The sequence below is a fragment of the Trichomycterus rosablanca genome, chromosome 10, assembly GCF_030014385.1.
Source record: "Trichomycterus rosablanca isolate fTriRos1 chromosome 10, fTriRos1.hap1, whole genome shotgun sequence".
NCBI lineage: Eukaryota > Metazoa > Chordata > Actinopteri > Siluriformes > Trichomycteridae > Trichomycterus > Trichomycterus rosablanca.
Window position 1 is genome coordinate 13,951,201 of NC_085997.1, and position 72,089 is coordinate 14,023,289.

The window sequence follows — 72,089 nt, forward strand, 5'->3', positions numbered from 1 at the left end:
AAGACCGGAGAGGAGAAGTGGGGGGTCTCAGAAAAAAATCTAGCTGTGGGGTAAGTGTGCAGCGGAGGGTGAAATTGCAGCCCGTAGTGCTACATATTGTAGCAAAAGCGCCTCCAAAAGCGGCGAGAGCAAGAAAAATCATCCCCTAACCTAACTAGGAGGCCTGTTCCACAACCCCCTTTAGCCCTCAGAGAGCTCTCCAAAAACCCATAGTAGTGCTGTATACGCGTTTATTCTGTACAGAGCATTTGGTGATCTTTTGGGGCACCCTAAAACACTTCAAATTTCCCTAAAATAAAACAATAATAAATATAAACTCAAATAAATAAGAGCACAGACTATGTTCTATGGCGGGACAGTGACGCAGTGAGTCTCCAGTCTCCTGGGCGGCCAGGGTCAGTTCTGTGTAGAGTTTGCATGTTCTCCCTGTGTTCGGGTAGGTTTCCTCCGGCCTTTCCAGTTTCCTCCAACAACTTCAAAGACATGCAGTCAGGCCAACTGGAGCTGCTAAAATTGCTCTGTGTGTGCGCGCGGCGACCTGTCCAGGGTGTTTCCTGCATTTCGCCCAATTAATCGCACCCATCGCGACCCTGACCATGATAAAACGTTGGTAAAACAGACAACGAATGAAAGCTTTTTTCACACGGTCTCTTCTTCTTTTTTATTAGGCTATTATCAGAGTTCAAGTATGATACAAATTGTTATTTGTTTATTAAAATGTAAAATTGCTTTAAAAGCCAGCAGAAGAAAGGCTTTAAGTCGGCGTTTCAGATCAATACTAGCACAAATAAAAGCAGGTCTATAAGATCAATAACTTATCAATAATAATCAGGGGTACCCTTTAATCGTTTTACCTTCAGCATTGAAACAACAGAGCGCCACCTACAGCAACAGTCGCATCCAGAGTTGTCGTGTACATCGTCACTGCGTACAACCAGTTCACCCCAAAATGTGTTATATAAATAAATGTAAAAGATAATACTTTAATACTAATTATGATTTTAAAAAGTCAATCCCCAATACAGTATTATTAAGTAACATTTTGCTTTTTCCAATTTAATTACACAAAGTTTAGTAATTAGCCTAAGCATCTCTGTCACAATCAATTCAATACACAATCATGCGTTATGTTCAAAACACTAGACTAAATGATTTGGAAAAACAAAGAAAACAAAAAACAAACAAAAAAAACGATAATATAGAAATTATTATTATTTACTTTTTGCAATTTTGCAATTATATGACAATTTAATTCATAAAGCAACAACCAAAAACTCATATCTCCCCGACACTATCATAGTACATAAAATTTTTAAAACACGAAAAAAGCAAAAAAAATAAATAAATAAAATAAAAAAACCCCGAAAAAATAAAGAAAGAAAGAAAAAAAGAAAGAAAGAAAGAAAGTCTATAAGACTGGTTGTAGACATAATGGCAGAGGAAAGAAATTGGTTTCCTAATTCCCTAAATGCCCGCTAAACTGCTGCCGCTTTTGATGTGAGTGCACTGCGCATCCTCCCTCCCCTTTTTTTGGAGTGACAGGCGCAGGGCCCTCCTCATTTCAGCCGCTCGCTTTTTACGTTGGCGAATCACAAAGTGTCGGAATCTGCTGCCTTTGTCTGAGAAGTCATCCATATAAGCAAAGAAAAGATCTGCAGCTTTAACACACCTCCACCAGCGGCCCACACAGCCAGCATCCGCGCATCCTTTCAGCCCGTGGGGAAAAGTGACTAAAGGAAAAACCCATTCTGGCTGTCCATGCCTTCTGCTCTCCTTTACGAAACTAGCCGAGGCCACCCGGGATTTAGGACACGACCAGGCTCGATGGGAAGGACCCTTTTTTCAATGTTTTTCTTTCCTCTTCATCCATAACTGCGCACTGAAAGCGCATATCAGGAGCTCCTGCTTCTGTAAAACAAAAACGAATTGCTGGTGATACAGGTGTACATTTGCAAAAACAAGATCCGGTCATGCTTGCCATCTAATTTCTCCTCTTTCTTTTGCTGAGCAGACAGTTTTACAAGAGGGAACTTTTCCTCTCTGAACTTTCCAGGTCGGAACCGGTGGAATAGAGCTCTGGTTCTTACAGACACCTGCACTTTTCCTTTTTTTATTATTAAGTTTGATATACAGAAAAAACCGAGACGGCGACTTCAGTTGATTACCTGTCTTTTCTTTGCTATCCAATGGATATTCACTGCAAAGCAGATCCATTCTCCGCCATGCACCGTAAGTTATATCAGTTGACAATTTATTTTTGAATGTGTCAAAATAGTCTAACAGCTGATGTAGTTTAATTCTATAAAATATCCAGACACGGTTTATAACATCTAAAATAAAATAAATAAAAAAATGTTAATCAAGATTCAAGATTCAAAGTAGCTTTATTGGCATGACTAAAAAAACAATGTTGCCAAAGCATTACAACGATAATAAAATTATAAAATTACAAAGGAAGCAAAAGATGACAGTAAAACAATAAACAATAAAAGTGAATAAAAATAAAATAATAAAAAAATAAACAATAAAAATATTTTTGCAAATTTACAGACAATATATAACTGTATTCTATAAACATATGTATATGTACACATAATCTCTGAGTTCAATGTTGATTTTCTCTAAGACATCAACATCTAATTCAGTAGAATTTTAGACATCATCTTGATCAAGTTAAAATCAAGGTCGATAATGTTGGTAATAATTTAAGCCAAACTACACATGATTCATTTTTAAATTAACAGTTGTCAGTAATCTTACTGTTTTTAAATTATTATTAAACTCAATCAAGCTCGTAATCTTCCCATTGCACTGAAGTATTCTTGTAAACAAACAAACAAACAAAACTGTGATATGTTAGAAAGTTGTACAGAAGGAGCATTCCAACGTTTAGATATTATATAAATAAACGATTTAGGAACAATTTTGGAATAACAAAAATGTAAAAATGTTATAATGCACATTTTCAATACAACAAATTAGTTTCTTTTTGAATGTAATATGTTCATTAACACAACCAACATATCATTTAAAATGAAAATAATTTGCATTATTAAATCCATAAAAACAAATTACAATTAAAAAAGCAGGATGAACAAAACCAATAAAATAATTACAATTTCCATGAAAAGAAATTAATCTATTCTTACACTGTGATATTTGACAGCAGCCTTTCATTCAACATTATTAATTTAAGTAATGAGACAAATTCTTTTAGAGATGTGTAACAGGAGTATCCAAAAACTCTTAATTATTTATAATTACGTAGTGAGCAATATGAATAAGCTCGTAATATAATAGCCCACTGAAGAATAACAAGGACCACTATTATGACCAGAGAATAAACCACATTTTATCCACTCATAAAAGTGGATACAATTCTATAAAATTAAATAGAATGCGTAGCCTATAAACAAAACATTTTAAATACAGTACATGCAACACTATTCTGTTTACAAACTAACAGACCAACATTCAAACACTTCTGAATTCACTGCAAAATCCATAATCATTATAGTAAAATAATTTTGAATACAACAAATTCGGCTGTTTCTATTTCTGAGAGTGTAAATGATCCATGCTATTGTATGCGTACATTGCTGTTATGCCAAATTCCTGATACAAACACATACTGCTTAAATTATACATGTCATTATTTTCATGATCTCTATTTGTTACTTGTTATTGCATCACTTTAATGCCTAAATACCTAGTTTGAACTATAACTTATATAACATTATATAATTCACCCTATAATAAAACAGTAGCAAATAGTAATCCTTGTTTACTGATGATTTGTTATCCTGACATATGCATTATTCATGCTTTGTGTATGTAGTCTAAAATTAATCTAAAAACTTAGTTTTACTCTAAGTTACATTGTTGGTAATTAAAAGGGAGACCTGAGTGTATTGAGGCAATATTTAATGGAAATGAATAAAAGTGGTTTAGTTTATCTGAATATGTTAAGCATGGTGCGCTGAGATGTATTGTCATATATATCACCTCAAACAGTCTACAGTTTACAATTAAAGCAGATTATAGAAAGAGGTAATCATAATGGTTTTTGCTGGAATATTAGAGTCAGTGTGTAATGTTAACCCGTGTGTGTGTATGTGTTCAGGGCATGGTGGGGTAAATCAGCTGGGTGGGGTGTTTGTAAACGGCAGGCCGTTACCGGACGTAGTGCGTCAGAGAATCGTGGAACTCGCGCACCAAGGTGTGAGACCCTGTGATATATCCCGCCAACTGAGAGTCAGCCATGGCTGCGTCAGCAAGATCCTGGGCAGGTGAGTGAGTGAGTGAATGAGGGAGTGAATGAGTGAGAGAGTAGGTATCTCAGTACTGCCACCTTATTTCATATTAGCTGCTATAGAAACTTTATTCCTAATATATTTTATCTATCTATCTATCTATCTATCTATCTATCTATCTATCTATCTATCTATCTATCTATCTATCTATCTATCTATCTAATTCTAAAATGTAATAAATAACTCATATAGTTTTAGCTAATATAATTTTCTTTAACAGTTAATTTCAAATTTATTCACTTCAACATTTATTTTATTTTAATCCCTAAAAAGTAACTTTTTTTAAACTGATGGCATCAGAGGAAATCATCTGCGTGTGAGCATCATACCCAGGGTTCAAAACTAATTAGAATTGGTTAAATTAGGCATTGAGTTTAATTATTAGAATGTCATTTGAAAGTGATTTAACAAAATGTTAAGTTTAAGCTAATATGATGATCAAAGATCTTTAACATCTGGGATATAACAAAAAAAAGAAAGAAAATGTATAATGCTCCCCACTCTAGTCATTTTAGTTAAATATGATTCTTTATTTGAATAATAAAATTACAAATTATTGTTATTATTATTATTATTATTATTATTATTATTATTATTATTATTATTGTGAGTAATTAAATAAAACAAACGTAATTATTTTAACGTGTTATTTTAACAGTGCGTTTTAGAATATATTGATCCCAACGTTAACTTTTCTCCATCGAATACATCACTTACAACAGTGATTTGATATCAGTGTCTTTTTTACCTGACTGGCGCCCTATCTAAAGATAATTTAATAAATAAATTAAATTACACAGACATAAATTCTAATGTCTAGATCTAATGTAATGTAGTTGCTTGTGTTTTAGACGCTATATTGACTTGTATTTTGATTTATGTCTGAGATGAGATTGTAATGTAGGTTGATAAATGTTACTGTTTTTTCCTGTTTGTTATTGTATTAAAGCTGCTGTTGTGTACTGAATATTTGATGGTGCAGGTACTATGAAACAGGCAGCATTAAGCCAGGGGTGATCGGGGGCTCCAAACCGAAGGTGGCCACTCCGAAGGTGGTGGATAAAATAGCGGACTATAAGAGACACAACCCCACCATGTTCGCGTGGGAGATCCGGGACCGGCTGCTGGCAGAGGGCGTCTGCGATAACGACACCGTGCCCAGCGTTTCCTCCATTAACAGGTAAATCCTGGCCATCCATTAGTACAACTCTGATCAATTCTGTAGATATAAATTATACATTTTATATAGATATAATCTTTATTGTTGTTTGTCTTTGTATGATTGATTAAAATAGTTGTATAATCTATCATCAGTGTTATAGTTATTATATATATATATATATATATATATATATATATATATATATATATATATATATATATATATATTGAAGAAGTAAATTGTCAATATATAATGACAAAGGAAAGACAAATAATTAAAACAATAAATTAAGTAACGAAAGAATTGCACGGTAACATCTTTTTTTAAGGGGGGGGGGTCAAAATTAAGTCTAAATATTTAATATTTAGAGGTTTTCTATCATGACTCTTTTGCAAAAGTCAGTTCGTAAAGAAAATTTAGGAATGAAAAAAATTATCTGGTTTATAAAATCTGGAATAAACACATAAATGTTCTTTGATCTTTGATTTGATTTACTTACCACTTTATTGGCCTACAATTCAGCAAAATAAAATCAGTAGCAAAGGAAGTGTAAAACAAAATTGTTAGGAATAATAACCAGTTAAGCACAGGAGTAGGGTCTGAGGACAATGTTTTTATTATATTATTAAGTTTACGTGCATAAAACCTAAAGAGATAAATAATTGTATGAGGATTGTCTTGAATTTTACAATGTTTCTATTTTGTACTATTAATTCAATTTGATTAACTGAACTAATTAATTAAATCAATAAATAAAAAATACAAATCAACCAACAAATTAGTCAAACCAAATATTTAATTCCATTATTTAATCAGACTATTGATCTTATTTTAAATATGACTATTGATTTAAAATACTACTTAATGCTTGGTATTTTTTAGTAATTGCAAAAAGGAGAATAGTATTAAAATATGCATTTTTTTCTTTTCTTATTTCTAATGCAATGGGCAATTTTATGGGCAAATGTACTTATTTTGCATGGTGAAGAATGTGAACATATAAATAGTCTGTAAAACAAGTAAATATATAAGTAGAAAGTTCATCAATTAAAACATTTGTACCAATTTGAGAGATAGTTGGACTCCTTACGGCCTTTAGTCCAAACAACCAATAAATAACACATACTTTTAGAATAAGGCTGTATGGGAAAAGTCTGAGGTGCAAACGAGACAGAGGTTATTGATAACAAGTGAAAGCTCTAGAAGAGAAAGAGAAAGGCTGTGAGCTTTGGTTAAGACGCACTCTTCCATAAAACCAACCTCGGCATTATATTTTAATGAGCCTGATTGGCAAAGAATAGGCACGCCTCAGACAAGAAAAGGGGAAAAAAATCATTTCATGCCTCATGGTTGCCCAAAATGACCCATTCAAGCAGCTTTTGATACAAACAGATGAGACATTTCAAATGTTGACTGGTTAAATACAATTAAAAGCAGATCTTTAAGCTTTTATAAATTAAATCCCACTCAGGATGGTCATTTAGAAGTCTTTCATAAAACCTTAAATTAAAATGAGTTTGAGTAAATATAAATATGCACTCAAAATATATATATATATTTTTTTTCATAAGCTCCATTAGTGCTGAATTGGTTAATTGTACCATATAGGGGTTGCTTAATAATATAGATTCATTATATACATTCACAGCATAAAATACCTCTCTGAATTGGATTAAATATGTCTCATGCAATACCAATCTAGCTTGTCAATTCATTAGGTGTCTGGATTCTTATGTTTACCAAACTCAGGGCAGGGCTTGACTTATGAAGTCATTATAAAAGCCTGATAAAGTGTTTCCTAGATTTTATTTTTTCCCTGAGTATGCTTAGTGGTGCAGCATACCGCAGAATGCATGTTGCTTTGGTTTCTTTGCTTAAAATACCAGTTGGCTGATGGCACTAGTAAAATAAATACTATAATAAAGCAAAAAAAAGAGACTAAAATGCCACTTAAAACGTGCTGTATTGTCAGAAAACATTGCACATTTAAAATTGATGTCTATTTTCTCTAGGTCTAGCTGGCCACTGGTGGCTAGGCAAACCCTCCTCTGACTTGAACTGGTTGGGTGTAAGCAGCCAGCCATCAAAATACAGTAACCAGAAACATCTCTATTATTTATTGTGATAATCAAAGTTTCCCATAGACCTACAAAATAAGTAAATATATAATTGTTTATTAATAATTGTAATATTATTTTGTAATCGGTTCTGGCACATAAAACAGGTGTCAACGGCAGTTATCATTTCTGACATGGTCAGTCTCATGACATCTGTGGTTAATGTACTAGTGAGCAAACCCCACTGAAATAAGCACACTTTCCACGTTCTGCAATACCATATACTACAATGAATCAAACAGTTAGTGAACTAATATAACTTAACACAATGCATCCATATTATTAAAATCTACTTGTAGTTGCTTTTGGTTTGAGGTCATTGACCAGGAGAGGATGCTTTAGCTTTAAATACCTTTCTTTAGCATGCATTATTAACTCTTATAGGTTCCAATTGCTTTGACGTTTCTGTTTTTCTAGTCACTTAGATACTGACCACAAATATCAAAACAGCCCTCAATGCAAGGTAATACTATTGATTCGCTTGTAGAGCCATTTTAATATTCCTTCAGGGGGGTTTCACTTACTGACATGCCATTAATTCATTCTCTCAAATTACTTGTTCAATAAGATCACAGATAAAGCTCCTGAATTTATAAAGCCAGGAGGTCAAATTACTAAGAGAAAAGAACAAGAAACAATAAATATATATTGATATGTGTCCACTGGCGATGTTAAAACAGTCTTTTGCATTTTAGTGTGTGTGTGTGTGTGTGTGTGGGGGGGGGGGGGGGGGTATGGAAACTGCTTGTATGGAGTTTTTTATGGCATGTTTTACCAATGACTTTTTGGGTTTCCTTTGGGTATTCCAATTTTCTGAATATGTCTCACAAAATGCCAGCGGTTTGATTAGTTTCTCTTGTAAGAATAAATCAGTGTGTCTGTGATGCCCTTTATTAGAAATGCATCCTGTGCTTACTCTTTTTTGAGTTATGCTAGCAGTTTAAATTTAATTTCTCTTTGGTGTAAGTTAGTTATCAAGTAAGAATATATGTAATGTCCTGTTATGCGTTGATCCAGTCGTAGGTGTGTCTTTGCCATGTGCTCAGTGTAGAGTTAAACCCAGCACGACTTTTACTAAAAAAAGGGATATGTAAATGAATGGGTGATTTTTTACTTGATTTGTCAAACACTTAATATGTATGTGGTATTTTAACATAGTGGAACTTTATTTCTTCATGTTTTTTATGTAAATAATGAAATAACCCATGTTCTAACCCAAGTTTTGCATATTTGATCTAAACCATACACTGTCACCGATGACAAATACAGCTTAAGTTTACAAATGAGCTAGCAGTCTGGTCTTTTGCTAAAGTGCCTCTCAGATTAAAGGAATCAGATGCTGGTATAAGCCAAAGCAATTGCGCTGAGCAACTATCGCTTTCCTGTCACATGTAATTTATAGCTTTCTATTTGCATCCGTTTGCCCAAGTGGCTAATCCCGAACTTTTATTCCTGTGTTTGGATCAATAAACTCTCATCCACACCAGCCCTGGGGTTTTTCTTAGGAAGAGAAAGAGAGGGAAAGAAAATAAGGCTGTGGGGGGCATTTGTGGGGAAGAGAAATGATTAGTGCAGGGCAGGTAAGGATGGTGAAGTCGATCATTGAGGTGAATTGATGTGATTTCATGCTTTGTTTGCAAGATCACTCACTCAGAGCAAAAGTGCACCTATACATTTTCTTTTATGTTATAGGTAGACTGCTTTGTCAAAAAGTGTGCACAGACGTTTGGGGACTACACATCTTTGGCTTTTTAATCGATCTACTATCTGTTTTATGATTTTAATGCAGAATATTAAACTACTTGAAGACATTTACGTAATATGCAATACACATCATGATTGGTTATAGTTCCAAGATTTTAAAATGCACTACCACATTTTACCATTATTCCCTTATTTAATTTAATACAATTTTTATATTTGAATGTCTTGTGGCTTTCTAAATGTTTCCATTACTTTGAACAGTTATAAATATGCAGCTCACTGACAGTGTTGTTTCATACTATCAGTTATTCATTCATTTATTCATTGTCTGTTTAACCGTGGCTTTATCCTGGTCTGGGTTGCAGTGGGTCCAATTAATTTGGCGAAAGACAGGAAACACTCCATCACAGGTCACCAGTCTATCGCAGGGCAGACATAGACACACTTGCACGTTCAAACATTTTTAGTAGCTCCAATTGGACTGCATGTCTTTGGACTTGTGGGCACCTGGAGGAAACCAACAAGGACACAGCAAGAAAATACAAACCTGGCCACTCAAACCCTTTACTCTGCGAGACGTCAGCGCCACCCACTGTGCACTGCACCGTGCTGCCTATTAGCAATTATCTCCATTAATTTATGTAATTGTTCCTCAGTTCAGTACAAATAAATTACATTCAGATTAGCAGATATTTGTTGTTACACATCCTGACATGAGTCTATATGTAGAGCGTATTTATTCAAGATTAAATAGGATCTGCATTTTCGCATATCTAACCCATGACATTTTCATCCTACAGGATTATTCGGACAAAAGTTCAACAACAGTACCACCCGTCTCCTGATGGTACATCTCTATCAACACCAGGACACACTATAGGTGAGATCATGACTACTGCACCAGCTCATTATTTAAACGAGTGACTACAATGTGCATTTAAGGTTATGGGTGAGTTAACCACATATACCTTTCCTATTTGTTTTATGCATGGGAAATTAAGCACAGTCCAACCAAATTACCCACACTCCCTTAAATGTATTACATTTTTATGTTTCACCACTGCTTTATCATGGTAATGGGCAGCAAAGCAGTAACACACCCTGGACAGGACGGCAAGCCATCACGGGGCTCAGTCACCCCCCACCCTCACCACCAGACATAGCCAATCATTTCTGTATGTAGCAACAGTGGGGATTCAAACTCTGGATTCCAGAGTGACTGCGCCACGTCAGCACCCCCTTTATATTTGTATTTTGAATTAGATATGATTTTTATAAGCTAGTGAAGCTAGGCTGGCTGACACTAGCATTAGGAATGAATCTAATAAATATTACATTCTTTAACAGGGATCTAAAAAGTCTTCTTTCTTTACCTCTATAGTAACTAGCACAGCATCTCCCCCAGTATCAAGTGTATCCAGTGATCCTGTGGGCTCTTATTCAATCAACGGCATACTGGGCATCCCTCGCTCCAATGCAGAGAAGAGGAAAAGAGATGACGGTAAACATGCTGTTTTTATTTGTATTATCATTCACTGCTGTTTGATAAACTGATAATGCTTCAGCTGATAAAGTTTTTATCCTTGGGTGTGGGGTTGCAAAAAGCTTATTTATTATGTATCCCTTTTTCATAGTGACCCAAATAGCAGTATTATGGCTTTACTACTAATGCAGCATAAAATACACCTGCTTACATGAAAGGGGGCAACACGGTGGCTAAGTGGGTAGCACTGTCGCCTCACAGCAAGAAGGTCCTGGGTTCGATCCCCAGGTGGGGCGCTCCGAGTCCTTTCTGTGTTGAGTTTGCATGTTCTCCCCGTGTCTGCGTGGGTTTACTCCGGGTGCTCCGGTTTCCTCCCACAGTCCAAAGACGTGCAAGTGAGGTGAATTGGAGATACAAAATTGTCCATGACTGTGTTCGATATAACCTTGTGAATTGATGAATCTTGTGTAATGAGTAACTACCGTTTCTGTCATGAATGTAACCATTGTGTAAAACATGACGTTAGAATCCTAATAAACAAACAAACAAAAAGCTTACATGAAAACCAGGTGATCAGCCGAAACATCCAACATCAAACATATTGGTCAATTATTGACTTAAAATATGACCTTATCCATTCATTCCTAAATAGTGTCCCAGCAGTGTAGGTTGGGCTATAAATGTGTTACTGGTCCACTTCCATCCATCTATTAACTACTGTGTTTCTGTGGTCCTGGTCTGTGGCCCTCATGGTCAAAATTCTATCTGGCAAATGTAATATTCTGTTGCATTTCTTTTACTTATGATAAGGAGCTATGTTATCAACATGGATCTATGATTTTAGTAGGCATAGCTCTGATTGGTTTCAAATCTATGGGAATGACATTGTTGCTGATTCATTTTAAATAAAACATTTTCCATCTAAATATAACTAATTTTTGATACATATTATTTTTGTTGCTTCTATGTCAGTGAGACAATGAGCACATGCCTTTACATGCCTTCTGATCACAAACATTATATTAATTGTCTTTATTTTTAATTGGAAAGTTTTATAGTTTCTCTCTGCAAGCCGTCCACATTTCAGTTTCTGTAGAAGCATAAGGAAGAGATGGCTGTAGTTGCAGAGCTGTGACCTACAGTAGGTTGGCATTGTGAATAAGAGCGCTTCAGTAATTACCTGTCAGGTCGATGCAGCCAACTATTAAGCTAAATGAAAAAGAGACATGCTCAGAAAAACATTTAAAACAAGGATTTTATTTCTGTATCTTTTCATGGCTGTGTTTATTGGCACATATACAGAATTTATCTGTCTTGTAGGACAGTCTTTAAGGCCATGGCAATGTACACTGATCAGCCATAACATTAAAACCACCTTTTTTTTTTTTATCAGCTTCACTTACCATTTAGAAGCACTTTGTAGTTCTACAATTACCGACTGTAGTCCATCTGTTTCTCTACATACTTTTTTAGCCTGCTTTCACCCTGTTCTTTAATGGTCAGGACCCCCACACGACCACCACAGAGCAGGTATTATTTAGGTGGTGGATCATTCTCAGCACTGCAGTGACACATTGTGTGTTGTGCTGGTATAAGTGGATCAGACACAGCAGCGCTGCTGGAGTTCTTAAATACCGTGTCCACTCACTGTCCACTCTATTAGACACTCCTACCTAGTTGGTCCACCTTGTAGATGTAAAGTCAGAGACGATCGCTCATCTACTGCTGCTGTTTGAGTTGATCACAGGACGCTGCCCATGGGGCGCTGTTGGCTGGATATTTTTGGTTGGTGGACTATTCTCAATCAAGCAGTGTCAGTGAGGTTTTTAAAAACTCCATCAGCACTGCCGTCTTATCCACTCTTACCAGCACAACACACACTAACACACCACCACCAAGACCCACCGCCCAAATAATACCTGCTCTGTGGTGGTCCTGTGGGGGTCCTGACCATTGAAGAACAGCATGAAAGGGGGCTAACAAAGCATGCAGAGAAACAAATGGACTACAGTCAGTAATTGTAAAACTACAAAGTGCTTCTATATGGTAAGTGGAGCTGATAAAATGGACAATGTGTGTAGAAACAATGTTTAATGTTATGGCTGATCGGTGTATATGTTGCTCGACTATGGAGAGTGTCCCCATGTTTCAGCAGCTAATTCATGGCAGACGTGTTTTGTTGGTGACATTTAGCATAAATTAACTTTTCTCTTGTCAAGCAGAACATGAGACCACTATAACATGTATTATAGCTTCAGTCAAACTAGCCCTATTTATATAAGCACATGAAGTCACACATTTTAAGCTTCTAAGATCAATCATAATCAATAATAAGTTATGGGGAAGTACACAAATGAGTAGTAGATGTACCACAAGCTCCTGCAGCACATTAAATTGCCCAATTTAGTTATCAAAGTCCACAAACTTAACAGTACTAGAATATATGGTTTCTCTAATATGCCAGAAAAATTTAATTCTTATAGCCTGACCACCCTGTTTTCATAATATTTTACACGCACCACCTCAAATCAGCATGAGTGGACCAATTTCATTATTAAAAACACACAATGCACTTTACCAGCTGTAGTCATTTCTCCCTACTATTGCATCTTAAGGTTTTGCCTGAATGTATTTAATGTAAAAACTGATTCATTTATTTAAATTATATTATTTAAGTACAGCAAAACCTTCAAAATGAAAGCCAGTTGTTAGTCTGTGTTCTGTAGGCTGCCCATAACTTTCACTGCAGATATGTCAAGCTGTGCAATAATCTAAACCTTGTTTAGAGACCCTACATAAAGCATATCCGGTCTAGAATATGAGATCGTACCAACATGATTAATAATTTAATCTTTGTATGCATAAAACAATCGAAGCCTTGCTTGAACCTTGGTATTTTTCTTTAGAGGGCACCATTTTTACCAGTCTAAATGATGCAGTGTAGATAGATCTTGATGATTCTATATACAGGGAGTAAATGGCTTACTTTATGTAGCCTGTAGCTGTTAAATCACCTCTATGAGGATGGTGCTCAGTGTGAAGCCGAAACATACAGAAGATGCATTTAGCAGGCGTATGGGTACAGAGATCTGGAAAAGAGGTCATTTGGCCGCTTAGAGTATCACTCACTATTGGATACTTCCATTTGCTCTGTCTCAGTTGGGTACAGCAAGGGCACAGCACCACATTATAGCTGAATGACGGAAATTATGGGAGCTAAGAGACTAGAGATCTATGTGCAAGTGTGTGTGTGTGGGTGGGTGTGAGTGTCTACAAGATGACTGACTGTTTCAGGGGTTTTCCTCCTTCTGAAATGACCCTCCTGATGGGAGGCTATTTTCTTGATTTAAGTATCGGCAGTGAGGAGATGGAGAGGAGGAGCAATGGGAGGATAGAGAAAAAGAGGAAGGAGGTTAGGGTGTGTGATGTAGAATAGAAATCGTACAAACACATACACATCTATAGGTGTAAAAAATATACTGATGGTTGACAAATAAAATAAAAAACCTTGAATAATTGAGTCAATAAATGAGCTTGAAGTCCATAAATGACCTGGCATGGCTTGAAGTCCATTTGATTCCTTAGTGTCAAGGGTCATTGCAAAGCAATATAAAGCTATTTTATATGATAGAACATTTTTGATTATCATCAAAAATGCAAATGGAGGCACAAACTGGTTTGATTAGGATGAAATTAATGAACGTCATATCATTGCTGTCCAATGAAAAACATGTATCTCCACTTTTAGCGGTTTTCACTTTTTTGCATGTGTTGATTGTGGGTATAAATCCCTGTCTGTCCATAGCAGCGAATATCACAATGACCAATGAAAAGATGAAAAATCACGCAATCTCTTTAACGAGTATCTCCATTGGCTGCTAGACCTGTCCATCAAAACCACGTATCTCCTCTTCCTTCCCCTCCGGTACTGTTTGAGAAATGCGTAATGTTTGATCTATACAGTTTATTCAGGTTATTTAATTGCATGGTTGTAAACATGATTTATATTTGTACACGTAAGTCCATTTTACATATGAAACTGACGGACTGACGACCTGATAAAGATATACTTTTATTTCTGTGCTGAATTGTATCTGAATGTCGCCATCTGTGGTTTGTCTGTGGTTTAAAAAAGTTTTTGCTTTTTCCTGAAAAGTTGAGTTTCCGGAGATAGGTGTTTTTCATCTGACAGCGACGATATGCTATTGTTCAGTCACCAAACACTAGGTAAATATTTTTGACATTCTGAGATTTGAGACCTTATCGTTCTCTACAAAATGTAACACCAACATTGCATTGCAAAAATATTTATTAAGAACCATTTATTTAGAACAATCCATGCTGTTTGCGTAGCCAACTCCACTCAGATTCATTTATTTTTTCTCCTTGATTTTACGCTGCATATTACCGCACAAACTTTGATCGCTCGCTACTTGTTGACGTGCATTTTTGGACGTGGAATCATTAAACTCCTCTTCACTTCTCACATTTTCATGACATAACATACTTTGAAAGCCAGAGAAGCTTGCCTGCGATTCCAATTGGTGATAGATTGTGTAGTGTGAAACCCCCCCATCACCGATCAGTCGTGTAGTGTGAACTTGGCATTACATGTAGAAAAGAAGAATTGAGAATTTTAAAATATTACTAATATGACTTAGGGTTTATGTAGTCATTATTTTTGTTTCCATTTTTAAATTAAAGATATAATGTATAAATTAAATAGTTTAAAATAAATTAATCAGATATTATCATATAATCACATGATAAAATGAGTTTAACACTGTTTACCTGAACCTTTTGGTCAATGTACTTGATTTAAAAAAATAGTTACACTACCACCATAAGCATTCTGATCTGGACTTTTCTTTTATTGTGTAGACTATTTACTTTAATGAGTTTTAGTAAGGAAAGTCCTAAAACCAACTCTTGGATCAGCATTCTCAAACTAAAACATTTGATTTTCAACCCACTAAGTCAGTGCCGAGTCAGAGTTTTCTCTGCCTGTTTCACAACAACGGCAAAACGGTCAGCAATACGGAGATAACCTTTCCAAATGCAGTAAGAGAGAGAAAGAAATAACACCAGAGAAACCCCTGGTGAGGGTTAAGTCGCCGTGTCAGCTACAACATAATAAATGGTGTTAGCATTGGCGGTGGTTTGTTTTTAGCCAGCGCTGTGGCATGACGCCAGGCCAAGCAATCAGCTTACAATAAGGCTGCATTCAGCAGCAGACTCTAGCTCCAGCTCCTCTTACACACAGGGCAATGAGATAACGCGGCGTGACACACGTTTATGTACACCGCAGCCCTGCCAGGGACGGCCACAGGGACACAGGTGTCAGCCCGGCTATTAATCTGCCACTGCCACTGGATTACTGCAAATTAAAAGTGCTGAGATGGAGTCGGAGGAAGAGAGAGAGGAAGAGATGGGCGCCGTCTCATGCACCCCTGGCTGTCCAAGCAGTGAGATGGAAGTGACATTTAAGGGAATTTGCAAATCCGCTGAGAAAAGTAATTACCTCACAAATTAACATCTACCATCCATAGTGCTCCCCCCCAACCCCTCCACTAGTACCTCATATCACAGCCATTACTGTACCACTGCCTCGTACACTCAGGCTATTAAGGAGATGAAAGATCACACCGGTCACCCTCTCATACAGAACGGGTTCACAGAGTGTGCTGAGCTACTTTACAGCTCTGCTCCTGACTTGGTGTGTGTTAGCTCTATCTTTAACAAGTGAAGACGTGATGTTGTCTTTCACACATTTGTGAGCTTACATACATTTTTGTGGTGGTTAGGTCTACACTATATTACTTAATCACTTGCACAGCTCCTTCTAAAGATCATCCTGAGTTTCACCAAAATCCAAGCATTTCTCAAAGAAAATATGTAAAGGAATGTACAGTGTATCACAAAAGTGAGTACACCCCTCACATTTCTGCAAATATTTCATTATATCTTTTCATGGGACAACACTATGGACATGAAACTTGGATATAACTTAGAGTAGTCAGTGTACAGCTTGTATAGCAGTGTAGATTTACTGTCTTCTGAAAATAACTCAACACACAGCCATTCATGTCTAAATAGCTGGCAACATAAGTGAGTACACCCCACAGTGAACATGTCCAAATTGTGCCCAAATGTGTCGTTGTCCCTCCCTGGTGTCATGTGTCAAGGTCCCAGATGTAAATGGGGAGCAGGGCTGTTAAATTTGGTGTTTTGGGTACAATTCTCTCATACTGGCCACTGGATATTCAACATGGCACCTCATGGCAAAGAACTCTCTGAGAATGTGAGAAATAGAATTGTTGCTCTCCACAAAGATGGCCTGGGCTATAAGAAGATTGCTAACACCCTGAAACTGAGCTACAGCATGGTGGCCAAGGTCATACAGCGGTTTTCCAGGACAGGTTCCACTCGGAACAGGCTTCGCCAGGGTCGACCAAAGAAGTTGAGTCCACGTGTTCGGCGTCATATCCAGAGGTTGGCTTTAAAAAATAGACACATGAGTGCTGCCAGCATAGCTGCAGAGGTTGAAGACGTGGGAGGTCAGCCTGTCAGTGCTCAGACCATACGCCGCACACTGCATCAACTCAGTCTGCATGGTCGTCATCCCAGAAGGAAGCTGACGCACAAGAAAGCCCGCAAACAGTTTGCTGAAAACAAGCAGTCCAAGAACATGGATTACTGGAATGCCCTGTGGTCTGACGAGACCAAGATAAACTTGTTTGGCTCAGATGGTGTCCAGCATGTGTGGCGGCGCCCTGGTGAGAAGTACCAAGACAACTGTATCTTGCCTACAGTCAAGCATGGTGGTGGTAGCATCATGGTCTTGGGCTGCATGAGTGTTGCTGGCATTGGGAAGCTGCAGTTCATTGAGGGAAACATGAATTCCAACATGTACTGTGACATTCTGAAACAGAGCATGATCCCCTCCCTTCGAAAACTGGGCCTCATGGCAGTTTTCCAACAGGATAGCGACCCCAAACACAACCTCCAAGATGACAACTGCCTTGCTGAGGAAGCTGAAGGTAAAGGTGATGGACTAAACCCAATTGAGCACCTGTGGCGCATCCTCAAGTGGAAGGTGGAGGAGTTCAAGGTGTCTAACATCCACCAGCTCCGTGATGTCATCATGGAGGAGTGGAAAAGGATTCCAGTAGCAACCTGTGCAGCTCTGGTGAATTCCATGCCCAGGAGGGTTAAGGCAGTGCTGGATAATAATGGTGGTCACACAAAATATTGACACTTTGGGCACAATTTGGACATGTTCACTGTGGGGTGTACTCACTTATGTTGCCAGCTATTTAGACATTAATGGCTGTGTGTTGAGTTATTTTCAGAAGACAGTAAATCTACACTGCTATACAAGTTGTACACTGACTACTCTAAGTTATATCCAAGTTTCATGTCTATAGTGTTGTCCCATGAAAAGATATAATGAAATATTTGCAGAAATGTGAGGGGTGTACTCACTTTTGTGATACACTGTATGTAAGAAATGCTAACAATACTGCCAATATTGTACTAAAGAAGGTAAGGTACTGCTCATACACTGATCAGCCATAACATTAAAACCACCTCCTGGTTTCTACACTTACTGTCCATTTGATCAGCTCCACTTACCATATAGAAGATTGTAGTCCATCTATTTCTCTACATATCTTTTAGCCTGCTTTCACCCTGTTCTTTAATGGTCAGGACACCACAGGACCACCACAGAGCAGGTATTATTTAGGTGATGGATCATTTTTAGCACTGCAGTGACACTGACATGGTGGTGGTGTGTTAGTGTGTGTTGTTCTGGTATGAGTGGATCAGACACAGCAGCGCTGCTGGAGTTCTTAAATACCGTGTCCACTCACTGTCCACTCTATGAGACACTCCTACCTAGTTGGTCCACCTTGTAGATGTAAAGTCAGAGACGATCGCTCATCTATTGCTGCTGTTTGAGTTGGTCATCTTCTAGACCTTCATCAGTGGTCACAGGACACTGCCCACGGGGCGCTGTTGGCTGGATATACTATTGGTTGGTGGACTATTCTAGTCCAGCAGTGAAAGTGAGGTGTTTACAAACTCTATCAGCACTGCTGTGTCTGATCCACTCATACCAGCACAACACACACTAACACATCACCACAATGTCAGCGTCACTGCAGTGCTGAGAATGATCCACCACCCAAATAATACCTACTCTGTAGTGGTCCTGTGGGGGTCTTGACCATTGAAAAACAGCATGAAAGCGGGATAATAAAGCATACAGAGAAACAGATGGACTGCAGTCAACTGTAGAACTACAAAGTGCTTCTATATGGTAAGTGGAGCTGGTTAAAATGGACAGTAAGCGTAGAAACAAGGAGGTGGTTTTAATGTTATGCCTGATCAGTGTACACACTTCTATACATTAACCACTGAAACTCAATCATACTAAAAGCATAAAACCATTCCTGCTGACTTTCCATCCATTTCTGCCATATTTTTGCTATCACAAGCATTCACCCCCTCCATGATCATTTCTTTTCCTCTTTTACCTCGTTTCTCTCTCACTCTGAGGTCATGCCCTGTGGGTGTGAGCATCCCGCAGTGTTTCAGATCTACTCCTGCTCTGATAGAGTGGCCTCTCCCTCGTTACCTCGATCTAATACCTCCTCACGTCAAAACAAATCCAGTGCTCACAGTCGCAGATCAATAATCCAGCAGCAGGCCAGGAGAAAGTGCCACTCAGAGCCGGTGGCTCAAACCACCCAGCCAATCTGGCTCCAGGTGAAGACTATTACATAAGCACTGATGGGGAAAATGCCATCTCCATCTCTGACATGAGGTGTGCTGGTGTCTTGATCATATCTTGAGCATAATGTTTACATTTATGATTATCGTCATAATACAGTATTAAGCTGTTTCTATAATGTTCTATACATTTATTTAATGTTCTATATTTTTACATTATTTATATAATCTGTATAATGTTGCAATTTACAACTAAAAATCAGACTAAGTTGAGACAGTACAGAAATTGCAAATTAAAAACAACAGTTTCTTACATTTACTTTGACTTTAGTTTTATTGCAGACAGAATAAACCCAAGATATTTTATGTTTTGTCTGGTCAACTTCATTTAATTTGTTAATATACCACCATACATGCATTTCATACCTGCAACATTCCAAAAAAAGTTGGGACAGGAACAATTCAGGGCTAGTAAAAAATAATAAATAAAATAATTATGTCATTTTAAGCAGGTGATGTGTAATCATGATTTGGGACAAAAGCAGCATCCATGAAAAGAGTCACTGAAGAGCAAAGATAGGCAGAGGATCTCCAGTTTAAATGGTTAAATGTTTAATAACAATGTTCCGGAAATACAGATTTGAATAGGGATTTGAATATTTCTCCCTCTACAGTGCATAATATCATTAAACAATGTAAGGAATTTGGAGGAATTTCAGTGCATAAAAAGCAAAAGCGCAAACCTAAGCTGAACACAAGTGATCTCTGATTTCTCAGATGGCACTGCATCAAGAACGTCATTCATCAATAGCGGATATAACCACATGGGTGAGGGATTACTTTGGCAAACCTTTGTCAAGCACTACAATACAGAGTCACATGCACAAAACTTTACTGTGCAAAAAAGAAACCTTATGTTAACCATGTCCAGAAGCGGCGTCGACTTCTCTGGGTTCGGAGGCATCTAGGATGGAATTTACACTTCTGTGATGGCAGCATTAATGCAGAAAAGTAAATTGAGATCTTTGAGCAACATGTGCTGCCTTTTAGACGACATATTTTTTAGAGACGTCCATGCATTTTTCAACAAGACAAAGCAAAACCACATGCTGCACACATTACAAAGGCATGGCTGTGGAGGACAAGGGTATGTGCTAGACTGGCTTGCCTGCAGTCCTGACCTGTCCCCAATAGAGAATCTGTGGAGGATTTTGAACCGAAAAAGCAACAATAACAATTCCGTACTGTTGGACACCTTAAGATGTGTTTACAGGACCAATGTGACAAAATAACACCTGAAACACTTCATCGCTTGTTGTCCTAGGTGCCAAAATGTCTTTTAAGTGTGGTGAGAAGGAATAGCAACATTATCTCAACTTTTTTGGAATATGCAGGCCTGAAATGCAGGAATGGATGTATATTAACAAATTAAATAAAGCTGACCAGACAAGACATGAAATATCTTGGGTTCGTACTGTCTGCAGTCAAATAAGTCAATGTAAATGGAAACATACTGGACTCTCCAGCTTAATATTTAGCATTTAATGATACAATGGTTGTGGAGGATTTAAGTTAAATTTAAAATTTTATGCCAAAAGCCAATAGAAAGTCATTTGAAGAAAATGCACCAACCTTATGTTCATTGATTATTTTATTTAAAAATATAAAAGCAACATTAATAAACTGTTATTCAGGCTCGTTTGCCCTTCTTGTTGGTTTTTTACAGATGTACGGTAGACCCTTGACTTACAAATTTAATTGGTTCCGAGGGGCTGTTCTTAAGTCAAAATGTCCGTTAGTTAAACCTGTTTTCCCCATAAGAAATAATGTAAATAGAATGAATCCAAGCCAGACCTCCCAAACCACCCCCTTACCTAACCTCTCTAATGTTGTAAATTGTCTTTTTTTGTTATAAATACAAGTATATTTTCCCTTAATCTTAAATTATAGAGTAGATAATACTGTAATAAATAATAATTAACAACAATACACAGTAGTACTGTACTGTACATAAAAACACACATCACATTTCAGTACAGTACGTGTGCTGTACCATACACCATAATAAATTTCCTTCTTTTTTTATAAAATGTATCTACCAGAAACAACAATAACTCTCATATTTCTCTATTATTTCCTTCTTTATTCTCACCACTAAGCTTTCTCTGCACCTTATTTGGGGCCATTTTAATATTGAATTTTACAAAATATAAAGACAACACCGAAAAAACACCGTCCGCTGTCCGAATGTTTGCTCACAGTATGTATATACAGTGTATCACAAAAGTGAGTACACCCCTCACATTTCTGCAGATATTTAAGTATATCTTTTCATGGGACAACACTGACAAAATGACACTTTGACACAATGAAAAGTAGTCTGTGTGCAGCTTATATAACAGTGTAAATTTATTCTTCCCTCAAAATAACTCAATATACAGCCATTAATGTCTAAACCACCGGCAACAAAAGTGAGTACACCCCTTAGTGAAAGTTCCTGAAGTGTCAATATTTTGTGTGGCCATCATTATTTCCCAGAACTGCCTTAACTCTCCTGGGCATGGAGTTTACCAGAGCTTCACAGGTTGCCACTGGAATGCTTTTCCACTCCTCCATGACGACATCACGGAGCTGGCGGATATTCGAGACTTTGCGCTCCTCCACCTTCCGCTTGAGGATGCCCCAAAGATGTTCTATTGGGTTTAGGTTTGGAGACATGCTTGGCCAGTCCATCACCTTTACCCTCAGCCTCTTCAATAAAGCAGTGGTCGTCTTAGAGGTGTGTTTGGGGTCATTATCATGCTGGAACACTGCCCTGCGACCCAGTTTCCGGAGGGAGGGGATCATGCTCTGCTTCAGTATTTCACAGTACATATTGGAGTTCATGTGTCCCTCAATGAAATGTAACTCCCCAACACCTGCTGCACTCATGCAGCCCCAGACCATGGCATTCCCACCACCATGCTTGACTGTAGGCATGACACACTTATCTTTGTACTCCTCACCTGATTGCCGCCACACATGCTTGAGACCATCTGAACCAAACAAATTCATCTTGGTCTCATCAGACCATAGGACATGGTTCCAGTAATCCATGTCCTTTGTTGACATGTCTTCAGCAAACTGTTTGCGGGCTTTCTTGTGTAGAGACTTCAGAAGAGGCTTCCTTCTGGGGTGACAGCCATGCAGACCAATTTGATGTAGTGTGCGGCGTATGGTCTGAGCACTGACAGGCTGACCCCCCACCTCTTCAATCTCTGCAGCAATGCTGACAGCACTCCTGCGCCTATCTTTCAAAGACAGCAGTTGGATGTGACGCTGAGCACGTGCACTCAGCTTCTTTGGACGACCAACTCAAGGTCTGTTCTGAGTGGACCCTGCTCTTTTAAAACGCTGGATGATCTTGGCCACTGTGCTGCAGCCCAGTTTCAGGGTGTTGGCAAACTTCTTGTAGCCTTGGCCATCTTCATGTAGCGCAACAATTCGTCTTTTAGGATCCTCAGAGAGTTCTTTGCCATGAGGTGCCATGTTGGAACTTTCAGTGACCAGTATGAGAGAGTGTGAGAGCTGTACTACTAAATTGAACACACCTGCTCCCTATGCACACCTGAGACCTAGTAACACTAACAAATCACATGACATTTTGGAGGGAAAATGACAAGCAGTGCTCAATTTGGACATTTAGGGGTGTAGTCTCTTAGGGGTGTACTCACTTTTGTTGCCGGTGGTTTAGACATTAATGGCTGTATATTGAGTTATTTTGAGGGAAGAATAAATTTACACTGTTATATAAGCTGCACACAGACTACTTTTCATTGTGTCAAAGTGTCATTTTGTCAGTGTTGTCCCATGAAAAGATATACTTAAATATCTGCAGAAATGTGAGGGGTGTACTCACTTTTGTGATACACTGTATATAGAGAGAGACGCTCTGAGTCAACTTGTTCGTGACATCACGTGTTTCGCGAATTTTGGTTCGTAATCCAAAATTTGTCCGTACGTTAAGTTGAAACAGATTGTTCGTAACCCAAAATGTTCGTATGGTAAACCGTTCGTAACTCAAGGGTCCACTTTATATTTAATAGGTGTTTTTAATGTACTGTTTGCAGGAGAGTAAAGCGACCACAGGCTTTAAGCCACTAAGATTCTTAGCAGAGATTTAAAACGAGCTTAAAAATGCACTTTTCAGCCAGCAGCAGGTATTAACAGCTTCCCTCTTTGATTTGGAGGGCTGCCCTGCTGACAATGACATTTGATAGCTGCAGTCAAAATGCCAAAGCCACATTAGGCCAAGCAGTAATTGGCTTGTGTGTGTTTGTGTCAGTGTGTATGGTTTGTGTGTGGGAAGTTTGTGTCACTGTAGTGCATGACAAATGCACTTGTATTGATCAGGTTGGCAGCCCTGGCCCTGTAATGGAGGGTAATTAATGACTCCATTTGCCCTGGTGCACACTGAGGAAAACACTCCCCTCTGCCATTAGGACCCAATGGAGCTGTCTGCACAAAATGCCGGCACAGAATTTGGTGCTTTGAACAAGAAGAGAAAAAGAAACTCTGGCTTCAAGAACATTTGCAAGTCAGAAACTATAGGCTTTACAGAGTGGTCTACATGTTAGTTGTGTGTGTTATATACATTCAGAATTGTTTAAACAATTGGTTAAAGATTGTTAAAATAAAAGTACATGTATGTGTGAGGAGGATGATTAGAGAGGCAAAAATGTAGCAAGGACCATGTGGGGAAATTGCTAGAGCAGAGTGGCACTTTGGGTTAACCCAAAATGTATTTTATTTTTATTATTTTTTGGAAAATATACATTTCTGTTATAAATAGATAAATATTGTGTTGGAAATATATTCATCAAACGTCTTCTGTATGTTTTTTGATTAGTGTATGTCATCAGTTCATAGATGACGATCATAATTTGATGATCACACCCCAGGTGAGTGATGTGTGAGGTGCTTATGCCCAGGGTTATATGGTGGGACGAAGGTCACGGAGAGGAGCAGGGAGGCAATAACCGGCTGAAATGGAACCAGCGACAGACATGATTGATCAATTGAATTTAACGGCAGAGAAAAGCAGTGGATTAAGCTCAGCATTATATGGATCATGATGTTCATCTCAGCTTCATTTCAAACTCCATCCCCTTCCCCCACTAACCTTCTCAGCCTCTACACTCTCATGGCATTTTACTTTTACCCTTTATTTCACTCTCATACACTATTTTTCTCTTTTTCTTTTTTACTATCTATTTCACTCACCCTTGAGCACTCTCGCTCTCTTTTTCTCCCCACTCTCTGTCTCTCTCTCTTTCTGCTAGGAGATCGATAGTGGCCGTGCATATCATACATTATCAGGCTCATGAGCCAAGGAGAAAACATAATCTGTGGCAAATTTAGAGTGGCAGCTCAGTGTGTTTATGTGAGGGGGAAATCTAAACAGCTTCAAACCACAATTTCAATGAGGAAAGCAACAAAAGCAAAGACATCCATCTCCTCTAAGAGAGAGGCTAATCAGGTCAGAGGGTTATGCAGAGGAATTGCTGCACTTGCAAATTGTGTGGTGGCTGAATAATGATTTTATACCTGAACAATAGTTCAATTTGACCTATGTCACCTCCACCCCTACCCTGAATGAATAGACCTTGAAAGATTTGTACCTCCTGACTGACAAAAATGAGATAGAGACATGATTTCAATTTGTGCTAATTTCCTTTTCTTAATTCTGTTAACACAGAAGTAGTTTCAGTCGGGTCAAGGCAAGGCAAGGCAAGGCCTTTAAGGAATTTTAATTCCATTTATCCTTCTTTGTAAGTAACCAATTTTATCCTAATCAGGATTATGGTGAGTTTAGAGCAGAAAAAAACTTTTGGCAAGTCCATGGACAGATGACCAGTCCAACAAGAGCATCACATACTCAATCATTCACTTGCTTACTCACTTACTTACACCTAGGGGGAAACCATTGCAAAATAAAATTATTTAACATTTGTTAATTAATTAATTAATTCATTCATTCATTTCTCTTTATTTATCCATTTTTTTGGATCAGGTGCTAAAAGTTTTTGCGGCAAAAGGCAGGAATACATTCCATACAGGGTGCCGATTATTTTCCCAGAAAAGACTGTTGGACTATTTATGAAATGTGGAATAGATTAGATATAGAAGGCCTTTATTTGACATTTAAACATATACAGATGTACAGTACAAAAAAATTACTTCTTTGCACATCCCAGCTCGTTTGGAAGCTTGGGTCAGAGCGCAGGGTCAGCCATTGGACGGCGCCTCTGGAGCAGAGAGGGTTAAGGGCCGTGCTCAAGAGCCCAACAGTGGCAACGTGGTAGAGCTAAGATTCGAACTCTCAACCTTTCGATTGATATCCCAAAGCTCTACCCACTAGGCTACCACTGTCCCAAAAAAATGATATCATCACATCATATGAGTTTACTTGTTTTTGTGAATTTTGGCTTGACCAACCACATATCTGTATCCACAAACTTGTTGAATACTGTCCACCATTTTTTTATTATAACTGAAAAAGAATACTTGTTCACACTTTTGAATTGAGACTATCATTTTATGGAAATTACTCCCCAAATTTTTAAGATGTTCAAAGCTTGGTTAAATATATTGTCGCTGTCCAATCTGTCCACGTATCTCCAAAAACCCAACATTTTGCAAACAAACCACAGACAGCACAATTTAGATACAATTCAGCACAGAAATAAAAATATATCTTTATCAGGTCATCAGTCCATCGGTTTCATATGTGAAATGGACTTACGTACATTGTGGACAGCAAACAGGTACGTACGTGGATTTCTTTTGGTGAATTCCAAAGAGAACATCCAACTTCCTGCACAGCCTGTTGTGTGTTCTTTTAAATACTGCCGGTATGAATGCATGTTTTACCATGAGCAGAGTCTAATATTACTATAATAGACTATACCTGGTCAAAATCAGCACATTTAATCTAGCAGCCAATGGAGATACTCGTTAAACAGATTGCGTGATTTTTCCATCTTTTCATTGGTCATTTTGATATTAGCTGCTATGGACAGACAGAGATTTATACCCACAATCAACACCTGTAAAAACGTGAAAACCGCTAAAAGTGGAGATATGCTTGTTTTTGCCTGATTTTTTTTCTTGATTTTATCACGACTTTCCACTGTTTTTACTTTATTTTAAATTATTTTTATTTGTATTTGTTATTTTATAAAAAAAAAAGACTTTTAATTCTGAAATGCTTGGCTAAATTCCCTCTGTACTTTTATGTTTATTTTTGTAGATGGATCAGAGGGTTCAGGGCAAAACAGTGACTCGCAGGGCAGTGTGGAGACCTTGAGGAAACACCTACGCGCTGATGCCTTTACCCAACAACAGCTAGAGGCCTTGGACCGAGTGTTCGAGCGGCCAGCCTACCCTGACGTCTTCACCAGCACAGAACACATTAAACCAGAACAGGTAAGTGTTCTCATCCCTCTTGTTTTGTTTGTCAAGACATGAACCAAAAGTGTAAAAATGGTACAACAAAACATGTACAGATTGTTAGAATTTTAGCATCTTTCTTTATTTCAGACATGCTTTTGTATTTTTTTCCCCACCATGACAATAATTATATCTTAGTGTAAGTCTCTGGTCTGATAAAGACTTTAATTTCTTCATTATACTAATAAATCAGAACTGACATGGGAAAAAAAGTTTCATAAGGACAAAATAAGATTAAGGGTAGAAATAAAAGCTATAATATGCTTTCTTAGAAGTGTGCCTGAGAGCAGCCAAAAATTATTTTCTGTATTAATTTTATGGTTCATTGGAACAGTACAAGGTTTTTAGCTGTCCAACTAAAAGTGGGATGAATAGTAGACATGCATTAATTGAGGAAACACTTTTCTGAGACATTCTAAACTTTCTTTTGGTGTGGTTGGTGGATAAAATTCTCTGGGTGTAATGGATAGGTCGCCAGTTCATCACAGGGCAACACACACACAAATGCACACCTAGGGCAATTTTAGTACAGTGGTACCTTGAAACTCAACGTCAGTTGGTTCTGGGACTGGCGTTGAGTTCAAAAGGCATTGAGTCTCAAGTTATTTTTTTCATAAAAATGTATGGGAAACCTGTTAATGCGTTCCATGGTCCCATGGCATATATTTTAGGCTTATGTAAAATAATTGGGTTGTTTTTGACACTTATACACTGAAAATAACACAAATATAATAAAAACACTAATATAAAAAGCTGATTCTTATAATTTCTCAGCACCCCGAGCTGTAACACAAGATTAAAAGTGAAACAGTGAGGAAAATCCAGCTAAACACAGATACATGGAGCTTTCAGAGTGAATCTGACGGTTATTCCACACAAATGCAGATTCGTCTCATATTTGCACTGATGACATATTACCACATCACTCAAGCCGAGCGCTGAACAAAGTGAAATTAAGTAAATACATTTAAAAAAAACAAACAAAAGTTACAAGGTACCACTGTATATCCAATTTTGCCTGGATCCATGTCTTTGGATTGTAGGAGACAATCCATGCAGTCACTGGATTTTCTTCACACAGAAAAGACTCGTACCGCTCCACCTGGGATTCGAACTCAGGACCTACTTGCTGTGATTGGACAGTGCTACCCACTCAAATCAGAGGCTTTGTCCCAAACCGGCTTTGTCTGTACTACTGTACAGAGTAGTATTCTAATATAGAAACAAAGTGATAACATGGCATAGTGATAGTACAGTAGTATGCAGTATGGTATGGCTGTATCTGCCGCCCATGACCCTGTTGCCGGTTTACCACTGTTCCTTCTTTGGACCACTTTTGATAGATACTGACCACTGCAGACCACCCACAAGAGCTGCAGTTTTGGAGATGCTCTGACCCAGTCGTCTAGCCATCACAATTTGGCCCTTGTCAAACTCGCTCAAATCCTTACGCTTGCCCATTTTTCCTGCTTCTAACACATCAACTTTGAGGATAAAATGTTCACTTGCTACCTAATATATCCCACCCACTAACAGGTGCCGTGATAAAGAGATAATCAGTGTTATTTACTTCACCTTGTCATAATGTTATGCCTAGTCGGTGTAAAATGCAATTTTATATACCTTTCTATCCAAATGCAGTGTGCCTCTTTAGGAAATATTAATGCTCTCAAATTTGAATTTAACCTGAACTGAAAAACAACCATCTAACAAAGTTGATTTGATCTAATTAATTAATATATAATTAATATATTCCAAAATATTCTCAAATGTATCTGCATCTTTTTGTTGGTGTAAGAAGATGTTGGTGTAATTTAAACCTTTGGACTGTAAGAGAACTGATAGGACTGGTGGTGGTATTATACAAAACTCATTTATTCATTTATTTCCTACTTCCATACTGTATAGTATACAGTGTCAGGTTTATTGAAATTGATAACCGTTATTTACTTTTGGTACACTATTAAAAATAAGTGACTATTAATTTTCCCTTGAAAGTAGAGAAATCTTCACCATAAAGGGGACTACCTAATTGAGTTCATTTTAATTTGGGGGTGATCGCGTGGCATTACTTCAGCGATTAATCAGGCCGACAGCGCTCACCTCTAGAAGTAGACCTAATTTGCAGCTAATTACAAAACTGATTTTCACTGCAAGATCAATACCAAAACGAATTGGAAATGACTTGCTATCACACAGACAGTCAAACAGGGTGTTAAATGTGTGGGGGGAGGTAAATCAGGAAACCACAGAGGGAATTGGAAAAGGAAAATAATAGCCACAAAAGCTGCATAATGTTTTAGAAAAATCAACTTTAATTTGTAGAGGTATTAATCTTATTTGAAAATTTCTTATTTGTAGCCCATTCTTCATTTCTCTCCCCTATTTCTTTCCCCATCATGTATGTAAATGTAGAGTTATTAGTTAGGTGTCTGGGTACTGCTGAGGGCATTAAAAAGCCATTTTAGAGTTGCCATCCCAATGGCCTCTTCCCTCCCACACTTCTGCTAGCCATGTGCTCATCCTTTTCATATCTTTCTCTTGCCACAACTGTGGCATCTGCATGAGAATACGGCTGCTCCGCACCGGGGCCTCTCAGGGAAAGAGAGGAACATCGGCTGGGGCCACGCTGAACAGTTGTAGCAGACAATTAGAGTTTATCTGTGATAGAGACAGACATGGCTGGGGTCAGGGGGCCTCCCCTGTGACACGCACACACACACACACACACCAAAAAAAGCTGTTGGCAAACATTATCAGTGTGCAGATGCCGGAAGTCTCATTTTATTAAATAACAATAGGGGAAGAATCTCACATCTGTTGATACGGTCTAAAGGGTTTGTTTGGCAAAAAGGAGGCCACTTTTAATCTGAGAGCACCCGTGAAATGATAAGCAAATGGAAGCACATATATGAACCAATGATTAAGGATGGATTTATCATGGGTACTTGAAAATGAATCACTGGTGCAGATTATTCCATCTGCAAATATTAGCTTAATCAGTATACTTTAACACTAGCAAAGGAATAGACGTTAGTCCTAGCTTAATTCCTTTAAGCCACAATCTCTCTTGTTTAAATAGTCACCAACACACACACACACACACACACACACACACACAAACACAATATTTCTTTCTTTCTAAGGCTAAAGTATAAAAATATATGTTTTTAAATGTATTTGTAATGTATTTAATGTATTTTTTTAAATAAGTGTGTGATTTGTTGAGCTCTTATCTAATAAAGAAAAGTACAGGGTACACCAATTAGCCATAACATTAAAACCACCTCCTTGTTTCTACACTGACTGTCCATTTTATCAGCCCCACTTACCATATGTAGTCCATCTGTTTCTCTACATACCTTTTTAGCCTGCTTTCACCCTGTTCTTCAATGGTCAGGACCCCCACAGGACCACCACAAAGTAGGTATTATTTAGATGGTGGATCATTCTCAGCACTGCAGTGACACTGACATGGTGGTGGTGTGTTAGTGTGTGTTGTGCTGGTATGAGTGGATCAGACACAGCAGCGCTGCTGGAGTTTTTAAATACCATGTCCATTTACTGTCCACTCTATTAGACACTCCTACCTAGTTGGTCCACCCTGTAGATGTAAAGTCAGAGACGATCGCTCATCTATTGCTGCTGTTTGAGTTGGTCATCTTCTAGACCTTCATCAGTGGTCACAGGACGCTGCCTACATGCGCTGTTGGCTGGATATATTTTTGGTTGGTGGACTATTCTCAGTCCAGCAGTGACAGTGAGGTGTTTAAAAACTCCATCAGCATTGCTGTGTCTTATTCACTCATACCAGCACAACACACCACCTCCATGTCAGTGTCACTGAAGTGCTGAGAATCATTCACCACCCAAATAATACCTGCTCTGTGGTGGTCCTGTGGGGGCCCTGACCATTGAAGAATAGCATGAAAGGGGGCTAACAAAGCATGCAGAGAAACAGATGCACTACAGTCAGTAATTGTAGGACTACAAAGTGCTTCTATATGGTAAATGGAACTGATAAAATGGACAATGTGTGTAGAAACAAGGAGGTGGTTTTAAAGTCATGGCTGATCGGTGTATGTTCTAATAGTTTAATGTACTACAAAATATTACAAGTCTTGCCACTGTTTATGATTTAGGAGATTATTTTTATTATAAAAATTTTTTTCTTGCAGGCTAGCGAGTATGCTCTTCCTGCATTGAATTCGGGACATGATGAGGTGAAACGCAGCCTGTCCACCAGTAGCTCCTCAGATCTGGGTGCCAGCGTGTCTCAAGGCTACCCTGTAGGTAAGATCACTTGTATTTTCATCAACCTCAAAAACAATCTCTCATGCAGTCTATGTATTAAAATACTCCAGCATTTTTTTTCATCAAACAAACCTTTAAACTTTTAAGAATAATAATATGGATGTTTTACTGTTTTAGATAAGATCAGTTCGATCTGACTAACCTTCCTGCAAAAAATAATGGCAGTCTTAAATTAAGATCAACATAAGAAAGAAATAGCATGGGAGGCGCCCAGGTGGCTTAGCGGGATATTCCGCTAGCACACCAGCGCCGAGATTCTGAACTCCTCAGTTCAAAACTCGGTGTTGCCACCGGTCGGCTGGGCGCCATCTAGCAGTGCCTGCAGCAGATACGTTTCTGCTAGGGCGGGATGACTGGACTATGTGGGTGGGGTCTTCAAATGCTGTGTTCTGCTAAGGACAATATACCCAACTGGACTGCAATCAGGGATCCCCCAGCAGCGGAAGACAAATTGACTATGCTAACTTGGGAGAAAATGCATAAATAAAATAGAAAAAAAAGAAATAGCATGGGAAACCCATAATGGGGATAAAGTTAGATGGATCCAACAGTCCTGAACATACAGTGGGACTAGGTATGAACATTGTCCAGAAAATTCAGAATTTGTTCACACTGATTAGGCCCAGTGCACCAAACTTTTAAAAATAACCTTGATATTCCTGCCAAGAGTTACCTAACTGTGAGACACTGATGGTCAGTAACGCGTTACTTAGTAACGCGTTACTCTAATCTGACCACATTTTTCAGTAACGAGTAATCTAACGCGTTACTATTTCCAATCCAGTAATCAGATTAAAGTTACTTATCCAAGTTACTGTGCGTTACTATTTTTGTAATTTTCCTTAGTGAAAAGATATTTTTGCTTTCTTCTTGGCAGGGGCGGAGCCAGGGGGTGGCCAGTGGTTGCCATGGCCACCATAAAGTAATCTTCGGCCACCCCCCTGGCCCCCCCACCACCGCTTTGCCAGCAATTTTTTTTGCGGAAGCATTTCTGCACGCAGGAGCAGCGCACCTCAGATAAGTAGTTCTTCACCAAAACAGTGCAGTAATACACTCAACATAAATGTCAACCACCAACACAATTACAGAAGTAGTACTATTTAGTAGTATTCGTGGCGCGCTACGAGTAAAAGCGCCAGCTGGCTCTGCGCATTCCAGTGTTGCCAGATTGGGCGATTATCCGCCAAATTGGGCGGATTTTGTTGGAAAACAATTTAATAGCAGGTAAATAACACTTCTATTTAAAAGAAAATCTTCCGTTTTAAGAAGCTCCAGCATTGTAGAAGGCTATTAAAAGTAAAGTCAATTTTCAATGCTGATTTAGCGTAATAGTGTTGGTCAGTCTGTATCATATTCTTGAAAGAAAATTAAAATTTGTTTTCCATGCATTCACACTAGCATGTTCTGGGATTCAATTGAGTCTCATCAGTACACACAAGTTGGCAGCCAAATGATAAAGTATTGCAAAGGAATATCTTTGAAATATTCTGCATTATATAACTAATAAAGTAACTTGTAATCTAACTTAGTTACTTTTAAAATCAAGTAATCCATAAAGTAACTAAGTTACTTTTTAAAGGAGTAATCAGTAATCAGATTACTTTTTCAAGGTAACTAAGCCATCACTGCTGTGAGAGCATCCATATAGCAAAAATCAGAAAAAAAAAACAATGTCAAGTTGTATATTAAGTTGCATAAATGAAACTTTGTTGTTGTCTTTGTTGTGCAGAAAGTCAACATAATGGTGTAATACCAATTAATTAATAGTAATAGTCAAATCAAGCTTAAAACAATACAATACATACAGTTTAAAAGTTTTTACCTATTATCAGAGCTATTCAAACAACTATCAGTGTTAAACTGGAGAAAATGTGAGTGCCTTTCTAAGTAAATGTGGGTGTTTATGTGCCTCTGTAATGGAATGTGGGTGTTTATTAAACTCAGTATGGAAATGAAGGTGTGTATTTTTAGTAAACAGTGTGTGTTTTTATTTTCCCCGCTGTGACTCTTAATGCTAATAAGGTGTGTGTAGGATATAATGATCAGGTGTACAGTTTGTGCCTGAGTTAATGGCAGCACTACAGTTTACACTTCAGTGATAAACAGCAGAGGAAAACTTAAGCCTCAATTTAGAGGCGGCTGAATGATCTTTGGTGTTTAGGCCCAAATCCAATTTCCAAATGAATAGTTCCTGTACAAAAAAACCCAGCACAGATTATGCTCCTTCTCAAAATGCTTTCCAGCACCAATTAAAACGGCCACAGCTATTGATCATGTTGATATTAGGTGCAGGGAAGTTTGCATAATCTATTAAAAATGAATGATTCATGAGGTGCCAGATGCCAGAAAAGATGGGGATTGTTGGTGGAGTGTGAATAGTTTCCAGATATGAATCATTTGTGATTCTGTGCTCGTCGTATTAAGGTTTAGCAGTACCTGCTTCACAAAATAAGAGGAAGATTTACACATATTTTTTATTCCATCAATATTCATAGCTTAAAAGGCTATTTGCATTAGCACAGTCACAAGCCTGTTTACTGGATAGAAAAGTCTACACACCCCTGTTAAAACTGAATTTGACCTATCTGTTCAATTTAAAACTTGTTTATGAAGAAAAAATAATTAAAACTAAAATAATGTGGTTACATGGTTGCAAGTGTGCACATGCCATCAAGTAATGTAACTATGATTAACCTTAAGGCAGCATGGTGGCTAAGTGGGTAGCACTGTCGCCTTACAGCAAGAAGGTCCCGGGTTCGATCCCCAGGTTGGGCGGTCTGGGTCCTTTCTGTGCGAAGTTTGCATGTTCTCCCCGTGTCTGCGTGGGTTACCTCCGGAAGCTTCGGTTTCCTCCCACGGTACAAAAAACATGCAGTTAGGTTAACTGGAGATACTGAATTTCCCTATAGGTGAATAATGTGTGTATATGAGTGTGTATGTGTGTCTGCCCTGTGATGGACTGGCACCCTGTCCAGGGTGTTACTGTGTGCCTTGCGCCCATTGAAAAGCTGATGTGTGACTGATAATAACACTACTACTAATGTGAATAAACCTATACAGTGAGCAACTGCGGAAATGAGTAAGTGGTTACAAGACAGGTCTGTGAGTGTTAGTTCCTCTAAGAACAGATAGTCTATGATCCACTCGTAATAAAGCACCTGTCTTTGTCCTCACCACGGGCACGCACGCTCTTAGGCGCAAAAATTAATGCTTAGTTCCTCTCCACAAAAGCAAACTAACCTTTGAGCACACATTTGATAATGAATGACTTTCAGGTTGCAGCCAGGGAATTACGGCAATTTGACTTTCCAAACATCCTTTGCTTAGTCGTAATTAATTAGGGTGCAGGGGCTTTTGCTTGGTGATAAATTGCTTTATCCTGTATATAGAAAATAGAGGTTAGAAGATCTCTGTGCCTTGTTGTTGCCAACATAGAACGGAAGGTGTCCTTTTCAAAAAAATTTATGCAGTAGAGTAGCAATAAAAGTGCTCCAGAATACCTAATTAGCTAAAATAATAATAATAACAATTATTATTATTATTATTATTACTACTACTATTATTATTATTACTGTTATTATTATTATTATTATTATTATTACTGTTATTATTATCACTATTGTTATTACTGTTATTATTATTATTATTATTACTATTAGTATTATTATTATTATTATTATTACTGTTATTAGTATTATTACTATTAGTATTATTATTACTACTACTATTATTATTATTACTTTTATTATTATTATTATTATTACTGTTATTATTATTACTATTATTATTGTTGTTATTACTGTTATTATTATTATTATTATTATTATTATTACTAATACTATTACTATTATTATTACTATTATTAGTATTATTACTATTATTATTATTATTATTACTATTATTAGTATTATTAATATTATTATTATTACTACTATTATTACTATTATTATTATTATTAGTAGTAGTAGTAGTAGTAGTATTACTATTATTATTATTATTATTATTAATAATTGATCTTCAGTATGCTGGTGAGGGTTAAAGGGGTCCAAAGCACTGCCAGTCTATTTCCTCCCTATCCTTCTCCTGCTAATCTTTAAAATAGGCGTCACAGTAGGTGGGTGTAACAGGGCAACACGAGTTGGTTTTGATTCTGGGCTTTGGTCATTGTTCTTGCAAAGTTTTGCATGTTCTTCTTGTATTTCATTTTATTTTTATCAACCTTGTCCTGGTCAAGGCCACACCGAATCTGGTTGGCATAAATATCTGCAAGGCATAAATATCTAGTGCAGGGCTTTGGCCATACCCCCTTCCTGTCGACATATACTGTATGTCAATCATGCCTGTGCAGACAGCTAGCCAGCCAGCTGCACCACAGAGATTCAAACCTGAATATCAGTCAGTGGTGGTGGGCTAGCATAACTGGCATAACTTCTCTGGGTATTACGGTTTTCTCCTATCTATCAAAGGCAGTTAGTGTTCATACACTCACTGAGGACTATTATATCCCCCTTATCTGGTATGCATGTTCATTTATTATTTTCATTGCTTTCCATTATTATTCTTGTTCATTCTATGCCTAAATGGGTTTTATATAAACATGCTGGTGGCTAGACTACTACTCTAAATTGGCCCTAGAAGCGAGTGTAAGTGAATCAGTGAAGAACTGGCACACTTAAATCTTAGTCTTGCACCCACCGTTCATAAGACGGGCACAAATCCATATTCCGCTTAAGTACAAATTAACAATAACACAAATGCATGAACCAATTATTTATATAAAAAAATAATGATAATATTTAATAAAGACCTTTTTGTTGCATGATTGTATGATTCAGTGACTGTGTGTGTAAGGAATTTGTCCCTTCTTGGTGTTGAAAAAAAAGTTTTACAATAGAAAAACTACACTACAGACAAAAATTAGTGGACTAAGCTGCTTCCTGCTGATAGTCTCAGTGGAACAGACTGAATGGTCTGTGATTGCCGTAATGGTTGCTGGCCTGCTCATTAAAGTTGCACTGGTGACCGACTTTCCCCTCGTCCCCTGCCACCTCTCTCTGTTCCTCACTCTCCCTATTTTTCACTCTCTCCAACAATGTCATTAAGGGGCCACTGCCTCGCTGTCTGCACTGGCTCAAGGCTACATGTGGCTGCCTAGGACAGCTAAGCATCAGCCCCAATTATCACACTGAATGCAGAGGGTTTCTACTTGCACTTTAAATGGAATACCTGCCCTATCAGTGTCGATCATGCTGACTTAGGCCTGCACCTTATATATATGTTTCTAGAACATATTTATAAAATATATATTTAATTCACACACATTGGATCTTGATAAATGAAAGATTTTAATTGAAAATCTTTAGTGATATAAATTGTGTAATTAGTTTAGAACAAAATGACAGATTAAATCATCAATCCATTGAGCTCTGGATTAAACATTGAAATCACTGGCTCATCCAATTTGCGTGAATTGAGTAGTATGTATGGCCCCCACACTTCTGTACTCCCAACAACATCTGGGCATGCTCCTGATGAAAGGTCTGTGGTGCTACTACATAACGCCCCAGAGATTCTCAATTGGATTCAGGTTTGGGAAATGTGATGGCCAGTTAACAGCATCAATGCCTTCATCAACTAAGAACTGCCAACATACCCTGACCACATGAGTCCGGCCGTTGTCCTGCACCAGGGTAACATTGACTATCATGTGGAGTTTTGTGCGACCCTTAAAAAATATGCCTCCTCAGACCATTACTGACACACTGCCCAACTGGTCATGCTGGATTATGTTAGAAAGGTTTATTTCTGACAGTTTGGTCAGAAACATGCATACCAGTAGCCCACTGGAGGTCATTTTGTAGGGCTTTGGCAGTGCTCCTCCAGTTCCTCCTTGAACAAAGAAGAAGATACCTGACCTGCTGCTGGGTGACTGTCCTTTTACTGCCCTGTTCAGCCTGTGTCTGGATATCTCAGTTATGCTTTTGAGACCTGAATTGGCTGCAGGTATCACCTCTTGCTACCAGTAGTGACAAGGACACTAGCAAAATCTAAAACTAGAGAAGAATCAGTCAAGAAGAAAAGGTGAGAGTTTTTGTCTGTGGCCACCATGTGGAAAACCATTTCCTTTTTGGGGGTTGTCTTGGTGTTGCCTCTCCAGTGCACCTGTTGTCACTTACATTTGTACCAAAGCAGGTGATTAATTCACAATCACTTATGCTTTCCAACAAGACAGATTGATATCCATTAACTTTAATTGAATTGGTGTTGATGAAGTGTTCCCTTAATTTTTTGAGCAGGTATAGGATTCAGAAAGTGTTCAGACCAGGTTTTGCCACACTGTAACTGCTATTGTTTCAGTTATTAATAAGCAATAAGTTTCAGTTATTAATTAGTGTACATGCCTTTAAACAGGCTTAATACAAGTGGCAATGCTATTGCTATGATATTTTCTAAATAAATACTTTTAACAAGTCAACTCTGCTGTTATTTTCAAGAATTTTTAAGAAAAGTATATGATTTGCAACGTATGTATTTTAAGAATGTATATTGTGCACTTGTGCAATTAAACATCTTTTAATGTTTAATTACTTGAAGATCTGTCATTTATTTGACTCACATGAATTCTATTTTATTATTTAAATGTAGGCAGAAATATGGCAAACACAACCCTACCTGGGTATCCACCTCACGTCCCCCCTACAGGACAGGGCAGCTACCCAACATCCACATTGGCTGGAATGGTTCCTGGTAAGTATTTTCTTTTAAGATTTTCAGTGTGCTTTTTGGTCTCTAGTAAGAACTGCAGAATAGGTGAAATTTGTATGTAAATGTGTATCTATGTATTTTCTAATACTATGTGCCCCTTAGAAATATGTACTGCATTCTTTTCTTTATTTATTTTCTTTAAAGATCAATAAAGTATCTATCTATCTATCTATCTATCTATCTATCTATCTATCTATCTATCTATCTATCTATCTATCTATCTATCTATCTATCTATCATCAGTGGCGATTTCTCTAAGACTGCAAGGGAAGCTCAGCTTCCCCTAAAATGTCAAAAATTAAATGGTCAAATATGTACAGTACAGTTGTGTTAACACCTCGAAGACGAGTTCGTTCAGAATCAATTTTGTTAACTCCCGTAGCATCAATGCATTTGCCTGTAGAAGCTGAGCATCTATTCACTTCAATGGGACTGCATGGAAAAGTTTTTTTCATTGCTTCGAAACTCGGATAAATGCCACGATTTTGTCCCGCCCCCGGACGCTGAGCGTCTCTGGGGGTGAATGGAGCTGTGGGCGGGTCTGGACGCGGAGCTTCTGCAAGATGATTGGAGGATCAGTCGAAAGGCTGAATCCCGTTTTGATTAACAGCTATTTTGAGATCTACACCGTCACTTAATCACTGGGAGCTTCGGTCCCATCACAGATTTTGCGAGTGAAGTCGAAAGACAAACTGCAACACATTTCTTGGTATTTGCTTGGTGAAATTACTTGACCATTTCCATTGTTCATTGTGTAAATAAAACACACTCATAGTATTTGTTTCAGGACACCGGTCAAGTCCGATAGGATCACAGGCCATTTTCTTGAAAAGGAACGGAGGGCAGAATTTATGTATAAATAAATTGACAAATTTATGATGTAAGCTGACAATGAGCTTCCCCTCTTTGAAAGACCAGCAGCCGCCACTGCTATCTATCTACTGTATCTGTCTGTCTGTCTGTCCGTCCGTCCGTCCGTCCGTCCGTCCGTCCATCCATCCATCCATCCATCCATCCATCTATCTATCTATCTATCTATCTATCTATCTATCTATCTATCTATCTATCTATCTATCCATCCATCCATCCATCCATCCATCCATCCATCCATCCATCCATCCATCCATCTATCATCTAAGGGTGAAAGTGGAAAAAGGGGTTGGTGGGCTGTGTAAAACACAGAATGCAAACTGTTGCAGAACAGAATTTTGCCAAGTACATATCATATAAAGCTATAACAAAAAGATACAAGTGATTTTGGGGAAATAATGTGTTAAATTATGAGCTAAATTAGATCACTTTCATTTTTAATTATTTTTTTCATGTTTTCATGTCACAAAGCAATAAAAATGATTATGTTTTAAAGACAAGCTATCCCGTGTTTTGTCTTTTGGCTCAGACTTTTCTCCTTGTCCACCAGAAAGAGATTAAGTGGCTCCCAAAACACTGTTAAACCCAAAAAAGCCATTCTTCAAACATTCTTCATATAAAGCCTGTTCTTTATAGTCTCATAAAAATAAGAGGGTGTTATTCCAACACAACAGTTCACTGCCAGCATATTACCTACACAGTGACATTTTACTACATCAAAAGAAAGTAAAGAAACTAAGTTGTTACAAATTTAATAATACAGATTTAAACAGAACAAAAGGCAGAGTGAAATTTCCATAGAGGAGCAGAAGATTGATTTTAAAGTGACATTACTGTTCACAAGAGAGCAGCAAAACAAGGGCAGATTTCAAGGCAGCAAAATAAAGAGGATTTGGTTCTTCGTATGACTCCCTTGCTAATTCTGGATGTACTGCATTTGTCTATGATAAAATACAAGCACTTTTTAATGGCTTTGTATGTCCTGCTGCAGGGAACGAATTTTCAGGGAATCCCTACAGCCACCCGCAGTACACAGCATACAACGAGGCATGGCGCTTCAGCAACCCAGCACTACTGAGTAAGTAATGCTGCACATGACAAAAACAGTATATTGGAAAGCAGATTCATTTCAAGCAATGTCTAGTATAAGTGACATGTAAAAACAATTAGATATTGTATGTACGGTGGTAATTGCTGATACAGTTCTTAAATTAATCAGACCTTAATGGGTTGGGAATTGCAATATAGTGAAACCTGTTGCATATTTTGCAAGATTGTTTAGTAACATGAAAACCTTTGTCTTTTTGAAAATATTTAAACATATGAACATTTGAGCTTCGTTTGAACGGTACTGAGAGCTTATATAACTAAACAAATAAAAATGTTAAAAATTACTTTTAAACACAAGTTTAAGTAAAATGTAATGAACAAAAATGGAAATTTATTGTGAGGAAAAAGTTAGGACACCCCCACATTTATTACTACTTAAAATTAGAATCAGGTGCACCACATCAGCTGCAATAATTAGACCATCGTTAGAGGACGTTGGAGTTTTATTTAAACCTCAGACATTAGTTTGGTTTGCTCTTGATTGTTGAAGTGAGTGTTATCATCATGGTGAGATCTATAGAGCTCTCTGAGGCCTTCAGAAAGAAGGTTGTAAATGCATATGAGTCTGGGAAGGGATTTAAAAAGATTTCAAAACAATTATAAATCAGCCATTCCACTGTCCGGAAAATCATTTACATGTGGTGAACATTTAAAACAACTGCCAACATGGCCAGGTCAGGCCGTCCTAGCAAGTTCACCCCAAGAGCAGATTGCAAGATGCGTAAAAGAAGTCTTCAGTGATCCTACAATGTCATCACAGGACCTACAGGTAGCTCTTGCCACAGTTGATGTCAAGGTACATGCATCTACCATCAGAAAGAGACTGCACAAATTTTCATGGGAGGTGTGCAAGGAGGAAACCCTTGCTGTAAAAAGAAATCAGGGCCAGACTAAAGTTTACCAGAGACCTAGACAAAGACCAGGACTTCTGGATCAATGTGCTTTGGACAGATAAATCCAAAGTTGAAGTATTTGGGCACAGTAACAAAAGACATGTTTGGTGCAAACCAAACACAGCATTTGAGCACAAGAGCCTCATACCAACTGTGAAGAATGGCGGTGGAAATGTCATGGTTTGGGGCTGCTTTGCAGCAGCAGGGCCTGGCAAGCTCTCCATTATAGAATCCACGATGAATTCTTCACTCTATCAGAGTGCAGCATGACATTCCAAACCCAAAACATTCCAGTAAATTCACCAAGAAATGGCTCAAAAGAAATAAATGCAGAGTTCTGGAATGGCCAAGTCAACGCCTGAATCTTAATCCTTTTACTGCTGTGGGGTGATTTGAAATGGGCTGTGCATGCAAGAAACCCCTCAAACCTCACACAGCTGAAGAAATTCTGCATGGAAAAACTATCTCCCAGTCGATGTCAGAGAAAGGTCTAATTGAGGTTATTTCAGCCAAAGGGGGAAATACCAGCTATTAGGGCATAGGGTGTCCTAACTTTTTCCTCACAATCAGTTTCCATTTTTGTTCATTACATTTTACAACTTTAACTTTAACTTTTTTTTTTTCAGTTTTATTTGTTTAGTTATATAATCTTCATCTCTCAATACTGTTTAAATGAAGCTCAAATGTTCATATGTTTAAATATGTTCAAAAAGACAAAGGTTCTCATGGGGTGTCCTAACTTTTTCATATTTATATATAACATTTTTCTGTATATATAAATTACTTGTTTTAAAATAACATTTCTTGACATCAATTTATTTTTACTAATTCACTATTTAGAATAGTGAGCTATAGTTTAGCTAAATCTTTTAATTATGAAGTATTTTGTATTTTCATAGCATCAAGAATAATAATGATAGCCTCTTGTTTTGTTAACGTTTAGCTTTGAAGAGTGTATGCTTTATTGAAATGCTACATTCCTCTTTTGTTAACTTTCAGGTTCCCCTTATTATTATAGTGCATCCCGAGCCTCTGCCACCCCATCTGCTGCCGCTGCTTACGACCGCCACTAGATACCACACAAATGAAACTCATCTTGGACTTCATGCTGTGCCAGTGTGAATGGCACAGTACAGCTAAATGGACAGAGACCATCTTAAACATGAACGTCACATGATTATGACAAGACCAGTTGGGACAAATGGCTCATGCACATTCAGAATCAAGCAGGCCAACTGGGACAATGTTTGTACACACCCAAAAGACTTGAATAATTAACTTAATAAAAATTAATATAAAAGTGGTAATTGAGAAGGAGAACTGTTGAACTTTCATTTTCATATTGTGAATGAAACATTTATTTTCTGTTACTGTCACATGGTGGTACCTCTTTTTTCCTGCACACAACACTCTGTCTTCTAATCGCAATGTAGATTTATTCATCTGCATTTACAGCTTGGCGTTTTTTTACATATACACAAACACAGAGTGTACATACATACATACATACATACATACAGTGTATCACAAAAGTGAGTACACCCCTCACATTTCTGCAGATATTTAAGTATATCTTTTCATGGGACAACACTGACAAAATGACACTTTGACACAATGAAAAGTAGTCTGTGTGCAGCTTATATAACAGTGTAAATGTATTCTTCCCTCAAAATAACTCAATATACAGCCATTAATGTCTAAACCACCAGCAACAAAAGTGAGTACACCCCTTAGTGAAAGTTCCTGAAGTGTCAATATTTTGTGTGGCCACCATTATTTCCCAGAACTGCCTTAACTCTCCTGGGCATGGAGTTTACCAGAGCTTCACAGGTTGCCACTGGAATGCTTTTCCACTCCTCCATGACGACATCACGGAGCTGGCGGATATTCGAGACTTTGCGCTCCTCCACCTTCCGCTTGAGGATGCCCCAAAGATGTTCTATTGGGTTTAGGTCTGGAGACATGCTTGGCCAGTCCATCACCTTTACCCTCAGCCTCTTCAATAAAGCAGTGGTCGTCTTAGAGGTGTGTTTGGGGTCATTATCATGCTGGAACACTGCCCTGCGACCCAGTTTCTGGAGGGAGGGGATCATGCTCTGCTTCAGTATTTCACAGTACATATTGGAGTTCATGTGTCCCTCAATGAAATGTAACTCCCCAACACCTGCTGCACTCATGCAGCCCCAGACCATGGCATTCCCACCACCATGCTTGACTGTAGGCATGACACACTTATCTTTGTACTCCTCACCTGATTGCCGCCACACATGCTTGAGACCATCTGAACCAAACAAATTAATCTTGGTCTCATCAGACCATAGGACATGGTTCCAGTAATCCATGTCCTTTGTTGACATGTCTTCAGCAAACTGTTTGCGGGCTTTCTTGTGTAGAGACTTCAGAAGAGGCTTCCTTCTGGGGTGACAGCCATGCAGACCAATTTGATGTAGTGTGCGGCGTATGGTCTGAGCACTGACAGGCTGACCCCCCACCTTTTCAATCTCTGCAGCAATGCTGACAGCACTCCTGCGCCTATCTTTCAAAGACAGCAGTTGGATGTGACGCTGAGCATGTGCACTCAGCTTCTTTGGACGACCAACGCGAGGTCTGTTCTGAGTGGACCCTGCTCTTTTAAAACGCTGGATGATCTTGGCCACTGTGCTGCAGCTCAGTTTCAGGGTGTTGGCAATCTTCTTGTAGCCTTGGCCATCTTCATGTAGCGCAACAATTCATCTTTTAAGATCCTCAGAGAGTTCTTTGCCATGAGGTGCCATGTTGGTACTTTCAGTGACCAGTATGAGAGAGTGTGAGAGCTGTACTACTAAATTGAACACACCTGCTCCCGATGCACACCTGAGACCTAGTAACACTAACAAATCACATTACATTTTGGAGGGAAAATGACAAGCAGTGCTCAATTTGGACATTTAGGGGTGTAGTCTCTTAGGGGTGTACTCACTTTTGTTGCCGGTGGTTTAGACATTAATGGCTGTATATTGAGTTATTTTGAGGGAAGAATAAATTTACACTGTTATATAAGCTGCACACAGACTACTTTTCATTGTGTCAAAGTGTCATTTTGTCAGTGTTGTCCCATGAAAAGATATACTTAAATATCTGCAGAAATGTGAGGGGTGTACTCACTTTTGTGATACACTGTACATACAAAACTTAACATGCCTGTAACTCAGCATGTCAACTTCTTTTTATTTGAAGCTTTTTAGTTAACAAATGCAATGTCTCTGGTTAAAACACTGATAGGTACTGTATAATGGATCACACACACACATGCACACACAGGCATACAAAAACAAGCCAACAGTGTAGTCTGGTTGTCAGACTGAGAAATAAAAAAATATATATTCCTAAATCTAAAATTAGCAATTCATTTTTATAGTGTTGAATTGATTAACCTTAAATGACAATTCAGTGTGCATGATCTCCTTTTTTAATAATTGTATTTTTGTTATCTGGATACGACAATTCCATATACTGTATAGTCCAAGTGTAGTTTTTATTCATTACACCACAGATTCCCTATATATAACATTAAAACCACCTCCACAGTTTTTACACTTACTCTCTAATTTATCAGCTCCACTTACCATATAGAAACACTTTGTAGTTTGACAATTACTGACTGTAGTCCATCATTTCATCAGCGCTGCTGTGTCTTATCCACTCACACCAGCACAATCACTGCAGTGCTGAGAATGATCCACCACCCAAATAATACTTACTCTGTAGTGGTCCTGTGGGGGTCCTGACCATTGAAGAACAACATGAAAGGGGGCTAACAAAGCATGCAGAGAAACATATGGACTGCAGTCAGTAATTGTAGAGCTACAAAGTGCTTCTATATGGTAAGTGGAGCTGATAAAATGGACAGTGAGTGAGAAACAAGGAGGGGGTTTTAATGTTATGGCTGATCAGTATATATATATATGTATATATATATATATATATATATATATATAAACTATTTTAGAGGCATCTAATCTACATCATAAAATAATACAATACAGTTTGAGGTTAATTACATAAAGACCTGGCTGACCAAGTGAATTTTACACTGAGTACAGATTGTTTTACATTAAGAATTGTCTAATCAATTAATATAGAATGGCGTATCTTTGCTGTACCTCCTTAACGACTGTGAGATTTCGATTTCATACAGTCACAGGAACATTATTGAGGTCAATATTGAAAAATATTGAATGATAATCATTTAAATGCATTTTTTATTTAGCCCAGTTTTACCCCAGTTCACGAATTGGAAAAATATTCACATATTTGTCATTCAAAGCCCATTTTACCTTATCTGCAAATAACCACAGAGAACCTATTACACATCCTCTTACACTTGCCAAAGACTTTTGTTTGATGTTTTATTTACAGTGTAATGTATAGCGATAACAGTATTATGGTAAAACCATTTAAAATATGTTCCTATGCAGAGGCTTTCATGTGCATATAAAACTACTGTTTTTTTTTCATTATTTATGTTATATTTGTTATTTTATTAGAGGTTATTGCTTTATTATATGGTTGTGTTAAACACTACTACTCTTTTGTAAATAGGCTTTTTTAATGTTCTTGTTTTGTAACAGTATCATGCATATTGGTCTTATCTATCAATTTCACTTATATCATATAAACTACAAAAGAGATCAACCCATATCTAACGTTTGTTATCTAGGACCTGGAAACAGAACAGTGGTGCATATATAATGAAGTATTTCTAAAACATTCTGAAAACACATGCTTAATCATTAGCCATTATGGACTAGAAGGTCAGAAGCATGCCACCCTTTTAAAATGGCTCTGCTTTCTTAAACACTATGTTTATAAAGTTCCCCAAGTATGGATTTGGGTACAATGAAAAAAAGAAAAAGCAATCAAATGAAATATTTAGCCATATCTGATTTTATCATCACAGTGATACATTTGGGGAACGTTTAAACAAATGAGCAACAGTTAAATTACCAATTAATTAAGAACATTATTGCTTTGTTCTGATAAAATTATACCATATTTGAATTTCATTTAAAATTCTCTGATTTCACTTTCTCTACAAGTGATAAATGATCATGGATCCACGGCACATTTAATATTTTGTAACTTATTAAATGCATAACTGACAACTAAGACTGTAAAAAGAACTGAGAGTTTAAGCTGTGAAGCGATGTTGTCAGTTAATGGCTAAGCCGTTTTACTTCAATCATTGTTTAAATATAAGTCTGAATTTTTGTGCATATGAAAAATAAATTTTATATGTCAAACCTGAAATCTTAGTATGTCAGCCATGTTTCTAAAGCTATGTTTTTTGTGCTGCATTTCATACCATATTATTTTGTAAACAGACTTTTACTCTGAAAAGATTAGAAGTGTTAAAATGCACACACAGCGACTTCAGACTCGACTCGTATTCATTCTGATGGTGTCATTTTCTGCTCTCTAATAACGCTCCAGCCGTTTTAACCCGCAACGCACGCAATGGGTAAATGTTCCAGCCAGCTTCCGGCATAGTGATGAAGCGTCGCTCCTTACTCCTTCCTTTGGATTGAAATCTCACTTAAAATGGTGGAATACCCTACTTAGTGCACTTCACTGGAACAGCTGGTGTAAATGAAACGCTTCACAGAATTGGTGCTAATGGTTAGAAGAACCGCTTTCTGAACCAATCAGACCTTCTGATTTTAATTTTAGTAAGAAATGCTGTTATTTGCATGTATTTAGTTTGTAGCATCACACAGATTGTCAATGAAACACTCGATTGCCTTTCTAACGAGTTCGTGTTTTACTTCACAACCGGGAAAAGTTTGGAAGTTTTTAATTATAAGCACATTTACAAAATAACGAATTATATTCCTAATGGGACACACGGTTATAATTTTAATAGCATCTGGAAGAACATAAGCTAAGGTAAGCAGTGGTTATGATTTTTGTGCTGTGTTTTGGATGTTGGCCGCTGTGAATGATTTATCACGCGTTTTTGTTTTGCAATGAAAACAAAACGTATCAGTTTAAGCTTTTAACTGGTACCTAGGAAAGTAAAACGGCAAAATACAGTTGCTAATTTTTTGTTGTTTTTTATATGAACTTTATTTGTTTATTTCTACGCTACATTTCCAATATATGTTTTGTGTAGATTATATTGACTCGTGACTTGACTCGGACTCTAGCCTAAAGACTCGTGACTTGACTCGGACTTGTATTTTGTGACTTGTGAACATCTCTGTTAAAATCTTAAGTGCACAAACATTTATCAATACCTGCAAGTACAATTTCAGAATATTATAACCATATACCATATTTATAGTACATAAACCCAGATTTGAACTGCTTGTGAAATTATCTGATGACTTTGGGCTATATAAACATGCTTTTCTAAGGAAATTCTACCCATTTAATGTAAAGTTATGTAAATTAATTTCTTTAAGGAAGCGACAATATGAAATGCATTAAGGTAAGATGAAAAATATTTTCTTCATGATGTGGATCACTGGGCACATGCACTGTGTAAACTCACCATGGATTAGAAAGCAAAAATGTTATATTCATAGGATGCTATATGTGGACCTACAGTCAATTAGCCTTTGGAAACAAAAAGGGAGATAAAATTTGTATAAAACACATTTTAATCTGTCTAGCTTCCAGACATGAAAGAAGAAATATGCAAACAGCTAATTTTATCTATAAGACTGATTCAACATGTCACCATGCTTTTGTCAATTCAATAAATAACTTAACATACAATTTTAAAGAATATTATGTCTTATACACCAATCAGGCATAACATAACAAAACCACCTCCTTGTTTTTACACTCACTGTCCATTTTATCAGCTCCACTTACCATATAGAAGCACTTTGTAGTTCTACAATTACTGACTGTAGTCCATATGTTTCTCTACATACTTTTTTAGCCTGCTTTCGCCCTGTTCTTCAATGGTCAGGACCCCCACAAGACCACCACATTGTGGGTATTATTTGGGTGTTGGATCATTCTCAGCACTGCAGTGACACTGACATGGTGGTGGTGTGTTAGCGTGTGTTGTGCTGGTATGAGTGGATCAGACACAGAAGCACTGGAGGACACATCACTGTCACTGCTGGACTGAGAATAGTCCACCAACCAAAAACATCCAGCCAACAGTGCCCCGTGGGTAGCGTCCTGTGACCACTGATGAAGGGCTAGGAGATGACCAACTCAAACAGCAGCAATAGATGAGCGATCGTCTCTGACTTTACATCTACAAGGTGGACCAACTAGGTAGAAGTGTCTAATAGAGTGGACAGTGAGTGGACACGGTATTTAAAAACTCCTGCAATGCTGCTGTGTCTGATCCACTTATACAAGCATAACACAAACTAACTCACCACCACCATGTCATTGTCACTGCAGTGCTGAGAGTCATCCACCACCTAAATAATACCTACTCTGTGGTGGTCCTGTGGCGTCCTGACCCTTGAAGAACTGTGTGAAAGCAGGCTAAAAGGTATGTAGAAAAGTAGATGGACTACAGTCAGTAATTGTAGAACTATAAAGTGCTTCTATATGGTAAGTGAAGCTGATAAAATGAACAGTGTGTGTAGAAACAAGAAGGTGGTTTTAATGGTATTGCTGATCAGTGTGTACAGTGGGGCCAAAAAGTATTTAGTCAGCCACTGATTGTGCAGGTTCTCCTACTTAGAAAGATGAGAGAGGTCTGTAATTTTCATCATAGGTACACTTCAACTATGAGAGACAAAATGAGAAAAAAAAATCCAGGAAATCACATTGTAGGATTTTTAAAGAATTTATTTGTAAATTATGGTGGAAAATAAGTATTTGGTCAATAACAAAAGTTCAACTCAATACTTTGTAACATAACCTTTGTTGGCAATGACAGAGGTCAAACGTTTCCTGTAAGTCTTCACCAGGTTTGCACACACTGTAGCTGGTATTTTGGCCCATTCCTCCATGCAGATCTCCTCTAGAGCAGTGATGTTTTGGGGCTGTCTCTGGGCAACACGGACTTTCAACTCCCTCCACAAATTTTCTATGGGGTTGAGGTCTAGAGACTGGCTAGGCCACTCCAGGACCTTGAAATGCTTTTTACGGAGCCACTTCTTCGTTGCCCGAGCGGTGTGTTTGGGATCATTGTCATGCTGGAAGACCCAGCCACGTTCCATCTTCAATGCTCTCACTGATGGAAGGAGGTTTTGGCTTAAAATCTCACGATACATGGCCCCGTTCATTCTTCCCTTAACATGGATCAGTCGTCCTGTCCCCTTTGCAGAAAAACAGCCCCAAAGCATGTTTCCACCCCCATGCTTCACAGTAGGTATGGTGTTCTTGGGATGCAACTCAGCATTCTTCTTCCTCCAAACACGACGAGTTAAGTTTTTACCAAAAAGTTCCATTTTGGTTTCATCTGACCACATGATATTCTCCCAATCCTCTTCTGGATCATCCATATGCTCTCTGGCAAACTTCAGACGGGCCTGGACATGTACTGGTTTAAGCAGGGGGACACGCCTGGCACTGCAGGATTTGAGTCCTTCTCGGCGTAGTGTGTTACTGATGATAGCCTTTGTTACTTTGGTCCCAGCTCTCTGCAGGTCATTCATCAGGTCCCTCCGTGTAGTTCTGGGATTTTGCTCACCGTTCTCATGATCATTTTGACCTCACGGGATGAGATCTGGCATGGGGCCCCAGATCGAGGGAGATTATCAATGGTCTTGTATGTCTTCCATTTTCTTACAATTGCTCCCACAGTTGATTTATTCACACCAACCTGCTTGCCTATTGTAGATTCACTCTTCCCAGCCTGGTGCAGGTCTACAATTTTCTTCCTGGTGTCCTTCGACAGCTCTTTGGTCTTGGCCATGGTTGAGTTTGGAGTCTGACTGTTTGAGGCTGTGGACAGGTGTCTTTTATACAGATAACGAGGTCAAACAGGTGCCATTAATACAGGTAACGAGTGGAGGACAGAAGAGCTTCTTAAAGAAGAAGTTACAGGTCTGTGAGAGCCAGAAATCTTGCTTGTTTGTGGGTGACCAAATACTTATTTTCCACCATAATTTACAAATATATTCTTTAAAAATCCTACAATGTGATTTCCTGGATTTTTTTTTCTCATTTTGTCTCTCATAGTTGAAGTGTACCTATGATGAACATTACAGACCTCTCTCATCTTTCTAAGTAGGAGAACTTGCACAATCAGTGGCTGACTAAATACTTTTTGGCCCCACTGTACATTCAATGCTTAGTATTGTTATTAAAGCACAACAAAACCACCTAACAATGAAAGAAATGCTTGTGGGGACCAGTTACTTTGACCACATTTACATAACACTAAATGGGTTGTAACTGTGGGGACCAGTTACTTTGACCACATTTACATAACACTAACCTAAGACAGTGATAAGTCTTTTTTATGAGCCAGGTCAAACATACCCTGTGTTCTTGACTATGTTTCCATTTAAAAAGCCTCTCATAATGTTAGTTACAATGTTTCCTATTGATCAACCTTAAGACAACCAAGACATAATTAATCCCAGTGCACAAACATGAAACAGTTTGCACTAAAGGAATAAATATATTATATTACATAATTAAATGTGAAGATTGATCAACCAACACAATTGCATAAAGCATATAATAGTTTATTTCTAAATGTTCAGTTCTTGCTGGCCTGGCAATAAAAAAAAAAATGCAGGTTATGTAAAAAACATTTAAAATATGAAACAATTTACTTTATTAGAGACTATCAACAACTGCTCATCTGCCAGTATTGCATGTAGTTAAAATAAAATAAAATAAAAAAATCTATTAAATAATCAGTTGAATAGTTTGTCTAAAACGTCTCCCTTATCATATCAAATACGGTACTAAAAAATCCAATTCATTTTAAAGAAGTAGTAAATCCTATGTTGTTCTTTAGCATTTTTTGGACATGTTCCTTGATAATGTCCTGCTTTTAGATGGAAGTCCGATAAGCTCTTCTCCTTATAGGGACTTCATCTGCGGTGATGATGCGATGTTTTACCACATTGGTGGATCCCAACCTCTCTGTCCAGACAGTAAACCACTTCTGCAGCAGTGATCGTACTAACTCTGGTTGACAGTTAAACATGTTGTCCACTTGTGGCACATTCTTCACCATGGCCATGTAGAAATTAACTCCACCTGCTATGTTGGTCCAGCTAAGTGTGGTTCCTGGTTTAACCAGAAACTTATGGGACTTCCCGTTCGGTAAGGTGTATTCCCCCAGGTGCGGTTTAAGAGACATTTTGCTGGCGATTAAAAAGTCTAAGCCAAGCAGGACTGGCATGTATAGACTATCCTCTCTCAGGACATACATATCGGTTTTATATGAAATATCGTGGAGTTTTAACACTAGAGGAGTTTTGCCAACAGCTTTGCTCTCCTGGCCATCTGCCATAATGAAGGCTTGGTTTTCACAGCATTGCAATTCTTCATTCTCCCAGGCTAACTGCTTCCACAAACGTTCTTGAATAAGTGTGTATGTACTACCAGTGTCCAACATAGCATCAGTGTTAGCTCCACGGATCTGTATGGGGATAATGAGAAGGGAGGGCGCTCCGTGTACCGAGAGAGTACAGTAGGATATACTGAAGGAAAGGTTCAATAAATAAACAGACAAAATAATAGATCAATAACACTTATCAGATGATGACCTGTGTTCAATCTTCACTTTAATTATTTTTTTTTTATGTTAATTTGGGTTTTCCCTTGCTAAACATGTTACAGTTACATGCTGGAGCAGTAGTGTATTCTGTCAGCCACCACTACTAAGATCTGGGTTTGCGCTACTGGCCAACTGGCCAACCGGGTGTCTACACAAACATGAGTGCCTATAAGATGATATGGGATCAAATAATTTTGTGTGTGTGTATGTGTGTTTCATAGGGAATCACTAATCACTAAATCGCTCTTTTTGGCATTTCTTTTACCAACAGGTCAACAAACAGGGTTGCCAAGTGTATTGTCTTTCCACAAAGTTAGGTGACTTTGACCTAAGCTTTGATCAATACATAAAACATGTACATGCTCCATAAACTTATTATTATTGGTAAAATAATATAATTATTCTAGTGCATATATCTGAAGCAATATCTATCCAGTCGGTCCATTCTTATAATTTTATTAGCTCTACTAATTAGAGGATTACCTGTGTTCAATCCTCACCTTATTTTTTTTATGTTCATTTGGGTTTTCCTTGCTAAACATGTTACAGTTATATCTTGGTGTATGTAAATGCTGGAGCAGTGTATTATGCTAGCCACCACTACTGAGATCTGGGTTTGCGCTACTGGCCGACTGAGTGCCGACAGACTTGATTGCCTATTTGATATATGGAGTCAAATAATTTGGGTTATTTTTAGTCAAATCTTTATTTTGTGTGAAGAATATTTATTATGTGTGTGTGTGTGTGTGTGTGTTATAGGTAATCACTAATCACTAAATTGCTTTTTTTGGCATTTCTTTTACCAACAGATCTACAAACAGGGTTGCCAGGTGCATTGTTTCCCCACAGAGTTAGGTGGCTTTGACTTAAGCTTTGATCAACACATTACACATGTACATGCTTCATAAACTTGTTCTAGTGCATATATCTGTAGCAATACAAGACCAGTCTATCTGTTCTTATGATACATTTTTCTCGGTACTCCAGTAACATTTTACACAGTTTTACTAACATTTGTCACTATTAATACATAGTTTAACTAATATAGCTTTGTATGTAGGGTAACACAGGGACACTGCCTCCTGACCAGTAATATTCAGTAATGTATTACATTTCACATGACTTTTAAATAAACACTGATGGTTTGGGGTAAACAGGCATTGATTGCTGCTGCTGCTGATGATGTGCAGGTCTCAGTAATCAGAGACAGTAGATTATTGGGTAACCAGATTAGAATCAGAATTAGTATACACTACCAAGTAGTCTTCGATTATTAAAGATTTGGTTAAAAAGAAAGTTAAGAAAATTAAAAAAAATATTTTAAAAATAATTTAATGACTTGTACTTATTCTCTCCAGATAGCATTAGCAACAGTTTTATCCCCTCTTTTTTCCCAGCCTGTTGTTTGTTTTGTCACTCTTCTGTGAAGCTTCACGGACGGATGTTCACTCAGCTCCGAACTGTCGTCTGTTTGTCATTCAGGGCTTGTTAGCAAGAAAAAGACAAACCCACCTGATTTCTTCAATCCCGCTGCTGAGAATTCCCTGTAGTGAAATTACTGCATTTAGAAGCAAAGTTTTTTTTTTTGTCACTCCACTGTCTAAATTGGCATATCTGGCTCTTTCACTGAAACCAACAAACTGTGAACCTGGATGCAGCTGCCAATCTAGCAAAGAGTTTCTTCAGCATGCCAGATGACATCCGGAGCAGGATAAAGAAAAAAGAGACAGACCCAGATTGAAACAGGATAAAGCTGATTGGCTTTCATTAGAGTTGTTCTGCAAAAAAAAAAAGCACCTGCCACTGTCAAGCTCTTCAATATGCCAAATACGCATATACATCATAGAATACAAAATACACATAAGTGCACATTTAATGCTAATGCAAGTAAAATAATAGTTTTAATTCCAGGAAATCATAGATGCAACAAAAGAGAGCTATAGTACCATGGTGAAACATGATTTGGCAGCAAAATTATGTAAGTGTTAGAGACTACTAATCTTTAGACTACTAAAGAGGTAATCACCCTTTTTTTAAATTGTCATTGTGTTCACAAGTTTTATTAAGTTTTATTTATGTATGTTTTTTGATTAAATTGCTAAATTGCAAAATGCACCACAAAATTGCATTTTGCATTGCATTGCATTAAAATTTTGCATTGCATTGAAAATCTATTGTTACATCTATGATTTCCTGGAATTTAAACGTATTATATCAGTTGCATTAGCATTAAATGTTCACTTGTGTTTATTTTGTGTTCTATGATGTCTGTGTGTATTTGGAATATTGAAGAGCTTGACAGTGGCAGGTGCTTTTTATTGCAGAGCAACTCTGATGAAAGCCAATCAGCTTTGTCTGCATTTCATTCTTCACACATATGTATATATTTACATATAGAATATACAGTGTTTTATTATATGGTTGTAATTGTCATACTGCTGTATAATAGTAATTGCATTTCATTGTTAATATTTTTTATTTTATTTTATTTCTATTTCATTTACTCTATTCACTGTACTAGAGCTGCTGTAACACTCAAATTTCCCCCGTGGGGATCAATAAAGGAATCGTAGCTTATCATTATCATTATCATCAGCTTATCATTATTATTCATACACAACGAAATCTCTAATTTTTCATTTAAAGCCTCGCCATGAATTTTGGCAAACCAATGCAAATAAAAACTTTATCAAACTTGCTTTTAATATACTACAAAGAGACATCTTACAGAACGAAGAACAAAACCTTTATATTAGAAACAATGGTGGCCTTTCGGTGCATTTTTTTTTACCAAATTTCAATAAATGAGTGAAATAATATGAAACAAACATGAAACAAATTTAAAACTCTTGTCCTTCCATTTCTGACCACAAAAAAAGCTTTGCTCGAGATCATCTACACTTCTTAATTCAGAACTACACACCTGCATGCCAGCATCCTGCCATGCCAGCTACACAAGATTTTGCTGTTCCAGTTTCCTGGCTTCTTAATGGTTGAATGAGCTTTTGCCAGAAATGAGAACAGCCCAGTGTCTCCTTTCCTTCTGAATGAGTCTGAAGGCTAACACTTTTAAACAATGCATATGACAATGTCTTTTCCATTTATTTGTATACTAAGCATGTCTCAATGCAGCAACTAAGCATGTCTCAATGCAGCATGGTTAAACTAGCTATCTAAATAACAATGTTCAGACTGTGAAACAAATATTCTAAAGGAATAAATACAGAACCTACAACATCACACTCACTCATCAAAATGCACCTTGTTACAGCAGTTGCTGAGTGAGTGGCAATAAACTGCACTCTGTTGGAACGTATTTTCGTTTGTTATTTGCTTTACACACAAACAATGGCCTTATTTACATTAAGTATTATTTACATTAAGCAACAGTATCAGATCGGATTAGATGTTTTTTTCCTTCTGAAATCTGATCCAGTGATTTAGGCCAATATTGGTTCAATACTGATACAGAGTATTGGATCGGTGCCAGCCCTAATTTGTATGTTTGTCAGTTGATTATGTTAAATGATTATGTGATTTGTTAATTCATATTGTTATTGTTGTTATTTTGTACTTCCTGCTCAGGCACTTAATTATTAGTTTAGAATGTTTTAGTCACAGATTAGACCACATTAAGAATAATTTGTCGCTAGTCTACAAGGTAATAAAACCTGACAGATTATTTAACTACTTTGCAGTGTTCTACGTTCAGCTGGTTTGCATGTTTTGTGAGTACTTCTGAATAAGTGTATGTCAAACGACTAAACATTAATGTAAATGAAACTGATGGAGCAGCAAAGCAACAGGCTTGGCACAACACGACTATCTCTCTTTCAATACTAAAAACTCCATCATACTATAAACCCATCTGATTTTCACAGCCCAGTGCACAAATGAATAGGCTTTTAACAGCCTCCTATCTGCGACTTGTTCTAAACAAGGCGACGTTGTGCCACATCTTCAGTTTGTCTTATCAGTTTATCTTCAGCACTAATCCCTGAGACGATCTCATTTGCCACAGTATCATGCTGGAAATAGAGAAATCAGATGCACATTTTATATCTTCATAGCTCTGTTGCAATTCATAACGGCAAATCTATCAGCAGCTTTATTTTCTGAATTTAATTGAGTTTGGCAATAAATTATGGCTGTACTGGGAAAACATCAGACTGGTGGCTCAATTCTTAAGCAGCAATTATTGCAGCTGATGATTTTTATCCTGTCACAAAGGTGGCTATTACAACATGAGCATCAAGGTTCACTTTACAATTTACATGTTAAGCAAAACATGCAAAAATACCTTGCATGCTCTCCTTATTCTAAACTGTTAATGAGAAAAAAAATTTTGTTGTACAAGCCCAAATCAGAAAAAGTTGGGACAGCATGGAAATTGCAAATAATAAAAAAACACAGAGTTTCTTACATTTACTTTGACTTTTATTTCATTGCATTTAATTAATTATGTTTTGTCTGGTCAACTTGTCTGGTGTTTCAGCTTTTATTTTGTCCCATTCTTCCTGCAAACACGCCTAAAATGTGCAACAGTACAGGGTCATCTGACCACAATAATAGTTCCACTGTGTGATCCTAGATACCTCTGAGCCCAGAGAAGTCGATGCCGCTTCTGGACATGGTTAACGTAAGGCTTCTTTTTTGCACAGTAAAGATTTAAGTGGCATTTGTGCATGTAACTCTGTATTGTAGTGCTTGACAAAGGTTTGCCAAAGTAATCCCTCACCCATGTGGTTATATCAGCTATTGTTGAGTGGTGGTTCTTGATGCAGTGCCGTCTGAGGGATTGAAGATCACGGGTGTTCAGCTTAAGCTTGCGCCCTTGGCCTTTACGCACTGAAATTTCTCCTGATTCCTTGAATGGTTTAATGATATTATGCACTGTAGAGGGAAAATATGCAAATCCCTTCCAATCTTTTTTTGAAGTACATTGTTTTTAAATGTTTCAATCATTTTCTCAGGCATTTGTTGACAAACTGGAGATCCTCTGATCATCTTTGCACATCAAAGCCTTTCATGGATGCTTTGCACCAAAGCATGATTATAATCACCTGTTGACATCACCTGTTTAAAATAGCATCATTATTTAGTTTTTTCACCTCGTTACTAGCCCTAAATTGCCCTGGTCCCAACTTTTTAAAAAATGTGTTGCAGACATGAAATGCAGAAATGAAGGTTTATTAACAAATGAAATGAAGTTGAGCAGATAAAACATGAAATATATTGGGTTCAAAGTGTCTGCAATAAAATAAAAGTCAAAGTAAATGTAAGGAACACTGCATTTTTTTTTTATTAGCATTTTCCATACTGTCCCAACTTTTTCTGATTTGGGGTTGTAGATCAATTCTTTATGCATGGCTGCAATAGATGAAACAAATAGCCTATTAAAATAAAAATAATCTGTAGGGAAAAAATCATATCCTATTTGTTCCCAAAAATGTCATTTTCAATTTCCTCCCATTTGAATCATGCCACTGTCCCCCTTGCTGGACAAGAAGGCTGAGACTATCATTTACCATTTGACATGCACATAGCTGCGGGCCGCATCTTTTCACTTGCCCACTATGGAGTCTTTAGATCAACCATTGCTAGTGCAGGAGCCTTGACCAGGTAGCAGAGAAATCAGTGAGCAATGAATTTGAGACCTTTTCCTTTACTTAAAGGCTTAACCAATGTGAGAGTCTGGTATATATACTGGTGCTGGTCATAAAATTAGAATATCATGAAAAAGTTGATTTATTTTAGTAATTTCATTTAAAAAGTGAAACTTGTATAATATATTCATTCATTACACACAGACTGATATATTTCAAATGTTTATTTCTTTTAATGTTGATGATTATAACTGACAACTAATGAAAACCCCAAAATCAGTATCTCAGAAAATTAGAATATTGTGACAAGGTACAATATTGAAGACACCTGGTGCCACACTCTAATCAGCTAATTAACTCAAAACACCTGCAAAGGCCTTTAAATGGTCTCTCAGTCTAGTTCTGTAGGCTACACAATCATGGGGAAGGCTGCTGACTTGACAGTTGTCCAAAAGACGACCATTGACACCTTGCACAAGGAGGGCAAGACACAAAAGGTCATTGCTAAAGAGGCTGGCTGTTCACAGAGCTCTGTGTCCAAGCACATTAATAGAGAGGCGAAGGGAAAAGATGTGGTAGAAAAAAGTGTACAAGCAATAGGGATAACCACACCCTGGAGAGGATTGTGAAACAAAACCCATTCAAAAATGTGGGGGAGATTCACAAAGAGTGGACTGCAGCTGGAGTCAGTGCTTCAAGAACCACCACGCACAGACGTATGCAAGACATGGGTTTCAGCTGTCGCATTCCTTGTGTCAAGCCACTCTTGAACAAGAGACAGCGTCAGAAGCGTCTCGCCTGGGCTAAAGACAAAAAGGACTGCTGAGTGGTCCAAAGTTATGTTCTCTGATGAAAGTAAATTTTGCATTACCTTTGGAAATCAAAGTCCCAGAGTCTGGAGGAAGAGAGGAGAGGCACAGAATCCACGTTGCTTGAGGTCCAGTGTAAAGTTTCCACAGTCAGTGATGGTTTGGAGTGCCATGTCATCTGCTGGTGTCGGTCCACTGTGTTTTCTGAGGTCCAAGGTCAACGCAGCCGTCTACCAGGAGGTTTTAGAGCACTTCATGCTTCCTGCTGCTGACCAACTTTATGGAGATGCAGATTTCATTTTCCAACAGGACTTGGCACCTGCACACAGTGCCAAAGCTACCAGTACCTGGTTTAAGGACCATGGTATCCCTGTTCTTAATTGGCCAGCAAACTCGCCTGACCTTAACCCCATAAAAAATCTATGAGGTATTGTGAAGAGGAAGATGCGATACGCCAGACCCAACAATTCAGAAGAGCTGAAGGCCACTATCAGAGCAACCTGGGCTCTCATAACACCTGAGCAGTGCCACAGACTGATGGACTCCATGCCACGCCGCATTGCTGCAGTAATCCAGGCAAAAGGAGCCCCAACTAAGTATTGAGTGCTGTACATGCTCATACTTTTCATGTTCATATTTTTCAGTTGACCAACATTTCTAAAAATCCTTTTTTTGTATTGGTCTTAAGTAATATTCTAATTTTCTGAGATACTAAATTTGGGGTTTTCATTAGTTGTCAGTTATAATCATCAACATTAAAATAAATAAACATTTGAAATATATCAGTCTGTGTGTAATGAATGAATATAATACATACAGTGTATCACAAAAGTGAGTACACCCCTCACATTTCTGCAGATATTTAAGTATATCTTTTCATGGGACAACACTGACAGAATGACACTTTGACACAATGAAAAGTAGTCTGTGTGCAGCTTATATAAAAGTGTAAATTTATTCTTCCCTCAAAATAACTCAATATACAGCCATTAATGTCTAAACCACCGGCAACAAAAGTGAGTACACCCCTAAGAGACTACATCCCTAAATGTCCAAATTGAGCACTGCTTGTCATTTTCCCTCCAAAATGTCATGTGATTTGTTAGTGTTACTAGGTCTCAGGTGTGCATAGGGAGCAGGTGTGTTCAATTTAGTAGTACAGCTCTCACACTCTCTCATACTGGTCACTGAAAGTTCCAACATGGCACCTCATGGCAAAGAACTCTCTGAGGATCTTAAAAGACGAATTGTTGCGCTACATGAAGATGGCCAAGGCTACAAGAAGATTGCCAACACCCTGAAACTGAGCTGCAGCACAGTGGCCAAGATCATCCAGCGTTTTAAAAGAGCAGGGTCCACTCAGAACAGACCTCGCGTTGGTCGTCCAAAGAAGCTGAGTGCACGTGCTCAGCGTCACATCCAACTGCTGTCTTTGAAAGATAGGCGCAGGAGTGCTGTCAGCATTGCTGCAGAGATTGAAAAGGTGGGGGGTCAGCCTGTCAGTGCTCAGACCATACGCCGCACACTACATCAAATTGGTCTGCATGGCTGTCACCCCAGAAGGAAGCCTCTTCTGAAGTCTCTACACAAGAAAGCCCGCAAACAGTTTGCTGAAGACATGTCAACAAAGGACATGGATTACTGGAACCATGTCCTATGGTCTGATGAGACCAAGATTAATTTGTTTGGTTCAGATGGTCTCAAGCATGTGTGGCAGCAATCAGGTGAGGAGTACAAAGATAAGTGTGTCATGCCTACAGTCAAGCATGGTGGTGGGAATGCCATGGTCTGGGGCTGCATGAGTGCAGCAGGTGTTGGGGAGTTACATTTCATTGAGGGACACATGAACTCCAATATGTACTGTGAAATACTGAAGCAGAGCATGATCCCCTCCCTCCGGAAACTGGGTCGCAGGGCAGTGTTCCAGCATGATAATGACCCCAAACACACCTCTAAGACGACCACTGCTTTATTGAAGAGGCTGAGGGTAAAGGTGATGGACTGGCCAAGCATGTCTCCAGACCTAAACCCAATAGAACATCTTTGGGGCATCCTCAAGCGGAAGGTGGAGGAGCGCAAAGTCTCGAAAATCCGCCAGCTCCGTGATGTCGTCATGGAGGAGTGGAAAAGCATTCCATTGGCAACCTGTGAAGCTCTGGTAAACTCCATGCCCAGGAGAGTTAAGGCAGTTCTGGGAAATAATGGTGGCCACACAAAATATTGACACTTCAGGAACTTTCACTAAGGGGTGTACTCACTTTTGTTGCTGGTGGTTTAGACATTAATGGCTGTATATTGAGTTATTTTGAGGGAAGAATACATTTACACTGTTATATAAGCTGCACACAGACTACTTTTCATTGTGTCAAAGTGTCATTTTGTCAGTGTTGTCCCATGAAAAGATATACTTAAATATCTGCAGAAATGTGAGGGGTGTACTCACTTTTGTGATACACTGTATATATATTAACTAAATTTATACACAGTTACATCACGAGCGGCTTAAAAAATGAAAGTGCAGCGCAAACGTGGTTTAGCAGCTTCTTATGTAAAAGCACCGAAACCTCTACACTGTGACATGCCCACAGATGATGTCACGGTTTGCGCTGTGGTGCCAGATTAGAACGTTAGTTTGCTGTCTGGAACCTTTTTTTTTTCTGTGGAAACACGCAGGACCGGTTCAAAAGCAAGTTCGCGAACCGGAACGGAGCTGGATCCGCGTCGGTGGAAAAAGGGTACCAGTGACCTGTATGGAGCCCTGACTTCTACTGAATCTGCCAAACACCTTTTAAAAGAATTGGCTGGACTACTGAACCCTCCTTCTGGTGAATCTTTTTATGTTCACTATCAGACCTTTGCAAATGATGCAATATGCAGCTGCATGCCTGGTTTTCAATCAACCCAAGTGCTGTAATATAACCCCACTGCTGCACTCTTTTTACTGGCTTCCTGCAGCTGCCCAAATTCAATTTAAAACAATAATGCTTGCCTGCAAAGCCAAAAACGCACCAGTTCCAACCTACCTAAGTGAAATGGTAAAATCCTGTTCTGCACCACATACCCTTTGAGTCTTGAGCCTGTTCTTGCTGTCTCATGCTGTCTTCAAAATACGACTCTAGACCCACCCAAGTACTTAAATGGAAACTAACCCTTCATTTTTAACACGTCCATCTGACAAAGCAATCTGTTCTAATTATGCATCTTTGTTCTAAAAAAAAGTTTCAGCAGATGTGTTCTTAGATGGTTGTCATATTCGAGTAAGAAAATGAGTGCACACTTCTGACAGTGTAAATTTACACCGATCAGGCATAACATTATGACCCCTAATATTGTGTTGGTCCCCCTTTTGCTGCCAAAACAGCCCTGACCTGTCGAGGTATGAAATCCACTAGACCCTTGAAGGTGTGCTGTGGTATCTGGAATCAAGACATTAGCAGCAGATCCTTTAACTCCTGTAAATTGCAAGGTGAGGCCTCCATGGATCAGACATCCCACAGATGCTCGATTGGATTAAGATCTGAGGAAATTGGAGGCCAAGTCAACACCTCAAACTCGTTGTTGTGCTCCTCAAAGCATTCCTGAACCATTTTTGCTTTGTGGCAGGGCGCATTATCCTGCTGAAAGAGGCCACAGCCATCAGGGAATACCGTTTCTATCAAAGGGTGAACATGGTCTGCAACAATGCTTAGGTAGGTAGTACATGTCAAAGTAACACCCACATGGATGGCAGGACCCAAGGTTTCCCAGCAGAATATTGCCCAAAGCATCACACTGCCTCCACCGGCTTGCCTCTTTCCCATAGTGCATCTTGATGCCATGTGTTCCCCAGCAACACACATGCACCCCGCTACTCATGTGATGTAAAAGAAAACGTGATTTATCAGACCAGGCCACCTTCTTCCATTGCTCTGTGGTCAGTTCCGATGCTCACGTGCCCATTGTTGGCGCATTCGGGGGTGGACAGGGGTCAGCATGGGCACCCTGACTGGTCTGCGACAATGCACAACACACTGCAATGCACTGTGTATTCTGACACCTTTCTATCATAACGAGCATTAACATCTTCAGCAATTTGAGCTACAGTAGCTCGTCTGTTGGTTTGGACCACACGGGCCAGCCTTCGCTCCCCACGTGCATCAATGAGCCTTGGCCACCCATGACCCTGTCGCCGGTTTACCACTGTTCTTTCCTTTGACCACTTCTGATAGATATTGACCACTGCAGACCAGGAACACCCCACAAGAGGTGCAGTTTTGGAGATGCTCTGACCCAGTCGTCTAGCCAACACAATTTGGCCCTTGTCAAACTTGTTCAAATCCTTACGCTTGTCCATTTTTCCTGCCTCTAACACGTGAAAATGTTCACTTGCTGCCTAATATATCCCACCTGTCAGTGGTCATAATGTTATGCCTGGTCAGTGTATACCATCACTAAGTATTTACTTATAACCACATTAAAAAGACTATTATTAAAAATGTTCTTTAAAGATATTTTGCAAGTAAATTATGTAAAATGAATCTTGAAAAATTCAAAGAGAGAGAGAAAGCAGATTGTACCATGTTCCATCACTGGTAAGTAATCACCTCTAATGGCTGTTGTGTGATACATGATGTAATTACAGGCTAATTCTTACAGCAAATGTAATTATATTGGGCAATCTGAAACTGATCTGTGATCAGTCCAACAATATAACAGTCCAATCAAATGCAGTGTCCACAGACACTCTCTGGTTTAATTAAATGTTTAGGAACCTGGAAATGTTTCAGGATAAAATCATGTGTGCATTAACCTGATCACCGTAAATAAACAGAGTCATTAAAACATGGATAGAGAGAGAGAGAGAGGAAACAGTCTCCTATACTCCTCTGTATTCACCCCTCTATCCCCTCGACCCTCCCCCATTTCCACCCTGTCACTGTCAGCATAAACTAATGATGAATTGCCCTGTCAACAGAATTCATTCAGGGACCAATTAATCCAGCAGAAATGAACTGGAGCCATCAAACACTGGAAAACTCAGAAGAGAGCAGAAACACTGTGTTTTATCTGAGAAAGACAAAAGCAGAATTTAGACAGTATAGGTGGTTGACGATGCAAGTATCTGCTGCCTAATGCTGATCTAAGCTACGTCAACAGGGTAGTCCTGGTATGCTGTTCAAAACCCAACATCTTCTAGCTGCTTGTTCATGAAGAAGCAGACATATGAAGTTAAAAAAATTATTAAATTAAATACGCTAGCACACCAGAGTTGGGATTTCGAACATATCGTATTAAATCTCAGCTCTGCCATCCGACTGGGCTGGGTGGCTACATGAACAACAATTGGCTGTTGTTCACAGGGTGGGATAAGCCGGACCAGGGTTCCTCATAACTGGCTGACTGATGGCGCCTGCAGAGAGTTGAGGAATAATGCTGATTAGGGTGTGGCCCTCTGTAAACAAGGCTGATTCGCATATGAACTCGCCTCAAGCAGGTGAAAAGATGCAGTCAGTACTGCATACGTGTCGGAGGGGGCGTGTGGCAGTTGCAAAGCTCCTCAGTCAGCAGTGGAGGGTTGTATCGGTAGAGGTGAAGCGTAACACAATCATGGTAATTGGATATGATTAGATTAGGGGAGAAAATTGAGGAGAAAATCAGAGAAAAAGGAAAAAAAATATTAATTGCAATTTCCAAAATTGAATAGATTTATTGATTCCTTTTCACTAACTGCTTTATCCTGGTTAGGGTCACAAGGCAGGAACACCCACTGTACAGGGCACAAATTCACTCACTTAGAAGCAAGGGCTATTTAGGAGGTGGGAGCAAACCATAGTGCCTGGAGAAAACTTCTCACAAACAGTGATTGGGAACCCAGGACCTCAGGAACCATGTTGCTGTGCAGCCCACTATGTAACTGTGCCTTACTAAAGCAAAACTGAATGGCATTTTTACCCCAGCAATCTCACTGTTGAAATGTATGTGCTTTAAAATGAGGGCAAATAGGTATTTGTTAAAGCACATGTGTCAAACTCAAAGCCCACAGGCCAAATTCGGCCCACCACATCATTTTATGTGACCCGCAAGAGCTTAAAAGACGAATGAATGCCTTAAAATACACTGTAAAATCATACATATACTGCATCTCTCACAATGCATGCCGATTTTGTGACCTGCAAAGTGACCGCATCCCGCCACTAGATGGCAGTGTTTCCACATCAGCGTTTAACTGAGGCGATTTTCCAACAAGTGATGTTGAGAAATATTTACAAATAATCTCGAAATGTAGAAGAAGAGAAAATTGAAGCAGAAGGAAGGGAATTTAATAAAAGATGGGAAAGTAAATACAAGTTTGTGCTTCAAGAAGAGAAACCAGTACGTCTTTTGTGTTATGAGGCCGTGTCTGTGGTAAAGGAGTACAATATAAATGTAGATATACATTATAAATATACAGTATAAATTTGACATTTTAACACCAAACACAGAATTTAGCCTCCAAAAAAAAAAAAAAAATTGTCCAAGACTTAAAAGGCGGACCGCAATCACAGCAGGATACATTACAACCGGCCCTTTAAGGGCCACCATAATGCAGATGTGGCCCTCAGTGAGTTTGACACCCCTGTAAAGCATTGCACCAGACAGAGAACAGTAAACTGAAAAATCAGACTGTCCATCCACACAAAAGGTTTTTACTGCTTTTGAAGTTAACCTGTATGGATTTTAAACTGTATTATTGGCCAAGCAGCGGATCAACATGAAAAGATTTTAAGCATTGCTGAAAGGCATTTTTTTCATTCAGGTCAAATGTCCCTTAGATGACACAATAAAGAATAAAAGACTTAAATCTAAAACCTAAAAAGTACATAGTGGTGGGTAAGGGAAGTATGAATTTTTTTTTATAATCATGTGCATAAGTATGAAGAAACATAGTGTGAGATACTCAGAGAAATTGTAAAAACAAATGTGCTCTGGAAAAGTGCCAGTGCCTGGGGACCACAGTGGAAGTTAGTCTGACAGATATTGGTCATTTAATGCTTTGGTGCTCTGAAGACAGGTCCTGTCGTAGCGGCCAGTGCTACAAAAATCCCCTGGTACCCTGTTTATTAATTATAGCGAAGAGTGATGGGGCATCCCACTGTTTTGCTTTAATCCCTGTCAACACCATCCAACTGTAATTTTACCCGTCCATAGACACTTTCTATAACAAATAAATAAATAAATTATTACATTTATTTATTGTCTGTTTTACCACTGCTTTATCCTGGTCAGGGTCACAGTGGGTCTGATTCATTGGGCGAAAGGCAAGAAACACCCGGACGGGTCATAACAAATAAATGTCATGGTCTGGGGCTGTGTCAGTGCCCTTGGCAAAGGTCATTTACACTTCTCTGCTGGCAGCATTGATGCAGAAAAGTGCATTGAGATCTTAGAGCAACATGTGCTGTCTTCAGAACATCATCATCAACATTACAAAGTGGTAAATGCTTTACTGTCCCAACTTTTTTTGGAATGTGTTGCAGGCCTGAAATGCAGAAATAGATGTTTATTAATGAATGAAATGAAGTTGACCAGACAACATGAAATATCTCAGGTTCATCCTGTCTGCAATCAAATAAAAGTAAATGTAAGAAACTCTGTGTTTTTCTTTTATTTGCATTTGTAATGCTGTCTAAACTTTTTCTGATTTGGGGTTGTAACATATCTTAGACTAATGCATTACAATGAAAACAGGTGCATTAAAAAAGGAAAAGATTACCCACTGTATGATATAAATGTATTTTATTAAATTAATACGAAATCAAAGGCTTGAGAGGACTTCAGAAAACCATTATTATCTAACCCAGTATGTAGCTGCATCAAGAACTGCTACCTAAAATGCTAGGAGAAAGCCATACATCAATTCCATACAAAACCAAAGCTGAATTCTCTGAATCCATGTTTCTGCTGGAGTTCATGTTTTAGGGACAAAGATGAAAAAGACAACAAATATCAGCACCACTGTTTTCAGCAAAAGTTGGAAACTCACATTTGATGTGATACTGTATGTCAATCATGCCATGGCTTAGATGAGTAAGTGTGAAGGTGCTATAGACACAAAGGGATCTCTGGTTTCCTCCCACAGTCCAAAAACATCCAGTCAGGTTAATTGGAGACACTGAATTGCGCTATAGTTGAATGGGTGTGTGTCTGCCCTGCGATAGACTGGCACCCCGTCCAGGGTGTTACTGTGTGCCTTGCGCCCATTAAAAAGCTGGGCTAGGCTCCAGCAACCTACCCCCCACCCCCCCACGACCCTAATTGGATAAGAGGTTAAGACAGTGAGTGAGAGAGAGTGTTGCCATCAAGGCAAGTTCATGTGTATTTCAGCAACATGAAATATTATTTCATTCTGCATGCACCATATGGCTAAATGGTATGGTTTCATGAGTGCATGTGCTTGACTGGCCTGCCTGCAGTCCAGATCTGTCTCCTATTAAAAATATATGGAGAAGAATCAGACAACAGTGACAATTACTAACCTCAGTTTCGAAATAAAAAAAACTTAAATAAAAAGAACATGTTTCTGTTACAGTTTGTTTGGATGTTTTTTTTTTCAAGCAATGCATTATAAATTTGTCTATATTTACAAAACACAAGTAAAACATCTCCGTACTTTTAAATATATATAATTTATAAGGATGATATTATACAAAATAGAGGCAAAACCATTTGGACAAACTCTTAAAAACATGACTGTAAGAAGGGTCATGCCCTAAGTGTGCTAATCAGGTCGTGATGTTGTGTTGTTGCACATTCCATATGGTCAGTGCCAAATATAAGACACAATACAGTTGCACCTCAGCAATGCTGCCAAAAGTTACCCTAGATCAAGTCTATTATGCCAGTGCTAATCAAAGGGTAAATATTTTATAGGTTCCTTTCTTTGTGTGGGAATTGACACTGCAGGCAAAAAGAAGCTGGCAGCTGGGAGGCATAGGATGCTACAGGTATTCCCTTACCTGGAACAGAGGACGAGACTACATACACCTACTTGTACACACACACACATCAGCTTTTAAAAGAAAGGTTTAACATTTATCATGTAGTTTTGTTTTTCCTAAAGCAAGTTACAACTGTGACAAGACACAAAAACACTCATAACTTGGTGGTGCTGAACCAATGACCTTCAGATTTCTAGCCAAACTAGACAAAGGACCAGGCATTTTGTCAAAGAATTTGGGCCTCGTGAAAGGCAATCACATTGGACCTCACCACCCCAGGCCAAGTCAATTCAAAAGCAAGACAAGTATCTGCTTCTTTGTGCAAGAAGAAACAGGAGGAGCTCTGCTAAATCCCTATAAAATGACCACCAGTGGGCTACTGGTGTGCATGTTTCTGATCAAACTGTCAGAAATAGACTCTATGGTGGTGGCATGAGGGCCCAACATCCTCTAGTGGGACCTGTGTTTAAAGCGCAGCACCTTGATTGTTATTTGCCAGAGAACACCTGAATCACCAGGCCCTCCATTGGTCCCCTGTTCATGGTTTGGGCAAAAAAATGGCAGCTATGGGTGAGTTGGTAGGCACACGTCGCAGCTTACTTAAAAGAACAATGATCAGATGCAAAACAAGCAAGTCCACCTATGAGTGACTGAGTCACAGTCCTGACTTAAATCCCATTGAGATGCCAAACCATGCACATGTTTTTTTAAGAGATAAATTTTTTAATGAGATTAGTGACAACATTTAACCCAGATTCCCAGAACCTATGTTGATGTTTGACACACAGCTTACCAACTACTTCATTATGTCATCCTTAACGAATTGTCTTTAACAATGCTAATTTATACTGCTTCTGTTGACATTTGACATCACTGGACCCCCGAAGGAGGCCACTGAGTCTCTTAATTGCCAGTCACCATGAATAACAGCATGTGATAAATGCATAGTTCACTTACTTGTTATTAATTTAATCAAAAACTTAATCCTGTGCGGAATCCAGTGTCATAAATAACACTGAGCACAGAAATAACTTAGAGAAATCTATTTTAGGGCAACAAATACTTACATCTGGCTGAAATATAGAGTAGCTAAACCATTTACATGTTTTAGGTACTGGGGGAAAACCACTGAACCCAGAGAAAACCTATGGACATGGAGAAGACAATGCTAAAGTCCTCAGAGACAGTACACAGAGACAGAAATCAAACGTAGGTTCTCAGGAACCATAATGCTGTGCAACACTCTTTACCTGCTGTGCCACTGTGCTGCCACAAATAAAATAAATGTATTAAAGTATCTACAACACAATATAGCTAAAAGTATGTGAATATTGAGTTCAGGTGTATTAGCCACATGCACTGTATAAAATTATGCATATGTCTTTAACTTACTGTCAACAATTTGGGAATTATTATTTTGTTTATGCATTTTCTCCCCTTTTTGTCCCGACTTTAGCATATCCAGTTACTCAATTGCATTATGCTTTCTCTCTATTGACCCTGGTTAAGGAGAGCGAGACTGACACACGCCCCCTCCAACACATGTGCAGTAGCCGACTGCATCTTTTCACCTGCACGAGGAGAGTTCATATGTGGATCAGCTTTGTGTACAGAGAACCACACCCTGATCAATGCATTAGCCCTCGTCTCTGTGCAGGCGCCATCAATCAGTCAGCAGAGGTCGTATTTGCATCAGTTATGAGGAATCCCTGTCCGGCTCCCACCCTGTATAAACAACAGCCAATCGTTGTTTATGTAGGCACAGCCTGCCGGATAGCAGAGCTGAGATTCGAAACGACGAGTTCAAAATATCAACTCTGGCGTGCTAGCGTGTTTTACCGCTGTGCCACCTGAGCGCCCTGTGTGGTGGAACTTTAATGTTGGTTGCGAGCCAGGCTTTCTCATTTCACATCAGTGTCTAACCTCGAAAATGCTCTTTTGACTAAATAGGCACGCCAAGCTTTCCAAAAGAGCAGATTTTGTTATTGTAGCAACAGAGGTCTCCTACATAATAATGTCCATGGTTTTGGTATATGATAACGTAATTATGGACAATGCAACATATTTACTTAAAACCACATTCAGTTTTTTACATTTTTACTGTAAAATTGTCCATGTTTTATGACATATAGAATTAAGTGGACTGAAGTGAGACTGAGCCTCTCAGGATAAGATGAACTGAGAGCGTGAGTACTCTGAGGATGCTGTGCTGCTGAATATAATTAATTAAACAAGTCTAATTAGAAATGAGAGAGCAGGTGCAGTCTGTGGTGTGACGATGCTGACAGCAAGACAGCGACGAGAGAGAGAGGGAAACCATCCGACTAAAGACCTGCAGCATGACATGAAGAGAAGCACAGAGACAATTCCAACTTTTTGCTTTGTGTGATGTGAAGCCTCAGAGGAATACAGAGGAGACCTGAATAGAGCACCCTGTTCTCTATATACTGTATGTGAAAAGTAAAAATGTATATCAAAGACAATTCTTCTCTTGTTACCCTTCCTGACTGATTCTTCTCTAGTTTTGCATTTTGCTAGTGTCCTTGTCACTGTTGGTAGCGTGAGATGGTGGTACCTGAATCCCATTCAGGTTGCCCAGGTAGTCCAGTTCCTCCAGGATGGAACATCTATACATGCTGTCACAAGAGGGTTTCCTGTGTCTTCCAGCACAGTCGCAAGAGCACTGAGGAGATATCAAGACACGGGCCATTACACTATGAGAGCTGGACAGGACTGTAGAAGGGCATCAGGACCCAGCAGCATGAACGGTATCTTCTCCTTTGTCTGGGAGGGAAAAGGAGGAGCACTGCCAGAGCCCTACAAAATGACCTCCAGCGGGCTACTGTTGTGCAAGATTCTGAACAGACTCCATGAGGGTAACTTGAGGGCTCAACATCATGCAACTCAATTGGTATTTGCCAGAGAACACAAGGCTGGGCAGGTCTACCATTGGCGCCCTCTTCACGTTTTGGCCAAAAAGTGGCATCCATAGGAGAGTTAAAAGAACAAAGGCTTATCTCACATTTACCAAAAACATCTAAAAGCCCCATTTAAAATTTTGGGATAATATTCTGTGAACTGATGAGTTGAAAGTGTAACTATCGAGGAAGACATGGGTCCTGTTACATCTGATGTAAAGCTAACACCGCATTCTATTATAACAGCATCATGCCGACACTCAAACATGGTGTTTGAATGTTGGTGTTATCCACTGATGTTGACCACAGCAGCGGGACCTGAGGCCAGTCTCTAACACAAGGCCAGCCTTAAGATGTTTTTCTGTTTACTCAAATTTATATTGGACATAGTGATTGGTCTTCCAGACTTAGTTTTGTTTTGGTAAAGAAAAGCTGATTCATTTATATAATTACATTAGTTAATTATAAATACTAAATAAATATGAATAAAGATTTTTAGATTCACCTAATTAATCCTGGGGCGGCATGGTGGCTCGGTGGGTAGCACTGTCGCCTCACAGCATAGAAGGTGCTGGGTTCGATCCCAGGCGGGGCAATCCGGGTCCTTTCTGTGCAGAGTTTGCATGTTCTCCCAGTGTCTGCGTGGGTTTTCTTCCGGGAGCGCCGGTTTCCTCCTACAGTCCAAAAACATGCAGTCAGGTGTGTGTGTGTGTGTGTGTGTGTGTGTGTGTGTATGTATGTGTGTCTGCCCTGCAATGGACTGGCGTGTTACTGTGTACCTTGCGTCCATTGAAAAGCTGGGATAGACTCAATTGGATAAGCAAATATGAAAATAAATGAATGAATGAATGAATTTAATTGTCATAATAATTTAATTTAATAGTAATTTATGCATTTAATCACTTGCTACTTTGTTAGGAACACATTTACACACATGTATACTCATTTATGTATTAAACCAGGTATGCTGCAGCAACACAATGCATACAATTCTAAAGATAGAGGGCAATAAGTTCAGTTACTGTTCATATCAAACATCAAAATTGGGAAAATGTGATCCAAGTCACTAATAAAATGGCATGGTTGATAGTGCTAGACACTGAGTTCCGTGAACACACAAAGCAAGTCTGTGGACAGAATCTGTCCTGTTGATTGGAGAGGTTAGGAGGGAATTACCAGATTGGTTGTAGCTGATATGAATTCAATTCAATTTGTTTATAAAGCACGAAGCTAACCAAAGTGCTGTACAGCAGTATAGAATGGCAGAATCACTGTACATACAGTATTACAGTAACATAGATTTAACATACTGGAACCTTTTTACATTGGATTTCCAAAGAACAAGACAAGGTCTGCATCATGTATCACTTAAAAATATGGACACAAATACAAGAGCACTGAAATGAGCACTTTAAGTAGGAACACTTGGCATCTGTAAGTGTGCCCACTGGAGAGTCTAGATTGTTTAAGTGTATAGTGAAGAGCACCGATTGGTCCATTTTATCACAATTTGCTCTGTAACAAGTTACAAATCTGGCATGTGATGACAATAACGAGGGTTGATGTCTTTCAGCGTGTAAGATGTGAGTGGAATAGCAAAGCAGTTGAGAGACAGAGAGAGAGAGAGGGAGAGAGGGATTTTTCTCTTCCCAAGCTTTCCACCTGCAAGGAGACAGACACCTTAGTCAAAGAGCTCTACACACCCAAAATAAACTACACTTCATCAAATGAAACAAGAGGCAAAACAAGAAACATCCAGCAGAAATTTTAAGTAAAAAGTCTTGGGAAAGTGCAGGGGAGTACAGTACACCAAAGAGTTAATGGGCTTGGACTGACTCAGACAATCAGACTTTTAGATATCAAGTGGAAGGTGTGTTAAAACACATTTTTAGAACAAAAATCACTCAAAAGAAGCTAAGAAAAAGAAGAATTACAGAAACGAATCTAGAAATGGTTCTTTCTGATTAGAAAAAATCATCATCATCACTGTCCAAAAATAGATCTAAACACCTGGCCAAGGTAGTAGAACGGGACCGACCTCCAGTGGTGAGTCCTCCAAGGCAGATAAGAAGGGTTGAAAGTGAAGATAGATCTGATCAAAGCCCCCAGGACTACAGTATAATTACGCCAGATACACTGCTG

The 72,089-nt window shown here is 38.5% G+C and overlaps 1 protein-coding gene across 3 annotated transcripts; it reads left to right on the forward strand.

The window, feature by feature from the left end:
* Positions 1-2,180: 2,180 nt before the first annotated feature.
* pax2b (paired box 2b) lies at positions 2,181-42,261 on the forward strand. Of its 3 annotated transcripts, none has more exons than XM_063003619.1 (11): positions 2,181-2,229; positions 4,121-4,289; positions 5,296-5,493; positions 10,097-10,176; positions 10,678-10,797; positions 26,807-26,982; positions 31,185-31,299; positions 34,401-34,406; positions 37,966-38,067; positions 39,947-40,033; positions 41,958-42,261. In XM_063003619.1, exons 1-11 carry the CDS (start codon positions 2,187-2,189, stop codon positions 42,029-42,031), a joined length of 1,170 nt encoding a protein of 389 aa, XP_062859689.1. In that variant the 5' UTR covers positions 2,181-2,186; the 3' UTR covers positions 42,032-42,261. The 3 variants fall into 3 exon arrangements, with proteins under 3 accessions (XP_062859689.1, XP_062859687.1, XP_062859688.1); XM_063003617.1 differs by having other exon boundaries at positions 2,187-2,229; positions 4,088-4,289; XM_063003618.1 differs by having other exon boundaries at positions 2,187-2,229; positions 4,124-4,289.
* The last annotated feature ends 29,828 nt before the right edge of the window (positions 42,262-72,089 follow it).

Bases quoted from the DNA above. Each gene is read 5' to 3' on its own strand.
- pax2b (XM_063003617.1), top strand. From the start codon at position 2,187: ATGGATATTCACTGCAAAGCAGATCCATTCTCCGCCATGCACC. The intron at 2,230-4,087 runs GTAAGTTATATC...TATTAGAGTCAG, and splicing joins TCCATTCTCCGCCATGCACC to TGTGTAATGTTAACCCGTGT. The intron at 40,034-41,957 runs GTAAGTAATGCT...GTTAACTTTCAG, and splicing joins CAGCAACCCAGCACTACTGA to GTTCCCCTTATTATTATAGT.